Source organism: Lissotriton vulgaris, chromosome 3_1 (genome assembly GCF_964263255.1).
Source record: "Lissotriton vulgaris chromosome 3_1, aLisVul1.2, whole genome shotgun sequence".
In the NCBI taxonomy this organism is placed as follows: Eukaryota; Metazoa; Chordata; class Amphibia; order Caudata; family Salamandridae; genus Lissotriton; species Lissotriton vulgaris.
This window is the reverse complement of record NC_141689.1, coordinates 1,692,408,566-1,692,480,654: the sequence shown is the minus strand read 5'-3', so window position 1 is coordinate 1,692,480,654 and position 72,089 is coordinate 1,692,408,566.

The following is a 72,089-nucleotide window of genomic DNA, read 5'->3' as shown; positions in this document are numbered from 1 at the left end:
TGTTTTTAGGCATGGTTGGTTATTGTCGACAGTGGATAGCAAACTTTTCACTGAAGGCCAAACCTTTATTACAACTGACGCACAAAGGAGTAAGTGATCCGGTACCATGGGACAAAGATTGTTTGATGGCGTTTTTGCAGCTGAGGGAGGACTTATGTCGCGCCCCGGCTCTAGGAATGCCAGATTACACTAAACCTTTTTTGCTTTACTGCTGCGAGAGAGAGGGATGCGCTTTAGCGGTATTAGCACAGGTCCATGGAGATGCGCGCAGGCCAGTGGCGTACTTTTCGGCTACATTAGATCCAGTAGCCGCAGCGTTGCCCGGATGTCTGAAATCCGTAGCTGCAACGGGTGTCAGCATTGAACGATCTGAGAGCGTAGTCATGGGTCATCCGTTAGAAGTGTATGTACCACATTCTGTAGAACTGTTAATGACAAGGACGAAGACTCAGCATCTGACGAATAGCAGGCTCACACGCTACGAGCAGGTCATATTGGCTGCCGAGAATGTGACCCTAAAAAGATGCTCTGTCTTGAATCCTGCAACCTTGATGCCACTTCCGAATGAAGTGGAAGATGAAAACTGTACAGAACATGACTGCCTCGATGTGACTGAACTATGTACCAAACCGAGACCTGATATCGTAGATGAGCCATTGACAGACCCAGACGAAATTTTCTTCGTTGATGGTTCATGCGTAAGAAACGATGTCGGTCAGCTGAGAGCAGCTTATGCAGTATGCACGATTACCAGAGTTATAGAAGCCGCTTGCCTGGAAGGAGTACACTCCGCACAGGTAGCTGAAATTGTGGCTTTGACTCGTGCTTGCCTAGCAGGCGACAGACTTCGAGTCACTATATACACCGATAGTCAGTATGGATTTGGCGTAGTTCATGATTACGGGCAGTTGTGGTCTCAAAGAGGTTACATGACCTCCTCGGGTTCTCCGATTAGGAATGGAGAATTCGTGAAACTTTTGTTAGAGGCTTTGCAAAAACCAATGGCCATAGCTGTGGTCAAATGTGTAGCTCATACGAAGAATACGGATTTTGTATCATTAGGAAATAAATATGCCGATGAGGTAGCGCGTTACTGCGCAGAGCAGGGATATTCTCACACTGATGCAAAAGTGGGGGGAATCCAGGAAATGACTGAATTGACTATGTTATTAGATACCGTAGATACATGGGACGAATTGAGAGCAGTACAGGAAAATGCACCAGATGAGGAGAAAAAGGGCTGGGAAACAGCTGGGTGCGAGAAAAGTGAAATGAATTTTTGGGTGTCTGCCGACGGAAGGGCAGTATTACCAAATGAACTCATTAGTCCAATGGCAAGAAAATTGCATGGATCAGCTCACATAGGAAGAGATGCTATGGTGAGAGTATTCAGGCAAACGTGGTTTAACCCTAAATTTAGAGTAGCGGCAGAAGCAGTGTGTCAGCGATGTACGATCTGTCAGCAACTAAATGTGGGTAAGAGAACACCAGTTACCTTGAGTCACATAGGAAGGTCTGGGGGGCCTTTCAATAGGATGCAGATTGACTTCATAGAAATGCCTCCATGCAACAGACTTAGATACGTGCTAGTGATTGTTTGCATATTTTCTAGATGGGTCGAGGCTTACCCTACACGTAGGTGCGATACACTTACAGTAGCAAAATTGTTACTTAGAGAATTGATACCGAGGTTTGGGGTGCCATCCTCTTTGGAATCGGACAGAGGAACTCATTTCAATAGCGAAGTGGTAAAGATGCTGTGTTCAGCTTTAAACATCGATCAGAAGTTACACTGCAGCTATCGACCGGAAGCTTCAGGGATCGTAGAGCAAATTAACAGCACTATCAAGTCCAGACTGGCTAAAGTTTGTTCATCGACATCCCTGAGTTGGCCAGACGCACTTCCAGTAGTTCTCATGAGCATACGTAGCACACCTGATAGAAGAACAGGCCTCTCTCCACATGAAGTGCTAATGGGGAGAGCTATGAGGTTGCCATCGGTTCCAACTGCAGCGCTAGTGAACATCACAGACGATTTGATTTTGGACTACTGCAAGGGACTATCTGATGCCGTAAATTCTGTGTCCCTCCAGGTCCAGGCTGCAGAGGTTCCGTCAATACAAGATTTGTGCCATGACCTGAGTCCAGGAGACTGGGTCCTGGTGAAGAAACACGTCAGGAAGAACTGCTTAGACGTGCGTTGGCGAGGACCGTTTCAAGTCATACTTGTAACGAATACTGCAGTGAAGTGTGGAGGGCTGCCAAACTGGATACATGCCTCACACACCCGAAGAGTGCAAACACCTCCAGAAGACACAGCTCCTCTCTCGGATGAGAATCCGGCGGGAAGCGGAGAAGCCATAGAGGGGGAAAGCCAAGCTGTGGAGGTGATCGAAGAAGCTGAAACTGTGTTGGAACAGGACGACGAAGGTCAGGACACTAGCGAGACCGAAGCCGTCTCAGGAGGAGACAGTAACTGGGAGACTGAATCGGAAACTGAACAAACTGAGAGTGACCAAGAAACGGGTCCTGGAACAAGGAGCAGAAAGACGGGAAACGACAAAGCCGTTTGGCCGGAAAGAAGAAAAAGGCCGAATTCAGAAGGAAAGCAAGAAAGAACTCTTATCCCGATCGCTGAAGAGTCGGATCAGGAGGAAGAAACGACAGACTCAGGAACTGAGAGTCCACGAAGATCAAGAAGGGTACGTGTGCCCTGCAGAAGGTACGCCACCCCAGAGTGGACTTATCTAGCAGATGTATTGGGGACAAAAATCTGGGAGAGTGAAGAGTGTGAAGGTAACCACTCTCGATCCAGTCGTGACAGTGGAGATATGGATGTTGGCGCCTGGGCTTGAGACTGAGGGGTTACTGACTTTCACACTTCCCCGACCCCCACGTTTGAGTAAAATTCAAGATTTGGTGTTAAAAAGGCTACAATTTCCAACAGCTGGTCAGCAAATGACCGAAGAAGAAGAAAAAGTTATTCGTTTTGAACTGTTAATTATTGTTGTGAAAGCTGCAGGTCCGACAATAATTGTTGATGCATAAAAGACTTTTTGTACGTATGTTGTAAAGAAGAAGATAACCTAGCTCCGAGTGGAAAGAAGAATAAAATTAGGGATTACATTTAGAGGACGGAGAAGGGCTAGGGTTGTCTGCTGCTAAGAAGAGAAAAGACATTGTGGTGAAAAAGATACCTGTTGATAACAAGCACTTTAAAGACTGTGAACGCAAACAAGTAACCAAAGACTGGAAAGAGAACTTTCGCTGGAGAACGAGGGACGCTGTTTTGATAACATGGAGAACGGCAACCTAAACAGGAAAGCTAGATGTATAGTAGGTACACTTATAGCAATAGTGATATTTCTCATAATCATAGTAGTAACGATATCTTACATGACAGGCCATGAAAACGATAAAAGAATAGCGAAGGTAAAAATTGTAACGACTTTGAAACCTGCTCTTGTGGGAAAGAAGGAGGAGAGCACTGTTATACGTGAAAAAGCGTTACTTGCAGATGAAGCTCGTAGATTACACATAGATGAGTCACAGGGAAACTTTAGGTCAAATGCATATGCCAAGTTATTGTATGAATATATCGATGCCATGGAGGCCAAAGATTGCTACGTTTGTATGCAATTGCCGGCTTCTGTAGACGAAGGCATTAGGTATCACCATCTCCCATTGACTTATGGGATCACATGTAGTTTACTGCTTAGTATATTTTATGGTAGAGAAGGATTTGAGTACTACTTTTCAAATTATGATTCGGTACTGCCTGAAGTTCCGAATTATAAGCAAATGAATAAGTGGGACTATTACAAAAAGGAAGATAGACTAGCCAAATTCTTTCTTCCTTGGGACACGTTAGATACATCATATGCACGTAGAAATAATCTGACTTGCAAAGTATCAGAAGTAGAGAAAAGGTTTATAGCACAAGTAGATGATCGATGCAGACGGCAGAAGATTCTAAAAATGTCAGGACAATGGAAAATAGACTGGACGGAAGAAGAGAAGGCACATAAAAAGAAAGGTAGTAATGGTCCAATCGCATTGGATAGGACGCAGAAAGGAAAGTTATGTCTAACTCGAAGCAAAACGTACTATGAGAGTGAATTTGTAGGTGAAGTTAGTTGTGAGCACTCTTTTAGGTTAGAGTACTACACAAAGGATTTTATGAAAGGGATGCAAGCTATTCCGAATGTATATTTTGTATGTGGGAGAAATGCCTACGTAAAACTTCCAGATAATTGGTATGGTTCGTGTTACTTGGCAATTGTCTTCCCCAAAATATATCATGCAAAGGATTTGGCGATAATAGAAGGAAAGGCTTCGAGGAGAACGAAAAGGGAAGTAGGAGATGCAGAAGTAGTAGGAGATGTATTTGGAGCGATGTTTCCATTGTTAGGTTTGATTCTTAACGATGTTAAGATTAGAAGGTTAGCGACAGTCGTGGATAGATTGTCTGCCAGCACTGCGAGATCTTTAATGTTAGTAGAAGGTGAGATGCAGTCGATTAGAGCAATGGTATTACAGAACAGACTTGCTTTAGATGTAATATTAGCAAAGGAAGGCGGAGTTTGTAAGGCTTTGAAAGTTCAGGAATGTTGTACTTATATTCCTGATAATTCAAAACCACTTGAGAGAGTCATACAGAACATTACACAGATTCATCAAGAAATTGAAGATTTATCAAAAATAAATGTTTGGGAAAAAGTAGGAACTGGAGTAGGCAAGGTTGGAAGTTGGTTTGCTAATATAGGCAAAAGTATAGTCTGGTACATTTTAAAGCCTGTATTAATAGTAGTAATTTGTATAATTATATTATTAGGATTAGTAAAACTGTACAAATGGTATAGGTCGAACAAGTTACAAAGATCGATGAGAGACCAAGAAAGGAGACTAGCTGTTTTACAAGATCAACGGTATAAAAGTCTGAGAACACTTGAATCGATAAAAAGAGGAACTGATGTAACTAGTTCAGTATAAACTATGTATTCAAATTGCCTTTAGTGATGACTCCTAAAAGTCATCAAAGGGGGGAACTGAGAGAGCGCAATTTGAACGAAAAATATATAGTAGCCATATTTAGACTTATATGTTATAAACGTAGGAATGAAATGCATATCATAATGAAAAGTTGGCAACCATAGCATAAGGGCCAATGAAGGTGATAACCTGTTATAGGAAATGTAAATGTATTCGCATGATGAAATGCATTAAGTTTAGAAACCCCGTATACATGAAGGGAAATTGTATAGAAATGTGTATAAATGCTTATGAAATGTAGAGCGTGCACAGGAGAATTCGTGTACGTGTGTAACTTTAAATGTGTAACTTTACATTGGGAGAAGCGGCGAGAAAATAATGTGGAAAGACGTAAACGTGGATAAATGTATAAGAGAACTCACATAAAGATGTAACCAAGGAAAATGCATAAGTTATGTTCTATGTAGTCGTATTCAATATATTTCATATATTTGATGTAGAATGTTTAAGTATAACTAGGGCTTTGCTAAAATACGAATAGAAATGTATGCCAAAGGTTATGCTGTGTAAAGGGCTTTTTGAAGGAATACTGGGAGAGTTTAGGTCATTTGTGTTTCTAACCTGACTGACCAAGAGCTCAAAGGAGCATAGTCACATGAAATGAAATTTAGTGGTCTTGTGAAGGTCGTAAATAGCTTGATGTGGACATGAGAGCCGAGAAGTCTAGCACTTGTTAGATTTAAGGTGACAATGCCGGACGGAGCTTATTGCTCGAACGTGAGGAAAGACACTCTGAATGTAGACTATGTTTTGACAAGACCATTCACAGGACCTAGCAGGGTCAAGTTAAGAGATATGGAGTTAAGGCCTTGTCTAAGTTTCTATGTTACATGATCTGAAAGAATCAATAAATGTCGACGATGAAATGATGAAGATGACATCCAAAGGAGAAGGGTCAACTTAACGGACGACGTGAAGAGTGGACCAATGGAAGAAGCAGGAAGTTGACATCATCGGGGAAAGTCCGTGGTGGGCGTCAAGGGGCGTTCCACTCACACGATGATTGTGTATTTTAGGGACAGCACCCCGGGGAGGAGCAGAGTCATCAGCAGAGCAATTGGCAAGCAGGAGAGGGCAATCAGAGAAGGGCGAATTGCTCAGAGCAAGGGCGAGGGTAGATGCCTTGAGCAGATGCGCTGAGACATCATAGCGCAAGGGAGCAGTAGGCCGAGGACCCTTAGAGAGCAGATGGGTAGGCAGATAGGGTACTGCTTCTGAAACTTAAGATTTCCTTTAGAGGCTAAAGAGAGTTTGACTTCTTAGGGAGACAAACTGCTGACACCTTTTTAGGGAAGAACTTGCGAAGTAGGGTTGTCACATAGCATAGAGTAGGGACAGATTAACTTGATGATTGTTTTTGTCTTACTGCAGATGACGCAGAAGAAACCACTTCACACCGAAGCTTAAAGCAACTGAGATTTTAACTGATTTTGTATTTTGTATTCTTTGAGATTTATCCTGAGTGGATTGTATCATATTCAAATTAATCTTTATATAAACTTTTGAAACTTCATCAGTTGTAAGTGGTTCTTCAGAGTGGCGTCAGTTAATGGGGTTTGTCTAACCAAGGTGGGGGTGGTCCTTTCCTCAATGACAGATATTAGCGGTCCAAAACAGACGAATGGGATTCTTTATTAAATTTATCATACTCATAAATTGATATCAAAATCCCGTTCCCCGCACAGTCTATCGCGACAAAATAACACCTTCTTAACGTTCTATTCCCAACTGGGCGGCACCATGCGATAGTAGCAGGATAAGGCGCCAAATGACCGCGTAAAAATCCATGCGACGCACAAAAAATGCGAAACACGAATGCCCAAAAAAGACGAGATGGCCCAAATCCCGATACAAAGATCAGCGACAGGCCTGCAATTTCCATACGGCATGCGAGAAAAAGCACTATAAAAGCATCCAAAAAAAAACTCACCTAAACCAAAGCAAACGGCGTAGCACCCTGGATACACACTGACCGAGTGCAGAGGACAACCCGAAACCCACAAGCCCCACGGAGGACCAGCCAGGAACCCTGTGTTCGGGGAAGGGCAAGGAGAAGAGAAAGACGGGGTACAGTCTGTAGGAAGACCGAGTCATTGTCACGGAGGTGACAGGACACTACCAACAACTGTTCCTCACCTCCACTGCGTTATTGGCAACACAAACGAAAATATGGCAGTCCATTGTCAACAACATTATTGCAGTTGGAGTGTCGAGGAGGTCAATGGAGGAGGTCAAGAGGAGATGGCATGGTGTGCAAAGCCAAACCAAACAGAAACTCGCCGCCAACAGGAAGGCTGCAAAGGCGACTGGAGGTGGGAGTCCTGCGCCACAGGAGGAGCTGGATGACAGGATGAGTTGGATGAGCTGGAGGAAATGGAGGCCACAGTCATCAGTGTGAAGACGGTGCAAGGAGTTGGGGGTCTGGCCACAGCTCGATGTGACGTGACCCAACAACAACAGGGTGAGTTACGACTAGGAACTGGGGGTAAGTGGGAGATGGTCACAATGGCACACATGCACAATCATGTGTAGCACACTGCACACGCACAATGATGGTGAAACATGTCCCTGATACCCTTGGCACACTGCAGCACACATAGAAAAGCCAAGCAGGGCCCCATCCACAATGTGCACAAATGGACCCTCTCCATATAACTAATGCCACAACCTACCCATGCACATGTGCTGAATCCAGAAATGCAGCAGCTCTGTGAGCCACACTGACTATGAAAGTGAAACTGAATGACCGATAGCATGGCTGCAGTAAAAATTATTTACATGGTGCACGATTCAACATTGAGGTGGCCCAGTGTGGATCACATCCGTAAAAGAGCAGGTCACACTCTGACACATCCACATGCACAAACAACCCATGACGTCCATAACACATCAGCAGACAAACAATGCACAAGACCACAAATCTGTCCTGGAGCACAAATGACCCAAGTCGCAAACATCCCAGCCCCCGAAAAGCACTCAATTTAAAGGTCCTGGGGGTGGTGGTGTGGGTGTTGTGGCCCTCTTGGGTGTCCGGCCTGCAAGATCAGTGGCTCCATGGAATCTGTTACCCTTCAGGTGAGGCTCCGGCCTGAGCACCCTTTGCTGTTGTTCAACTTTACACTAGGTCAGAGCAGGTGTTTATTTCCGGCTGCTAACGTGCCTTATCGCATGTTTTGGGATCTTATCGCCGATCTTGATGGTCGTTGAGAATGCTGCAGAGCGGTGTTGTCGCAGCTTTTGGCACGGGAACGTCTACACTGCATCTCATTAGCAACAGTTGCCGGAGTCATCTGTGTCGATGTTTTTTGCTGCTGCTATCGCTGGTAAAGTGGTGATATGAGCTGTTAGCACCACCTCCAGAATGAGGAGTTACATTTATCACGACTTTGGCTGCCATAAAGTGCCGATGACTCAGAAATAGTGTTTTGATAACTCAGCAATAGTTCTTTGAGAATATGTCCTTATGAAAAGCCGGCAAGGCTGATCTCCGCCATTGAAATGGGTGGAATTTACCTATACTAACCCATGATGGCCGTTTTAACATTCTGTGTATCCACCTTCTCCTGATCCAAGAAGGCATCCTATTACAGTTTTGTTTATGCTTCTGGTTTTCTTTAGTTTTTAAGGCACAGTATTCAATGGCTTGGTGTATTGCAACTATTCTGGTTACTTTTTACCTATAGAATCATCACCCACCTCACAATACTTTGTTGCTGTGATTTTTGCCCAATGTTTTTCGCTTACTTAGTGTTTGTTGAGTTCTTCTTTTTGATTGCTCTCTTCTACTTTCCCCCCTCTTTCAAATAGAGCAGTTTTAACTGTTGGTTTGTCTATTTTCTTCTATATTACTTACCATCTATTGTCAGGAGTTCTTTATGTATGTGGCACATTCTTTTGGGGACATTCACCAACTTTGCAGGTTTCATGGCTCGCTGCAAGATGGAAACCGAAGGACCAGGTGGAGAACAAATCATGTGGCGCTCTGCTGTAATCCAAAATTCCCCATCCGGAGCACCTAGCCCCAAGGTCTGCACATCCACAATTAATTTACATTTAATGGAAGCGGGAGTGATAGGGAAAACATCCAGAGATCATTTTTGACCCTGAAGACCCCATACCACAGTGCTCAATTTCTCAGGTGACAGCATCTTCCAAGGACGCAAAATCAGAACATAGGTGGCACTGACCTACATCAAGGGAAAGTTCCCAGAGAGGGACATTCATCACGTGGCCACATTGGGTGGCTGCTACAGCTCTCCATGCTTGTGCATGAGCAGAGCATGAATCACCCAACACATCATACCCCCAATTGCAATGACCACAGGTGAGAGACAGAAATACTGAGTCAGCTTCTGGACACAACATCAGTAATGCAGTATGCATTAGGGGAGCCGTCAGGGGCTGGGGGTATTGAAGCTCCCCAGTGACACCAGTGAAAAACAGGCGTGTGAGTGCCCCAGTGTGACCAGGGCTTTATATATAATAAATAGTATTGAATTTGGTATTACCCGTATTGACTTCAATGGTGAATTATATATAATGCTTTTACTGATGTTTTGACACCCTGAAAAAGTCAGCATGTCTGCCTTACCAATACTGTCTCCCCCTTATATTGTGATATTTTGTCTAGTAGAGGCAGGGGAGATTGTAATTGTGGGTTAAGGGCAAGCTGGGAATGTAACTTGTTCTGAGGGTGTCGACAAAGGCATTTGCCTAATTGTATATGTGTTTTTAAGTAATGTATTGTACTGAATACTTTATGTAATAAAAATGCTTTTATAGGAAAACTCCTTGAGTGAACAATTATTTCAGGTGTTGTTGTTGTGTGCCAGTGGCGTATACAAGCCCACACCACCCTGCCCTAGTAGACCTTGAACTGCTCTGGTTTGCTATCCTTAGAGATTCAAGTACCACAAGGGGGTACTTGGTCTCCATATAGAGAAATGCTAGAAATGGGGGTCTTTAATTGGCAGAAGTATGCACCTGTCTCCAAGTAGAGACCCTTGATTCTAGTCAAGGTAATGGGGATACACACTTTAGATAACCCCTGCTCACCCCCTTCATAGTTTGGCACAAACACACAGGCCTATCTCAAAGGCAATGTGTAAAGTATTTGTGCTCAAAACACACAGTAAAAGGGAAAAGAAAGCGAATGGACATCACACCAGTTTTAAAAAATATAATATCTTTATCTAAACTGTGCTTTCCTGCATCGGCCGCCACTGCTGACAACCTTTTCAAACATTGCATGTGCGGATTCAGAAAATATATTAAAATAAATGTTTCTAAATATTTCAGACACTAACATAAAAAAAATAATTCCCACCTGAAAAACAATATTTTTATCTATCAATGATTAATAAAAATCATATACACGATGAAGTAAAATAAATGCAGATATTTTTAATAAGATATATTGTTACATCATGTTTTAAAGTTAAAAAAGTTATTGAATATTTTAGAATTAAATAATACATATGAACTTTTTTATTTTGGAGCATTCATTTATATATTTTCATATTTGTCACTATTTTAAATAATCTAATTTAACATTATATCCTGTGGGGCTATATTTTAAGTCCCTACCGCTATTGTTGTCTGTGGGAGGGTGTTGCAGTGTCAATTGTTGACTATGTGTGGTGCTGAGCTTACTATAAAAGTGTTAGTTACTACAAAAGTGTATGTTACACATGTAAGTTACTGCAAAAGTGAAAGCCACAAGTGTAGGTTTCTACAAAAGTGTAAGTTACACATGTAAGTTACTACAAAAGTGAAATTTGTGAACAGTACTTTGTATGTAGTACTACTGTAGGACTTCAATACGTACTATAAAGTGCAATTTGTGAATCAGGCCCTATATCTTTTACCTGCAATATTGAATGGACATTGAGATGGGCATTGGGCCACCTTATGTTTCTATCATCTATTGGATCCTGTTGGGGTCGAGGAGCTGAGACCCCTGCCTGGTATCCTGGATCCTCATTAGCATTAGGGGTCCATGGCAATCATGGGGAGAGGTCCTCTAAGATGATGTCAGAATCGCCTAGGCTGAGGACTGTTTGCTTCGAAACAGTTGGGTCATAAGGGGGCCACCTCCTCATCAATGAAAGGGGATTGCTTGTGTAAGCCTGGGCGCCAAGAGGAGGTTTGAGGACCAGGTCAGTTGGCTTTAGGAAAATTAGCTGTGACCAGTGGTTGAAACATCTGCAATAGCATTGTCAGTTTCAGGCTGCCTTGGACCATGAGCACACATGTGCGCTTCAAATATCCTCCTGTGGAATCAATAAAGCCAAAATGATAACAGTCAAAGATAAGTCCACTCAGTTCCCATGTTAATGCACCCTGGACAAATCGGCTGATGCCCATTCGTCACAAGTAGGGCCCAAGTGGGAAGGCTTCCTGAAGAAACTTCAGCCCTGACACATAAGATGCCTGAATATGTACACCCTATTGACCAGATCGTAGGAGTGACACATTCCTCCAAGGAACGGTTAGAGTCAGAGATGTTCAATACAATGTTTCCCTCCTCCGCCAAGATCTGCAGTAGGCTGTGGAAAGGAATACAATTGAACCCAGATTGACAAAAATGGAAGACTCATTAAAAGAAATGAAATAAATGATCATCAAGCTGACTGAAGTGATTAAACTCTTGGAATGAAGAACTGAAGACTCATAGAACAGCAGAGCAACCTTTTTTCCGTAGTTTTCCTGAAAAGATCCATGAGTGCAACCTCACCCCTTTCCTAGAGTGGGGGATCTGAGAGTGGGTCCAGGAAGAGAAGTTATCCCAGTGTTTCATCACTGAGTGGGTCTACCGTCCGAAGGATGCCACCTGTAGCCCAACAGCACCCAATTTATTGCAAGCATCCTCACCTATAAAAATATAGAAAAATACCTTGTTGCTACAAGGATGCCTGGTACAGTGATGTATGAATTCCACCACATCAACATCTATCAGGATTTTACAAACAAATTTCAGAAGATCTGAAAATCTTTTGAAGCTGTAAAGAGGAAGCTAAAGGCTATGGAATTCCACTAAATGTTGATGTACGCCTTCAATATGATGAAAATCTTCTAGAATGATGCCTTCTTCTTCAATTCTTCTGAGGAGTCCTAAGAATGGGTTGAGGTGCAACTAAGCTAAAGGTCATCCAGGCTCCCTCTGGAGGATCAAGACAACTGGAGTGGTGGACAGGCCCTCTGTCAATGGAAGTGACGCCGCACTCTATGGGGCAAGGCCTGCTCACAATTAGCCAGAATGGGAAGAATGAGGATCCCAGACTCAGAGGATGACACAGTTACCGAGGAGGGAGGCTCTCATGGACAGCTTAATTGTCTCCAGGGGCCACACAATGATGTAGTGCCCAGAACAACCTCAACCAATGAGGAGGTGGGCGTCATTACCGAATGACATTTGAAGTCTGCAGTGGTTCATCCTGGTTGGGGGACTGTCTGGGTTGTATTTGGAGACTTCAATATGCCCTGGGAAGAGCAGTGCTCCAGTCACACTATGACTTTACAAGGGGGTAATGTGGTGAAAGGGTATTAGCTCAGTAACATGCCACAAGAAAGAACAACAATGCATACTTCAACATTTATATAGCGCTAGGAATCGACTCCCGGAGGAGTATCTCCACGCTTCGACCGCTGGGGAACCCATCCTGGCTCACCCTGAGAGATGGTCCCTAACGGGTATCTCTAAGGCCCATCCCCGGCGGGGCCGTTGTGAAGATGATTTAGAAAAGGGGGTGGTGATGAACAGAGTGTCTGAGTTAAACAGACCACTCTTACCCAGTCCAAAGATCAGGGCTTGATCCATCACCGTTATTTATCTCACTGCCCCATCCCAGCTCAGAACCTGGCTATATGCAAATCAGTCTGTCCCTGGCCCAGTGCATCATGGGAACAGGGCAGACTAAACTACCAAGCCAATTCTTCACCAGAAAGGAGACAAGCTACCGGGGACTGGTTTCTGGCATTTCAGCCTTCTTCGGCCCGGCTTGCTTGAATCCTGATGGAGCAGTGAGAAAGGGACTCATGTCTGAGTATACCCTGCCACACCTATAGTGGCCAAAAACGATTTAGAAAAGGGGGTGGTGATGAACAGAGTGTCTGAGTTAAACAGACCACTCTTACCCAGTCCAAAGATCAGGGCTTGATCCATCACCGTTATTTATCTCACTGCCCCATCCCAGCTCAGAACCTGGCTATATGCAAATCAGTCTGTCCCTGGCCCAGTGCATCATGGGAACAGGGCAGACTAAACTACCAAGCCAATTCTTCACCAAAAAGGAGACAAGCTACCGGGGACCGGTTTCTGGCATTTCAGCCTTCTTCGGCCCGGCTTGCTTGAATCCTGATGGAGCAGTGAGAAAGGGACTCATGTCTGAGTATACCCTGCCACACCTATAGTGGCCAAAAACGAATTGGCTTTTGTAGTTTGGTTTGCCCTGTTCCCATCATGCACTGGGACAGGAACAGACTAATTTGCATACAGCCAGGTTCTGAAACTGGGATGGTGCAGTGAGCTAAAAAACGGTGTTGGATCTAGCCCTGATCTCTTGACTGGGTGAGAGCTTTCTGCTTAATTCAGAGACTCTGTCCCTCACCACCCCTTGTTGTAAATATTTTTGTCCACCCTAAGCGTGGAAGGGTATTCTCAGATGTGAGACCCTTGCTCATTGCACCATCAGGATTCAAGCAAACCGGGCCGAAGACGGCTGTAATGCCAGAAACCGGTCCCCGGGAGCTTGTTTCCTTCCCAGTGTAAGAATTGGCTTTTGTAGTTTGGTTTGCCCTGTTCCCATCATGCACTGGGACAGGAACAGACTAATTTGCATACAGCCAGGTTCTGAAACTGGGATGGTGCAGTGAGCTAAAAAACGGTGTTGGATCTAGCCCTGATCTCTTGACTGGGTGAGAGCTTTCTGCTTAATTCAGAGACTCTGTCCCTCACCACCCCTTGTTGTAAATAGTTGTGAAGATGAGGCAAGCTAATGCCCAGAATTGCAGAGTGTGGTCCCTGACTGGAGTAGGCACCGAGGCGAGAATTATCGAGCCCGCTGACCAGGGTCCACAACCCTGCCGCGTTGGGAATCGAACCCTGGTCCCGGCCGTCCTCTGCTTACGGGTCTGCCGCCTCTAACCAGTGAGCCACACCACTTCACTTTGGAGGGAGACTATAGATCACACTTCATCAAGGTTACTCTACATGGACTCACCCTAGTGAAAACACGCCATGAAGAGGCTAGAAAGGATATGGCCCAAAAGGTGTGACTTTTTAGCACAAGGTGGGTTATACGATGGAGGAGATAAAACAGGTAAACTGACATACTGGCTGGCATGCAGGGAGGTAGTACCTAGATATATTTACTGACTCCTGGACAGAGATGGATGTCTCCACCCTCAATCCTACAAAATAGCACACACGTTTGCACAACATTACAGTACCCTGAATAAGAGGAGTTATTTGTGCCCATTGGCGGCCCCTCTTCCTACCTGGCTTCTATATGTATGCCAAGATTTTTAGGGACAGAAAATCTCAATTGACAATCCCATTACTACACTTAGGATCTTAAAAGCTGTTAAACAGATATCCTTGAGTAAATCCCTAAATCCAAACTGATTCCAAGTGGAGTTTTAGAAATGTCTCATTACTCCACTGGCACACTTTGAGATGCATGAGAGTGCCAGAGTCCAGAGGAGGTTCCCAACCAGAACTTTATTAGGCACACATAGTAAAGATTCTGAAACTGAATCGCCCTTCAAAACAAAATAATTCATATGAGCTAATATCTCTAAATAGCATAAGTTAAAATCTTTGCAAAATTACTTGCGATATGCCTCTCTATAGTAGGAATCAAGGGTCATGCTATGTCTCATTTGCTAAATTAACATACTTAGCTTAGCAATTATATATTGTATTTTTTACTATAAGGCCACACACTGTTGTGGTGACTGATTGGATTTATTCCTCCCATATTGGAGAAGTTCCAGATTCACCATGTGCATCCAAAATTTGGGATATGGAGGACAGTTCCCCAATTCACTTTCTGTATGGTGGGAAGCTACTGCCTAGAACTCCCCGGCAACAAAGGTGTTATAGAAATGTGAAAGGCCTGCAACAAACAAATTGTTTGAGATGGTAAACTGACAGACAAAGCACCTGGCTGCGTACCTCTTTTCCAGAAGTAACTGCCTGGATTGGCTTCAGAGGGTGAGGCTTTTAAGGCAGCTCCGTCCCAGGGTGTATGGCAACATAGGGTAGTTAAATCGTTTTTAGTAATCAAGAAGGAATTTAGGATATTTCAAACCCTGCTTTAGAGGTAGCTCCAACTACAGCATGCAATCGAGCCTTATCTATATGACCACTAGTATATCCTTGAGTTCAGTCCCCCTCAAGCCTAATTTACCATGTCTCCAACCCTCCCACTTGGAAAAATATCCTGTTAACATAGAAATTGTGAGATACACATCGGCCTCTTCGAGGATGAGGTATTGATATTTGCACTCAGGTCCCACAGGAAGCTGCAAGCATGAACTGACCTCAGATACAGCTCAAATATCTGCTGAGAGTCTATCTTACCCCCAAAAGGTTATGGGAAATACAGAGAGCTCTTGTCCAGACTGCTTCTCAATATGGTGCTGTCTTGCCAAGACCTTAGGCCTTTCTGGTTGAGGATCTGCCACACATTATATGCCATACTAAAAGGGCTAATATAAACTAACCCAAAGATAGCTTTATTAAATTTTTTAGAGAATGAGGGCACCACAAGCACTCCTAATCACAATGAGTAAAACAGACATTATATAGAACTGGGGGAAGTCAACTTCTCCCCCATTTTATGTAATGGATGTATGACATTACAACGCATGTTTTTACCACACATGCTTTTACATTGCAAGTTTTACAACGCATGCCTGTACAATGCATAGTGTTGAGGGGTGCTGGATAGTGAATATTTTAATTTACTATTCCAACTCCAGTCCCCGTAGATAGTAGGGAAGGTGTTGGATAGTAAATTAAATCTATTCCCTATCCTAGAGCGCTCCCCAGCGCAATGCGTTGTAATGGTTTGCGTTGTAAAAGATGCGATATAAAGGCACTGCATGGTAAAAGCTGCGCTGTAAAGGATGTTTCCCTATGTAATGGATGTGTAGTATGGACACATAATGTATCCTTTTATGAGGCTAAGTGTTGCCCTCAAAAGCATCTCAAGGTCTATGGTGGATGGGAATGCTACATTGCAGACATGACAGATGATTGAATGCAAATCATTTCCCACTATCTAAGATGCTATCTATGATGTGGACACTGTGTACATTTGTAACCAAAGGCTCAGTCGACAGACATTCAACTTTCTAAAATATTCCTCTATGTTGCTCAGATTTTTCATATGCTAATGCCCAGCAATGTTTTATGTTTTTGTTGTTTAAGCAAATCTAAATAAATGTATATTTTACTGGATAACAATTACTTAATTTCTGAATAGCTAAATGAATAGAAGATTCTAAACACTTCAACAAAATTAACATTTTTCAAAGTTATTGCAAACATACATGTGATATATGTCTGTTCTGCTTGTTTTTGTTCTCTACTTCTGATGAAGCACTCACCATGGTGAGAAATGCAATAAATACAAAAAGAATGTTCCATAGGCTTGAATTTAAGTTCATTGACATATTAAAGCAAAAATATATTCATCTTGATGAGCAGAAAACTAAGGTTAACATTATTAAGGTCTAGATGAAATGCTAAGATAAACAAAGAGCTATGTTCCTGTTGCTTGGATATAATTTTACCTTAAATAAATCAAAAGACAAGAGGTATTCGGAAAAACCAGAACATGTTGGTTTAAATAAACAGCTGGAAGAGTCTCAACATAGCATGTCTGAGGAAAGTCTCCCTTTGTACAAGTTTCGACTTGTAATTTATACATTTCATGAGGTACAATAAACAAATTGGGTATTCTTGAAAAAGAATCTTAGTCATATGTGAACAGTAATTTACGACTGTTAACCAGTGCTAAAGTGCTTGTGCTCACTCCTTAACACATGGTAGAAATGGGTTATACCCAACTGGCACCGTTAATAAATGTGTAAGTCCCTAGTAAATTGGTGTTCCCTTTGACCAGGGGCTGTAAATTAAATGCTAGTAGTGGGCCTGCAGTGCTGATTGCGCAAACCACATAAGTAGTACTTTAAATATGTCTCAGGACTGACATTGCAACCTGTTTGTGCAGTCGTAAACTGCCATTTCGACCTGGCAAAACAATTAATTACCTTGCTCAAACCCTTCTTTTTTATACATATACGTGACCCTAGGCTAAGCCCTGGACAGCCCAGAGGGTAGGGTGCAGTGTGTTTAAAAAGTTGGCCATGTACTGATAAGTTTTAAATGTCCTGGTGGTGAAAAACTCCTGATTTCGTTTTTCACTACTACAAGGTCCACTTTTCCTATAGGATAACTTTGAGGCTACCTTATTACATTTATTAAGCTGTAACATCTAAATTGGAACAGGTAACCAGTTCATGTTTGGTTTATTTGGAATTGTAATAAACACATTCTCTCTCATGGGAAAGTCAGTTTTTTTATCACAATTCTGAAAATGCTACTTTTGGAAATTTGGCATTTTCTTGTCCTAAACACGTGGCACCTATAGCCTGTTCTTGGGTCACATGCCTAGGTGTAGCTGGTAGTTGGTCTTTGTATATTGCTCACAGACAATGAGACAAAGGGAAGATAGGTGTTGACAGGATTGGCCTCGCTGAGAAAACGAGGTGGAAGAGCTGTCATCTAACACACTTGCACATCACAAAGACCCTGCCTGAGCACTCTCACAGAGGACTTTTCACTAGGGTATTTTGACCGTAGAGAGCTTGGGGAAGAAGGGGATGTCTGACGTCTCATGGGGTGTAAATCTCTAGACTCTTCCCTAAAGTTAAAGTAGGCACTGGGTAAAAATATTGGACTTCAGACAACAACTCTTCAGTATACTTCTGGACCTGTGGATACTCTGCCAGGAAGAAGCTCGCATAGTGCGAGAACGGCTTTGCGTAGCTTCGCGGAGTGCGGCTACGCGAACTACGCCCACCCTTAGTCAAGAGGGCCTAACTTGGTCACTGTAGTTGGCCCACAGTCCATCGCAGTCGGCCAGAACCTGTGACTTTGTCCCTGTTTGGCATGATCAGATCTCCACAGTTGGTGCTTTTTAGCACTATTTACACTAACATCTTTAAACTTGCTTATCTCTGGTTCTACTAATTGAACTTTTGTTGTTTTGGTCTTGTTTTATTTATAAAAAATACTCTCTATTCTATCTGGTGTTGGATTCTTTTTGTGTGATATCTTCACTTTAATACTGGTTGAAGTGTTGAACATATACTTTACACATTGGCTCTAACTTAAGCCTAACTGCTCTGTGCAAAGCTACCTGAGGGTTGAGCACAGGTTCATTTAGAGTTAGCTTGAGCCTCAGTCTGACAAGGATTGTAGTTGCTGTTTGACGAGGTCTCATGCCCCAATCACTCAACAACTCTGTGTCTTACAGCACATAGCTATCAAAGCAAAATGGAGACACTATCTGCCTGGTGCACAACATCCCATCACAATTCTTATGGACCATATTACATACGTATCTTGTAATCGTCAAACCAGCCTAAGCCTACAGGAAGCAAGAAACCTGTTATATACGTGCCTCTTCTTGCTTTTACTTTGCAGTCACTTTCATACTAAGTTCGCAGAACAAGAAGATTAAGTACAAGTTCTTCCATTCTTGCCACCCAATAGGGTCTTAGCTTTTATGCAGAAACCTTTACAGAACTTTGAAAATTTCAGAATATCGATCGATGAACTTTACTGAACATGGATGCTTCTCAGACTTTTCATGATCAGGTCTACTTTCATGAATGCCCATATGGCTCTCTGTGATAGAATGGCAACAACAACTCCTTGAATGTGTCACAAGGGATACAGTGCTGACAATTTTGGTGTAAGGAAAACCTACGAGGTAATCGCTCAATAAGCCTGGTGGAGTAAAACAAATGAGAAATGTAAAAGACTATGTGAGCAGTTGTATGGTTTATGTATGGTCCAGAACTATTACCCAGGACCTCATGGTTTGCTTCATCTGATACCAATTTCACCATATCCATGGCTTACCCTATCATTGAAGGTTATCACAGACCTTCCTTTGCAGACTGGGGAGGTGTGAGAGGCTTCACTAAGGATGATACCCGTAGGTCAGCCATGAACCAGAAAAATGGGGCTATTAATGTGACAAGAGTCCCAAGGAAGCACAAGGAGACAAAGCTTAAAGTCTGGTATGGAAGTGATAAATAATCTCATAATGCTGTCTTGCAGAAGACAAGGTAGTCCTTTACTGTCGCTGTCGCGGATGGTCCCATTGGACTGTCATATCTGACAGCCAAGAAACTAGTGCCAGCAATGACAATCCAAAAGAATCTGCTGATGAAAATAACTGAGAATTTAATGTTTTCAGTCAGCACAAGATTAAATGAAAAATGCAATGGCCAGTGCTGCTTCGCCTGCATCAGGGTAGGTCTGGATTACATTATAGAGCAGACAGTATGTTGGACTGAGATGGAAGATATGTCATGGACTATAGAAAAGACAAACACCCCGGCAAATATTCAATTTTGTGAATCTGAATGTGATTGGTTTGTAAAAATTCATACGCTCATTGATGCATAATGCAATTTATACTGTGAGATTCAGTCAAAACATAGAGATATCCAGCACTCCAGACCAATTTGTCAGAGGCCACCAATCTTTTGAGAGGAACTGCAGGTTATAAAACGGTACTCCTCAATTTACTTTTTCATCAGTGAACTGCAGCATTCTGCCTGATCCACCAGCCATGACATGACCACTGCCCTATTTCAGCATAATGTAATGTATATCCATGATTTATTTAGCTGAGGTTCAGCATTTATAGTCCTAGTGGATGAAGGGAGAGAATGTATGGGGCTTGCTGATGTTTTACAACTTAACATATTCATACGTGTTAAATTATTAGCTTGTGAAACAAGGATTATTGCAGAGAAGACGTGTTTTAGAATATTTTCCCATATGTGTTCAGGATAAGATGATGTCTATTGTCAAGTCTCTGCACCCTCACAAGATAGCGCCACCATTTATGAAGGCATTTATGTTAGAGGTTATTAAGGTCTGGTTAACATGTCTAGGTACTCACATATCTGTTCCTTCTAGACTGAATGTTCCTTGTTAATAAGACAAAAAAATGAATCCTGCTTCTTAGGCTGAGTGCTTCCAAACTTAATCCCTCAAGTTCTTATCCATGCATAGTTTGGTAGGGCAATCTGAAATGTCTGACTGCTGAGCTCTTAATATTTGGGAAGCAAAAAGGCAGGCACTGAGGGGGAAACAAATATCGATCACACGGCACAACTGAGATCAAAATTCAACTATCCATCCTAACTAAGTTCTAACCAAGCCCCATGTGATCAAGAGGATGGTACAAGCTATAAGGTGATGATGAGGGTATCCAACCTATGATGATCTAATTCATAAAATATGGAGACTAACCCATAACAGATGAAGGTACCTGAGTTAAGCTGACTCAAATAGAGAAACAAACATAGTCATCCGTCTGCTTACATAATCAAAGCCTCTGATCTCTGTCACAACATCACATGCCCTAGGCAGCACACTACAAGGCCAAACGGTCAAAATTGAGAAGGACAGGTTGTCATGCCAGTGAACCTTGTGGTTTATTCCTTGCATCCAGATATAACATCTATTCCCCTTCCACCCTGCTCAGCATTCCCAAAAAATCCTATATTAGTCCACTACTACAATTTACACCAAATAATTAGCAGTAACACTGCTTCAATACCCCCAGTTTCCGCTTGTTCCCAGTGATGCTGTGCAACTGAAGGGCAGAATTTACAGTCATGTTTTGCAATGGCATATAAGAGTATGCAACCTTAAAAGTATTTGCTAATCATTACAAAAATATCTACAACGGAATTAAATGGAAATACTCAGGTCATATTCATATACAGTTAGTACAAGTAAAAATGAATGTGCACTTTCGTTAGTAGAGAGTTGGACTTTTTAGGGCCAATTCACAAAGCCATGTAAGAAGGCATACAAGAGTGCTCTTGCTACATTACCTTTTGTGCTCCTAAATGCATTTTTCTATCAGTCCCAAATATTTCACACAGAGTGAATTGGAAATCAAAGGAAAGTACAATGAAGGCTTATACCTGTCTGCCCCTTCATGACAAGATCATGGACATTGTTCAAAGAATTGCATACCAGAGAATGGTGAAGACTCTCTGGAAGGCAGTGTACATCTGAATTGCCTGATCTATACTGAAGTGTTTGGCACAGCAGTATGGAAGAAGGTTACTGTTTCCCCTATTTCCCTGGCAATTAAGCGGGATCTTCTCTGGCTACCTTTGGTAACCTATCTCTCCTCCGTTGCTCCTGTACATACCCCTTTAGTTCTTGTTGCAGCTGATGTACGCAAACCCCCATGAACATCCTTCTGCTCTTTCCCTCAAATGTTTTATTTACAATGTTATCCTACAGTACATTTACCTTTTGCGTATTTTCTTTTTTCATGCTATTCTCATGCTTGTTATATTTGCTTTTTCTGAAATTTTGGAGGATTTGTTTACTTTCTTTATGTATTTTACATTTACTCATGTTCTCTCTTTAAGTTGTATTTTATTGTCTTATACATTTTCCTGTTTCTTCTTTTATAACCCTTGTCCCCCTTGTTCATTTCTTCAATAAAATCCAAAAATAGAAGAAGGTTACACACAGCAGATGGACAAACAGATCGCCCAGTACTCCTGAAGCTCAACCACTTTTGAAATACACTCTGATTTGACCTGTCTTGTGAATAGTTCATAGTAGTGACTGCCACACTGTCATATGCATTCATGCTTTTTGTATGTTTTACAAATGTTAGCATGTGCTGCACCGGTGCATTAAATACAGTGTGGGTCACTTAGCCTAAGTGAGATAGACCTGAATTAGGGCCTCACTGTTAGTTTTCTCTTTATGTCAGTGCAAAGTCGCCATGTCTTCTGTAATTGTTTCTTCGGCAAAGAAAGAGGATTTGATTTTACAGTCAATATTTAATGTTCCTGATTAAGTGTGCATACAGCAGTTTGAACGAGTACTGTCTGGTGCTAGGGAATCTTAAACGTTACAAAGTGCTGTTGCCTCCTTGATACCCAATACTTCTTCTGAAAGCCATATTTCTAGCTTGGATTTGCAAACTGATTGAGTTCAGAATGAGCATGTCCCCATCTGTTCCATAGAAATACTAAGAAACGAAACATACGAAAACTGACCAAATGTGTGAGGTGTTGTGAGACAGACTGGTTGGCAGAAGAGATGCTGTCATATGGGACACCCATGTGCAGGCCCTCGGGCTTATAGGCACAAGGAGTGGGGTATATCTCAGCAACTAGATTAACATTAATACAATATTATTGTAAGGCACCTATAGAGTTGTAGAGTAATTGGTTAGAGATGTGTGATGAACAATGTTTGTAACTTGAACTATTTGTACATGTTGCCGTCCTGATTTTTCAGATGATAACACAAATGATTTGCACAAAACTAGAACACAATAAATGCAAATCATAACAAAATATCAGCTTAGTGTGTGCATGTATTTGTGTTATCAGGGTATGACCCACTTGTGTTTCACCTACAAGAGCAAGATATTCTCCGACAGGTTTGTCACATTGCAAGTGCCCATTCCTTTCGGTAAGCATAACTCCAAGTACGCAAAGTGAAAAGCCTATTTATGGTACTTTTTATGGAAAGATCACAATTTTTACCTTTGGAGCTATTGCAAGCTATCCAGGTGTGACCTCTAAATTATGGTAGGCAGGTTACAAAGGAGGGGATTGTCCAAAATGAGGAGCTCAAGAGGAGCATGTCAAGGGCTGTGCTACAAATACTCCCTACGCTCTAACTTCATGATTTAGGGGAGAATGTAGAGATGATGGAAATCCTTTCTTATGGGGCTGTTTCTTCGCACCGTATTGTTTAAAACACATAGGGCATAGCTGCCTGCTGCCAACGCAAGCACACTTGTGCCTTGCTGCAAAGGTGCATGTGTTACAGGCAGGATTCTTTTGTGCCGGAAGGAATACTTAAATTACATTAATTAAATTAAATAGACTACAATTCTTAAAGGCATTTTCCTCTTTCTGTGTGTGCTGCACAATGCAGCATGCATAGAAAGTGGAAGCGTTAGACTTGGCATCTTTTGGCCTATATCCCCTGTCTTTTTGCTTTCTAATCTCCTAGCTTTGACTTTCTCACTGCTGTTCAGTGGCATAACACAGGTCCCGGCAGCCCCTGCGGTGCGGGAGGGGGGCCCAAGCTCAAAGGGGCCCCTCAACACAATACTCGGTCAGCAGAGCTCCTGATTTAGTCCAGAGGGGGCCCCTCCGTGTACGTTGCAGGGGGGCCTCTCAAGTTTCTTTATGCTAGTGCTGCTGCTCAGTGTTATAGTGCAAGTGCTCCTGTTGTAAATTGTTATTATGGATTGGTGTTTAAATGATTGGCATATTTGATTTACTAGTCAGTCCCTGGTAAAGTGCACTTAGTGTGCCAGGGCCTATAAATCAAATGCTACTAGTGGGCCTGCAGCACTGATTGTGCCACCCACATGAGTAGCCCTGAAAAGTTAACTCAGATCTGCCACTGCAGTATCTGTTTGCAGTTTAGTACTGCCATGTTGACTTGGCAAGTGCATCCACTTACCAGGCCCTACCCTTCCCTTTTCTTACATGTTAGTCACCCCAAGTTAGGCTCAAGGTACCCCTGTGGGCAGTGCACAGTGTATGTGAAAGGTAGGACATGCCCTGGTGTGTGTGGCATGTCCTGATAGTGAAATATTGCCAATTATGTTTATCCTATTGCAGGGCTACCTGTTCCCCTTAGGATGGAATGGGGAGTTTGCTTATAACATCTTCTAAACATAGCTACCCCTGGGAACAAGGTAGGGAAATAAAGTTTAGGATGGCTGAACTCAGAAGGTTAAAATGAATCTTTTAGTGAGGGTGAATTTTACATTCTGTGTTTGAAAATACCACTTTTACTAAGTAGGTGTTTTCTTGCTTAGTTATCCAGTGTTCCTCTGCTGCGATGTGTATTGGCTGTCTGGCTTTGGGGTGGCAGGGGCTGGGGAGGAGCAGAGGCTTCAAAGAGTCTGAGTGGGTCAGGGCTGAGTTGAATAAGCCTGACCTTCATTTAGAGTAAGGTAAGGAGATTTCCTTTCACCTGAATGGGCCTTGTCTGTCTCTGACAATGCTCTTTCCACATCCTGCCAGAAAGCTGCTCCAGAGAGGACAGAACTGGTTCTGGCTGGGCAAAGACACTCTCTGCCTCCAGAGAACAAAGGATTTGGTAGTATAAATATTGGGACCCAGACCTCAGAATTTTAGAACTCTTTTGGACCAAGAAGCCTGCCAAGAAGAAGAGCTAGAGAAGCTGTGAGTAGGAATTCCCACTTGACGGAGTGCTTTGCTGTGTTGGCCTGCAGTGGCTGCTTCTGTCTTGGGCAGTGAAAGGACTGGACTGACCTTTCTGCAACTTCTTTATTGAGTATCTCCAAGGGCCCAAAATAGAGATTGCCTCCGGTTCTGAAGCCCCAGGGACTGCAAAGACTTCACCAACCTCTGGATACTGCTTCTGGAACTGCTGTTTCAGCTGCCACAGAGAAGGGAAACGCAACCAACTCCATTACCGACTCTGTTGCTGGCTCTGTGTCCTAACAGCACAGCATATCATACCGTCCACATCTGGCAGTGCAACCCTGGTCTCACAGACCACGACGACTGCCACCGCTGCAACCGAGCCGCTGCTTGCACTGTGACCTCTGGGCACCGCACTCTGCACTGCCTCACTGCACTTCGCCATCCTTTTCTCACAGACGTGTCGCTACTACTGCCTTTAACAACTGTGACTGCATCAGGGCTGGGGGCACTGCTTGTAAGTTTCATGACAGACCGCCTCATCCCACACAGCTGTCCGGGCCACCCGATGCTAGCTCTCGCTCACCAGCTCTGTCGCCTGCACCGCAACCTGGCAGCACCGTATCGAGCACCATCTCACCCTGCACCGTAAGCCTTGGTCCCACCTACACTCTCTGGACGATCGTCACCAAGCCACTGCCTGCACTGCATTGAGAGGACACCACACCCTGCACCTCTTCCATTTTGCAACTCAACCGCGATGGTTGCCACGACCATCTCACATCACTGTGTCAGCAGCAACAAGAAAGGTACTGTTACCGAGTCTGTCCACGCTTTTGCTGGCCCGTACCGATCAATCGGCTGGAACTGTTAGGCTCTGTTTTTTTCAGCATTGCGGTAGCCCCGGAGGGAGCCATTGACTCATAGGAACTGTGTATTTCAAGTATTCTTGCAAAATATTCCATTTTAAGTACTGTATTGTGGATTTGTATTGTTTTGGTCTTGTTTTAAGTATATCAAATATTTGATATTTTTCTGAAACTGGTGTGGTGGCCTTTTGTAGTTTTTTCACTGTATTACTGTTGGTTATGTGGAAATGCTTTACACACTACCTCTAAGATAAGCCTGGCTGCTCGTGCCAAGCTACCATGGGGGTGAGCAGGGGTTATTTTAGGAGTGTAACTCCCTTACCCTGACTAAGAAGAAGGGCCCGTACTTGGACAGAGGTGCAAGCCCCTGCCAACTAGAGACCCCCTTTTCTAACAGGAAGTAACAAGGAGAAATAATTATATTTCTCCTTGTTATGCCTGGGTCAGGGAAACACAGTATTTTTGTGCAATCTAAGGTGTCCTTCCCTTAGTTAATCAGGGGTTGCATTGGAACCCATGGGTGGCTGCATGAGAATGCCAATGCCAATGCTCCACCCATCGAACACACACTGTGTATTACCTTTCATTACAAAGGCATGCATGGCCATACAATTCGGCCTTTCCGGGCTTTGGGAATCCCAGTTAAGGACTTGGTTGGCCTTTCGATTACTGTATCACGCAAGGACAACACACGCTATTGGTAGAGCTGGATCATATTCTGCATTTCAAAATGCACGAATGAGCAGCACTGCGTTCATAGTGTTTTTTTAACAGATGTGAATGAAAATTCATATTAGAGATAGCATGCTTAGACTCTATTTTAAAAGTATCCATTAAAAATACTGTTCAACTGCAGACTCCAAGGGCCATATTTGTGACCAAGTTTGTTTTGCTCATGCACCATGTACGGTGGTGCAAGAGTAACACAAACCTAAAGTCATATTTTTAAGCCATTGGGCGTGGCTTTGAATGGCTTCAAAAATATGAAGTGATGCAATGCAGAACAAATCGCTGCGTTGTATTACTCTGCTCAAAGGAGGTGTTCCATGGGCATTGTTTGGGTGTTCCCACATAACTGCCATGGTTTTTGAAGCATTCCCAGACATACAGAACCTGGTAAATCTAGGATTGGGCCAAAAAGATATGCCTCCTCAGGTGAGGGGTAACGAGGAGAAATATCTTTGTTTTGGCTCATATTTTAATCTTTCTATGTGTACTGCATTCGGCAGCACACACTGAAGGAGGAAAGGCATCTCAGGATTGTTTTTGTGCATGAAGGTATCTCTTCCTACATAAAATTGATCCTGCCTACAGCACATGAACCCTTGAACGATGGTGCAAGGTTGTCTGTGTCGGCGCTACGCTGCCAGAAAGGAGCCAGCACAAGTTAGAAAGTCCTGGAATGTGCCTTATTTCATAAATATAACACATTCCTGCCCATTACATGTGACAAAGGACATCTTAGCAAGGTACATTCGCCACAAAAGGTCATACATGTGGCACCAAGTAGGCCAGGGTACATTGGTTTATGCAAGCCTAATATTCCTTTAAGATTAATACTCAAAACCCAGTAATTAGGTTTTGAGTATTAGGCATAACTTTTCTTTTGCTTCCACCTGCTTTCCTTATTTTTTGCACATGGGAGATTGTTTCAAACAGAGAATTTCTCAGGGGGACTGTGAAACTGCATGTGTGCCAATACTTCATGTTCAGTACAAGCAACGATTACCGGCCGCACTACTATAGAAAGTGTTTGGAAGAGTGTGTGCTTCTTTAAATCTTTGAAATGTTGGGTTTTCCACTAGCATTATCTGAAGCATGTGAAAATGTAAATTCTGGAAAACGTGGCATGGATATGTTGGACATTTTTAGATTATTTGTGGTGAATTACTATTCGTGAGTTTTTCCACTAACAAGAACACTATCCTTTGCTTACTGTAACACACCTTGGTAAATGATATGGTAAATGTAATTACAAAAACAATTCTCTATGTACTGTAATATGGCTCGTATTCCATTAATGGTGCTTTGTCTGCTTGCTCTTCAAAGCTTCTAAACAAACTCTGATTCAACATTCACTTTAATCAGCAAAGTAATTTCACTGAACGTTCTTTTGAATAGAAAACCCACACAATAACACAAACATCATTGTTTTATAAGCTCCCTAAAATATGGGATTTGCATTGGCTAATGATCTTTTAAACATATTTCCACCTCTTCTTAAGTCACAGTGGTGTGCTTCAACAGACTGCACTTTCACCTGTCAAAACTTTTCCAGAACTCTCTGCTTAATTATTCAACATGTCACTTTCTTCATTTTATGAATGACAATGAAATTGGTATACTGTCACAGTCCCATTTGATATTATGCTTTGATTAGAAAACACGCTCATTAGTGTGTTTTTCTCCCATCCAGCATGTGCTCATCAAACTGATGCCTGCACTTGGATTCGAACAATAAAATCTGCTCCTAATTTAATTGCTTTTTACTGAAACGAGCTTGTGGGTGAGCTGGTGTGCAGGGACACGTTTCCTACAGCCAGTGGATCACTAATTTACTTTTAATTTGATTTGTTTTTCCATGTGATGTGTGCATATCAACCGCTTACAAAGGTGAAGTGGGCAGACTCTTCACTGATTATATACAGACAAAATTAAACAATACTTAAAACATTACAGCAACTTTTCGTAAATGTAATAAGTCTAGGCAATGGCTCCAAACCAAAGGAAAATGTGGTAAAAGATAATCAAAAGCTCACTTGTTAATACATTACAAAGTGTTTTATTAGCAGAATTATATCTCAGGATTTAAAAAAAAATATTCCTGCACAGTTGTTTTAATAAACTTTCCTGTCCAAAGTCTGTTCAAACGCAAGCAACTATGGGCATATTATCAAGAACGGCCTTACAATCATCGCCCCTTTAGCTGCAGGAAACTGTAGCTAAATCGACGATAATGGGCTTGATAATATGCCCTTGTGAATTCCCATAGAAGCCGATGTTCTGGTGTGAACCTGGGCTTCTATGGGAATTCACAAGGTCATATTTATTATCAAGCCCATTATCGCCGCTTTAACTGCAGTTTCCTGCCGCTAAAGCAGCGATAATTTTAATGCCGTTCACGATAATATGCCCCTATGTTTACTAAACGAAAACAATGCTATTCTGGATCCCATGAAAAAAGGCAACTCGCATATGTTTGTACCACCTAAAGTGTCTCTTGCACTTCTTAGGGTAAATATTTGTGATGTTGCCAGACTCCACTGACTAAACTTTGGCAATGGGGTTGGCTCCTAGACTTAATCAAGTAATATTTGAATCCCATGCCAGCTTCACCGTACATTGCTGTCTGACCCTCCCCAATGCTACTTAATGGTACTGTGGGTTTGGTGAAGAAGAAGAGGATGCTACATATTGGTGGCAGCACCACTGGCGTGCCATAGGTGTGCCAAAGGCAAGCCTGCCTGCGCCCGTCCACGCCTGGACCACACCTAGCGCCAATGAACCTGGTACTCGGATCATCCACTGCTACGACTCCAGCCCCCTCCACTCCCTCAACACCGGACGTTCCACCACCTGCCACCTCACATCGCAGAAGACCCAAGGTCTGTTCACCAACTACAACTGCAACTTCACTTTCGCCTGCCTCCTTAAGCCAGTCCCACAAACAGCATCACACTCAAGAAACTGACCCCACCACCTCAGATGCATCCTACTCAACACCCGCCCCCTCAAAAGACACTGAGATCTGGGACCTGCTTTGCTCCCTCTTTCCAAAGTGGCCATTTTCAAGAAAACTTCGACGAACCCCACCTCAGACCCGGACATCGCCACCGCCATCCCTGACGACTACAAAATCATCCACAATGACCGTGCCAACTGACTGGGAGGAGGCATCACAATCGTACACAAAAACCCCCTCTGCCTCACAACCAGTTCAGATAACTACTCTCCTGATGCGGAGCACCTCCACTTTCAGATCCAGACCATCGAGAACGCCACACTCCATGGCACCCTTGTCTACGGACCTCCCAGATCCTGCCCCCCTGTCTTGCTGCACCGTCTGAATCCTCGTGATTAGTTCATGGCTCAAGTGGGTTCACCCCTTGATAATCTCAGTTTGGTAAAGCTATAATAGCACAGAAGCTTGAGATGATCAAGTGAATGAAGGAAAGGATGGGGACAGCAGGGAAGGAGACCTGAAAGCCAAAACAACCACCATAAGAGGATGCAATAGTAAAGTCTGTTCCGTATCTATAGTTTTGTTTTACTCTCATATTACCTGTAAAGAAAATAAGAATGATCTGTACCAACATGGGACACAAGGAATGGATTGTCCCTTCCTTAATACCGTTTTTCTATTATGGAAGAACTGTATAACCACAGAAAAGAATAGTTTTTTACCAGAGTATGCTGTTTACATCATATGCATACTAAACACATCTTATCATGTACTATGGTACGCACCAGAATCAAAGAGCTTCCAAATTTCACAGGGGGAGAATCCACAAGAAAGACCTCTGAACAACCCTGTTAGAAATAGCAAGATAATAAAGAATGATTGTGAGGTATGAACAACATAAATGAAGATTTTTTGCTCACATAAGCAACAACCTCATGTACAGACCTAAATTCAGCCTAAATTCAGCCTTTGTAGGACATGCATGAACCGATGTCTTAACCTGGCCCACCTTTTCAACAGCTGTGTTTAAAACTCGGTAGGGCCAGACTGGCCATTCGGGGCAATCATTCAGTGGGCCAGTGGAATGAAGGCCCTTTTTGAAGGCCCTCCAGTTCACCAACCATCAGCGTCGAGGTTTGAAGGGCTGTATATGCAGAATTGTAGAAGGCTATCCATGGATGTACTTTGCAGTAAATATGTTGCGTTCTATAGCGTTACATAGAGCTTATAAAAAGAAAACCCACACATCAACACAAGCTATCTGATGTGTCCAGTCCCAATTTCATCCTGCTCTACGTTATTTCATATTTATTTTTTACAAAGGGCTTGACTGATGCAATGTACTGCTGGACTGCTAGTTAGTGACCGCCTTGCTCCCTTGTCCACTGCTCATCTCATGTTAAATTAGATGCTTGTTTTTATATATTTTTGCACAGATCCAGTACCTCTAAATTGCTGGCAGGAAACGCGCTCCTGTTTCCAAGCTTTACGCGACATCTTAAACCCTTTTTTATGTCTCAATTTACTGATCTAACATACCTGTTCGCGATGTTAGATTGTTAAATTAACAATGGCCTCATCTGTCACCATGCATGTCCATGCACGTCACAACGCACGCACTCATATACATCACAAGGCATGCATGTACATCATTGGCAATCTTTAAATGGGTTTTCTTTAGAAGACAACCTATTTTAACATTGCCAGTGATGCATGCACTTCTGTGTTGAGGTATGCAGATGTATACAATTTAAAAAAATCATTGGCAAATACAATTGTTTGGTGTTTTACAGCCGAACTCTGCCTGGCCGGCAGTCGCTTCCTATCATATCTATGTTTGCCCATTCCTTAACATTTTCATTTACCATTATAAAATGGTGTGCATGCTTCAAAAGACATGCACACGCCTCACGATACACACATGTGGAGGTGTCATGATATATGTGTGTGCATCGGCGATCATCTTGGAATGTATTACCTTTGATAGAAAACCCATACTAAGCTCGATGGTTATGCATTTGTATGTATTGATGCGTTCTTTTGCATGTTAACTCCAATACGCATTGGCAAAGCAAATAGAGCAACCTTTTAAAGCAGAGACGCAGTAACTTTGGCAATGTATTTTGAAGGCGAAACTAGAAAAGTGAATTGTAAAAAAGTGGGGTATTAGTTGAGCTGGGTGAGTACCCACCTCATGGAATAACCAAAAGCATTGTCAGCTGAGCCATTAAAGATTCTAAATAAAACTAAGTTCAACCTCTTGATTGCTATTCCACTCAGCAGGCAGGCTTAATTTACAGGCAATGTGTTAAGTATGTATGCAGTACAAAAATGGTAATAAAGTCAAAGGAAAACACATAGTCAATTAAAGAAAATAGAGCAAAATTTGATTGAATAAAATGACGACAAAGAAAGAAAAATCCAATAAGGAAAAGCAGAATTCTTAATTTTTAAAGTTTAAATATAAAAATATTGGAAATCATTTTTAACACAGGGGGTATGTCCAAGAAGGCCGGGGTGTAAGATGTACACTTCGAAGCTCCGCTGGCCTACTTGACCTAATCGACCCTTGCCGGGTGTTGGCACCTGGTCACGGCTCAGGAGACTTGCCAAAGGAGGCTGGTGACCGGGAGGGTGCCAGGGGGCGGTGACATCGACAGATCCGAAGAGTAAGCAGCCTGCAGCCTACAGAGTGTGCTGGGCCCTGTCCTGAGGCCGCTCTTGTGAGGCGTGTGGTGGCCTGAACTGTGTAGCTGCAGGCCAGAGCTGGGTGGCTTAGTGATATGGAGCCGGCCCTTCCACTGAGGTTTTCAAGGGCCGTGGGTGCGACACTGGGGTGCAGGAGTGGGGTCTGCCTGCTGAGCAGAGAGACGTGCGGGAGGCCGGAACCCTTGCCCTCCATTTGCTTGACAATGTTTGCAGGCTCACCCCCAGGGGTGTGAGGAGATCCTGGGGTGAGCCGGTACTGAAGGACTTGGTTATCCCCTGCCCCACAAAAGCTTTGCCTGGGGCTGCTGGGTCCGCAGGTGCTACGCGGCTTAGAGGCGAGGGCAGATATATTGGGCCTACTGCGGCTCGCAATTGTAGACCGACTCGCCTCAATTTACTGCACGACCGCGCGGCGCTTGGCCTCCCTTCTCTCTACTTGGCTTGCTGTGACACCCGGTGCAGCACACATGACTGAACCTCTCTTGTTCAAGCAGGAACAGGAGAGGTCTACACGGGCTGAGTGGTGGCACCACACTGCAATGCACGGAAGAGTACACTTTTGTGAGACACCGGTCTTTACCCTTCAGATGATTATCAGTATCCTTGGGACATGAACTGATTCCCTGTCTCTCCGAGGGCCACTGTACTGGAGCTGTAGGTGAGAGCTTTGAGTTACAGTCTTCTGCGGTGCACGTGTGATGGGCCTGCATGACCCCTCCTGCTGGCCCCCTAAAGCTGGTAGCAGTAACTGTGGGGATGAACAGCCTTGAGGCCTCGGGAGCTGCTCTGTCTCACAATAGCTTGTCTCTAGGAGCCTGTATGAAATAACGACATACCACCACACCAAAAACACTCACTTTTCATTGATGTTTCACTCGGGTGCAATTTGAATTTTAGGCTCACACTCTGTCCACCCCCCTCCACCCTTTCTTGTTTCCACGTTTCCATAATTGGCCCTTGAGCCAATTATTCCATCACACCCTTCCACACTGGCCCTCTTACACGTTCCCCATAACATATTTACCCTTACTCACCACCACCCCCCTAAAAGTATTGTTTTATACTCTACCTTGTTTCCCCAGCCCTGAAGAGTCACGGGTCTAACCCCGATATTGACGAAACACGTGTCGGCTGGTTTCTTGTGAAACAAATACTCTCACCGGATAAATAAAAAACAAACAAGACAACAACATTGGAGTTTGATCTTATCCTTTCATTGAATGATACAAGACCTAACTTATGAACTAACTCAGGTTGTGTGCGCTTGACTTTGGTTACATGTATACAGAAGGTAGAGCTCTTCTCCCCCTTCTTTTCTCAGAGAACAGGGTTATCTCTGACCAAGAAGCACCAACCACCCAAACCCCACAATTACCCTCTAACCACTACCTGTAGAGCGCCATCTTATTTCTGAACACTCCCAAAACCCTTCGCTGAACTTCATAATCATAGAATTCAGAAAGGCAGACACAGTGGTTTACACAACACTTAGGCCCCGATTAGGATGGAGGATTCTCCGCATCCTCCGGGCCGGCGGAAGCCACCGCCGGCCCGGAGGATGCGGAGAATCCTCTGCGGAGCCTCACAAGACCCACCGCCAAATTAGGATGGCTGGTGGGTCTTGGATTCCGTCCGCAGCTTTTCTGCCGTGGTCGGCTTCCGACCGCGGCGGAAAAGCACTAACATGGCTGGTGGTGTCTATCAGACACCGCCAGCCATATTAGGATGGTGTAAGAGTAATTCTTTTCCGCGGCGGCTTTTCCGCCGTGGAAAAGCATACGGACAATCACTTCGGGGGCCCGTTGCGGGCCCCCTGGGTGAAGGGGGGGTGGGGGGTGCACATGGGGGGTACCTATGGTACCCCCCTTCATTTGCGTGCACAAAGCAGCAGGCACCGCGCGGTGCCTGCTGCTTTGTGCACGCAAATGCGATGCATGCATTTTTAACATTGCGGCGGGTGCAGCTTGAAGTTGTTGAATATAGGGGATGTGACCGCCACCCTGGCGGTCACATCCTAATTGCAATGGAGGGAACTCCGCAGCCTCTGCGGGAGTTCCCTCCTCCTCGGGGATCGCGGACGGACTCAAGTCCGTCCGCGATCCCAATCGACCCCATAATACCAAGAATCCAATATGGATAGAGAAAAGATCGCCTCTGATTTATTTGACAATCTGGCCAGTGGTGCTACACGTAGCACACCGAGCACTAGTGGAAACACCCCACCAACACAAGGATTAAATGAGAAATTTATCAGACTTGAGAAACTTAATAAAACTGAGAACTCCCGATGGTGGGAAAGTGCAACACTAAAGCAATATCTGAGACTCAACAGAGTGCCAAGAGGATTACGCTCCCAAACCTTCCCCACCTTCGAGGACCTCAATGATGACCTCCTTAACAAATGGGAGGAAACGCTCACATCAGGCTCAAAAACACTAATACTGATTCTAATTCAAAGTGCAGAACGCAAGGTTGACAAACTACAAGCTGAAATCGCCATACTAGAAAAAGAAATCTTGGACATGAACCAAAAAGATGCAACGGAGAAAAATTACAAAATACTTGAAGATGTCCTGTTGAGACACCAAAATGAGATCAAAGACCGCAAATCGAGACAACTGAGACGAGATGAAGCTGACTATCGAGAGGGTGGTGTCTTCACATTTGCCAGGAAGTATGACCAGCTGGTGAACAAGACTACACACAACAGCCAAACCTCTAGAATTAATACCTCTTCCATTTCCACGAGTTCAACCTCACTAAATAGTATTCCACCCAGTGACAGTGAACTAGAAGAACAAGCTTCAGTGACAAACATACCAGAAACCAGAACAACAACAACCAATTCCTCTTCTAACAATTTTTTACGGGAAATACAAACCATCAGGCGAGAGAATCGTTCCCGACTAAATACAACAGAAAGAAAACAAGGGGAGGGAACAGAGCCGGCCAGAGACGGCTACAAAGAGATATTACTATCAGGGAACAAGAAGTAGAAGGACCCGACAACAAGGAGGTACAAGTCATAAATCTCTCCAACAAACAACTGGACACCAACACCATTTAACTTTTGAGCAAAGGCCTCAGTTTCAATCCTCATGAAAGAGGTGATCCCTGCAGAGCCAGAATTGATCTTTTCAAATTTGTCCGCAATCTGAAACTGAAATGATACTTTGCAAGCAGAGATGACCCTCATGATATTCACCCAAGTGGTCAAGGAGAGTTACTTCCCAACAGCCTGACCATCAAAGATGTGCAAGCAACGCACCTTCTCCCGTCCCTCACTGACTTTGACGACCCTCCAAACTCTTTCGAGAACCTTCTAAATGACTTAGAATTGGACACCAATCAAAGTTCAGACAGTGGTCTAAAGAACAAGTCCAAATGGACCCCAACCCTCCCGGGTGGCAATCCAGTGGACACTTATTACAATTTGGTACTGGTGGATATCGAAAAAGAGGAGAAAAAACTTCTCAACAATAGAAGAAGACTTAATGACAATCTCACCAGAAATGAGAGACTAGCCTTGAAAGTACTTAGTGAAGATCAAGAACTAATAATTAAAGAAGCAGATAAGGGCGGTAATGTGGTTATCATGAACAAAACAGACTACCACCATGAAATTACCACACAACTTTCAGACACCTCTTGCTATGTTCCACTGGAATACAATCCTACAGGACCACTTACTATACTAATTAACAGACATCTGAATGACTGGAGGGAAAAGGGCCTGATCAGTGAAGAAGAGTCACTGTATATGAGAGTAACCAGACCAACATACCCTTACCTCTATACATTACCTAAAATCCACAAAACAGGGGCCTTTCCCACAGGCAGACCCATTGTTTCCAGGATAGGTGGACCAACGGAAAAACTAACCCAGTATGTCGACTTCTTCCTAATCCAATGGTAAGAAACCTCCCTTCATTCATTCAAAACACTAAGGGGCAGATTTATGAGGCCGTTGCGCCTCTTTGCGCCGCAATTGCGTCACTTTTTTTTACGCAACTGCGGCGCAAACAATGCGCCCTATTTACAATGTGACGCATCTAGGAGATGCATCACGTTGTAAAGCACTGCGCCATAAGGAGGCGTTCCTGTGCAGGGGGGGGGCGTTCCTGCGCAGGAACGCCTCCTGAAAGTGGCTGAGTGAAATCTATGAGATTTCACTCAGTCACTTTCAGGGCAATGCTGAGTCAAAACCCTGCGCCTGCTTGAAGCAGGCGTAAGTCTTGACGCAGCATTGTGCAGATGGTGTACCCCCGAGCCTTGCTGGAGCTGTGTCGCGCTTGCGACGCAACTCCAGCAATGCGCCACATTTCCGGCACAGATGCGTGACGCATCTGTGCCGTTTTTGCACCATGGTGCGCCGCATTATAAATGCTTACAACAAGGGGTGGTGAGGGACAGAGTCTCTGAATTAAACAGAATACTCTCACCCAGTCAAGAGATCAGGGCTAGATCCAACACCGTTTTTTAGCTCACTGCACCATCCCAGTTTCAGAACCTGGCTGTATGCAAATTAGTCTGTTCCTGTCCCAGTGCATGATGGGAACAGGGCAAACCAAACTACATAAGCCAATTCTTACACTGGGAAGGAAACAAGCTACCGGGGACCGGTTTCTGGCATTTCAGCCTCTTCGGCCCGGCTTGCTTGAATCCTGATGGTGCAATGAGCAAGGGACTCACATCTGAGTATACCCTTCCACGCTTAGGGTGGACAAAAATATTTACAACAAGGGGTGGTGAGGGACGGAGTCTCTGAATTAAACAGAATACTCTCACCCAGTCAAGAGATCAGGGCTAGATCCAACACCGTTTTTTAGCTCACTGCACCATCCCAGTTTCAGAACCTGGCTGTATGCAAATTAGTCTGTTCCTGTCCCAGTGCATGATGGGAACAGGGCAAACCAAACTACATAAGCCAATTCTTACACTGGGAAGGAAACAAGCTACCGGGGACCGGTTTCTGGCATTTCAGCCTCTTCGGCCCGGCTTGCTTGAATCCTGATGGTGCAATGAGCAAGGGACTCACATCTGAGTATACCCTTCCACGCTTAGGGTGGACAAAAATATTTACAACAAGGGGTGGTGAGGGACAGAGTCTCTGAATTAAACAGAATACTCTCACCCAGTCAAGAGATCAGGGCTAGATCCAACACCGTTTTTTAGCTCACTGCACCATCCCAGTTTCAGAACCTGGCTGTATGCAAATTAGTCTGTTCCTGTCCCAGTGCATGATGGGAACAGGGCAAACCAAACTACATAAGCCAATTCTTACACTGGGAAGGAAACAAGCTACCGGGGACCGGTTTCTGGCATTTCAGCCTCTTCGGCCCGGCTTGCTTGAATCCTGATGGTGCAATGAGCAAGGGACTCACATCTGAGTATACCCTTCCACGCTTAGGGTGGACAAAAATATTTACAACAAGGGGTGGTGAGGGACAGAGTCTCTGAATTAAACAGAATACTCTCACCCAGTCAAGAGATCAGGGCTAGATCCAACACCGTTTTTTAGCTCACTGCACCATCCCAGTTTCAGAACCTGGCTGTATGCAAATTAGTCTGTTCCTGTCCCAGTGCATGATGGGAACAGGGCAAACCAAACTACATAAGCCAATTCTTACACTGGGAAGGAAACAAGCTACCGGGGACCGGTTTCTGGCATTTCAGCCTCTTCGGCCCGGCTTGCTTGAATCCTGATGGTGCAATGAGCAAGGGACTCACATCTGAGTATACCCTTCCACGCTTAGGGTGGACAAAAATATTTACAACAAGGGGTGGTGAGGGACAGAGTCTCTGAATTAAACAGAATACTCTCACCCAGTCAAGAGATCAGGGCTAGATCCAACACCGTTTTTTAGCTCACTGCACCATCCCAGTTTCAGAACCTGGCTGTATGCAAATTAGTCTGTTCCTGTCCCAGTGCATGATGGGAACAGGGCAAACCAAACTACATAAGCCAATTCTTACACTGGGAAGGAAACAAGCTACCGGGGACCGGTTTCTGGCATTTCAGCCTCTTCGGCCCGGCTTGCTTGAATCCTGATGGTGCAATGAGCAAGGGACTCACATCTGAGTATACCCTTCCACGCTTAGGGTGGACAAAAATATTTACAACAAGGGGTGGTGAGGGACAGAGTCTCTGAATTAAACAGAATACTCTCACCCAGTCAAGAGATCAGGGCTAGATCCAACACCGTTTTTTAGCTCACTGCACCATCCCAGTTTCAGAACCTGGCTGTATGCAAATTAGTCTGTTCCTGTCCCAGTGCATGATGGGAACAGGGCAAACCAAACTACATAAGCCAATTCTTACACTGGGAAGGAAACAAGCTACCGGGGACCGGTTTCTGGCATTTCAGCCTCTTCGGCCCGGCTTGCTTGAATCCTGATGGTGCAATGAGCAAGGGACTCACATCTGAGTATACCCTTCCACGCTTAGGGTGGACAAAAATATTTACAACAAGGGGTGGTGAGGGACAGAGTCTCTGAATTAAACAGAATACTCTCACCCAGTCAAGAGATCAGGGCTAGATCCAACACCGTTTTTTAGCTCACTGCACCATCCCAGTTTCAGAACCTGGCTGTATGCAAATTAGTCTGTTCCTGTCCCAGTGCATGATGGGAACAGGGCAAACCAAACTACATAAGCCAATTCTTACACTGGGAAGGAAACAAGCTACCGGGGACCGGTTTCTGGCATTTCAGCCTCTTCGGCCCGGCTTGCTTGAATCCTGATGGTGCAATGAGCAAGGGACTCACATCTGAGTATACCCTTCCACGCTTAGGGTGGACAAAAATATTTACAACAAGGGGTGGTGAGGGACAGAGTCTCTGAATTAAACAGAATACTCTCACCCAGTCAAGAGATCAGGGCTAGATCCAACACCGTTTTTTAGCTCACTGCACCATCCCAGTTTCAGAACCTGGCTGTATGCAAATTAGTCTGTTCCTGTCCCAGTGCATGATGGGAACAGGGCAAACCAAACTACATAAGCCAATTCTTACACTGGGAAGGAAACAAGCTACCGGGGACCGGTTTCTGGCATTTCAGCCTCTTCGGCCCGGCTTGCTTGAATCCTGATGGTGCAATGAGCAAGGGACTCACATCTGAGTATACCCTTCCACGCTTAGGGTGGACAAAAATATTTACAACAAGGGGTGGTGAGGGACAGAGTCTCTGAATTAAACAGAATACTCTCACCCAGTCAAGAGATCAGGGCTAGATCCAACACCGTTTTTTAGCTCACTGCACCATCCCAGTTTCAGAACCTGGCTGTATGCAAATTAGTCTGTTCCTGTCCCAGTGCATGATGGGAACAGGGCAAACCAAACTACATAAGCCAATTCTTACACTGGGAAGGAAACAAGCTACCGGGGACCGGTTTCTGGCATTTCAGCCTCTTCGGCCCGGCTTGCTTGAATCCTGATGGTGCAATGAGCAAGGGACTCACATCTGAGTATACCCTTCCACGCTTAGGGTGGACAAAAATATTTACAACAAGGGGTGGTGAGGGACAGAGTCTCTGAATTAAACAGAATACTCTCACCCAGTCAAGAGATCAGGGCTAGATCCAACACCGTTTTTTAGCTCACTGCACCATCCCAGTTTCAGAACCTGGCTGTATGCAAATTAGTCTGTTCCTGTCCCAGTGCATGATGGGAACAGGGCAAACCAAACTACATAAGCCAATTCTTACACTGGGAAGGAAACAAGCTACCGGGGACCGGTTTCTGGCATTTCAGCCTCTTCGGCCCGGCTTGCTTGAATCCTGATGGTGCAATGAGCAAGGGACTCACATCTGAGTATACCCTTCCACGCTTAGGGTGGACAAAAATATTTACAACAAGGGGTGGTGAGGGACAGAGTCTCTGAATTAAACAGAATACTCTCACCCAGTCAAGAGATCAGGGCTAGATCCAACACCGTTTTTTAGCTCACTGCACCATCCCAGTTTCAGAACCTGGCTGTATGCAAATTAGTCTGTTCCTGTCCCAGTGCATGATGGGAACAGGGCTCCATCAGGATTCAAGCAAGCCGGGCCGAAGAGGCTGAAATGCCAGAAACCGGTCCCCGGTAGCTTGTCTCCTTTCTGGTAAAGAATTGGCTTGGTAGTTTAGTCTGCCCTGTTCCCATGATGCACTGGGCCAGGGACAGACTGATTTGCATATAGCCAGGTTCTGAGCTGGGATGGGGCAGTGAGATAAATAACGGTGATGGATCAAGCCCTGATCTTTGGACTGGGTAAGAGTGGTCTGCTCAATTCAGACACTCTGTTCATCACCACCCCCTTTTGTAAATCGATTTTGGCCACTATAGGTGTGGCAGGGTATACTCAGACATGAGTCCCTTTCTCACTGCTCCATCAGGATTCAAGCAAGCCGGGCCAAAGAGGCTGAAATGCCAGAAACCGGTCCCCGGTAGCTTGTCTCCTTTCTGGTAAAGAATTGGCTTGGTAGTTTAGTCTGCCCTGTTCCCATGATGCACTGGGCCAGGGACAGACTGATTTGCATATAGCCAGGTTCTGAGCTGGGATGGGGCAGTGAGATAAATAACGGTGATGGATCAAGCCCTGATCTTTGGACTGGGTAAGAGTGGTCTGCTCAATTCAGACACTCTGTTCATCACCACCCCCTTTTGTAAATCGATTTTGGCCACTATAGGTGTGGCAGGGTATACTCAGACATGAGTCCCTTTCTCACTGCTCCATCAGGATTCAAGCAAGCCGGGCCGAAGAGGCTGAAATGCCAGAAACCGGTCCCCGGTAGCTTGTCTCCTTTCTGGTAAAGAATTGGCTTGGTAGTTTAGTCTGCCCTGTTCCCATGATGCACTGGGCCAGGGACAGACTGATTTGCATATAGCCAGGTTCTGAGCTGGGATGGGGCAGTGAGATAAATAACGGTGATGGATCAAGCCCTGATCTTTGGACTGGGTAAGAGTGGTCTGCTCAATTCAGACACTCTGTTCATCACCACCCCCTTTTGTAAATCGATTTTGGCCACTATAGGTGTGGCAGGGTATACTCAGACATGAGTCCCTTTCTCACTGCTCCATCAGGATTCAAGCAAGCCGGGCCGAAGAGGCTGAAATGCCAGAAACCGGTCCCCGGTAGCTTGTCTCCTTTCTGGTAAAGAATTGGCTTGGTAGTTTAGTCTGCCCTGTTCCCATGATGCACTGGGCCAGGGACAGACTGATTTGCATATAGCCAGGTTCTGAGCTGGGATGGGGCAGTGAGATAAATAACGGTGATGGATCAAGCCCTGATCTTTGGACTGGGTAAGAGTGGTCTGCTCAATTCAGACACTCTGTTCATCACCACCCCCTTTTGTAAATCGATTTTGGCCACTATAGGTGTGGCAGGGTATACTCAGACATGAGTCCCTTTCTCACTGCTCCATCAGGATTCAAGCAAGCCGGGCCGAAGAGGCTGAAATGCCAGAAACCGGTCCCCGGTAGCTTGTCTCCTTTCTGGTAAAGAATTGGCTTGGTAGTTTAGTCTGCCCTGTTCCCATGATGCACTGGGCCAGGGACAGACTGATTTGCATATAGCCAGGTTCTGAGCTGGGATGGGGCAGTGAGATAAATAACGGTGATGGATCAAGCCCTGATCTTTGGACTGGGTAAGAGTGGTCTGCTCAATTCAGACACTCTGTTCATCACCACCCCCTTTTGTAAATCGATTTTGGCCACTATAGGTGTGGCAGGGTATACTCACACATGAGTCCCTTTCTCACTGCTCCATCAGGATTCAAGCAAGCCGGGCCGAAGAGGCTGAAATGCCAGAAACCGGTCCCCGGTAGCTTGTCTCCTTTCTGGTAAAGAATTGGCTTGGTAGTTTAGTCTGCCCTGTTCCCATGATGCACTGGGCCAGGGACAGACTGATTTGCATATAGCCAGGTTCTGAGCTGGGATGGGGCAGTGAGATAAATAACGGTGATGGATCAAGCCCTGATCTTTGGACTGGGTAAGAGTGGTCTGCTCAATTCAGACACTCTGTTCATCACCACCCCCTTTTGTAAATCGATTTTGGCCACTATAGGTGTGGCAGGGTATACTCAGACATGAGTCCCTTTCTCACTGCTCCATCAGGATTCAAGCAAGCCGGGCCGAAGAGGCTGAAATGCCAGAAACCGGTCCCCGGTAGCTTGTCTCCTTTCTGGTAAAGAATTGGCTTGGTAGTTTAGTCTGCCCTGTTCCCATGATGCACTGGGCCAGGGACAGACTGATTTGCATATAGCCAGGTTCTGAGCTGGGATGGGGCAGTGAGATAAATAACGGTGATGGATCAAGCCCTGATCTTTGGACTGGGTAAGAGTGGTCTGCTCAATTCAGACACTCTGTTCATCACCACCCCCTTTTGTAAATCGATTTTGGCCACTATAGGTGTGGCAGGGTATACTCAGACATGAGTCCCTTTCTCACTGCTCCATCAGGATTCAAGCAAGCCGGGCCGAAGAGGCTGAAATGCCAGAAACCGGTCCCCGGTAGCTTGTCTCCTTTCTGGTAAAGAATTGGCTTGGTAGTTTAGTCTGCCCTGTTCCCATGATGCACTGGGCCAGGGACAGACTGATTTGCATATAGCCAGGTTCTGAGCTGGGATGGGGCAGTGAGATAAATAACGGTGATGGATCAAGCCCTGATCTTTGGACTGGGTAAGAGTGGTCTGCTCAATTCAGACACTCTGTTCATCACCACCCCCTTTTGTAAATCGATTTTGGCCACTATAGGTGTGGCAGGGTATACTCAGACATGAGTCCCTTTCTCACTGCTCCATCAGGATTCAAGCAAGCCGGGCCGAAGAGGCTGAAATGCCAGAAACCGGTCCCCGGTAGCTTGTCTCCTTTCTGGTAAAGAATTGGCTTGGTAGTTTAGTCTGCCCTGTTCCCATGATGCACTGGGCCAGGGACAGACTGATTTGCATATAGCCAGGTTCTGAGCTGGGATGGGGCAGTGAGATAAATAACGGTGATGGATCAAGCCCTGATCTTTGGACTGGGTAAGAGTGGTCTGCTCAATTCAGACACTCTGTTCATCACCACCCCCTTTTGTAAATCGATTTTGGCCACTATAGGTGTGGCAGGGTATACTCAGACATGAGTCCCTTTCTCACTGCTCCATCAGGATTCAAGCAAGCCGGGCCGAAGAGGCTGAAATGCCAGAAACCGGTCCCCGGTAGCTTGTCTCCTTTCTGGTAAAGAATTGGCTTGGTAGTTTAGTCTGCCCTGTTCCCATGATGCACTGGGCCAGGGACAGACTGATTTGCATATAGCCAGGTTCTGAGCTGGGATGGGGCAGTGAGATAAATAACGGTGATGGATCAAGCCCTGATCTTTGGACTGGGTAAGAGTGGTCTGCTCAATTCAGACACTCTGTTCATCACCACCCCCTTTTGTAAATCGATTTTGGCCACTATAGGTGTGGCAGGGTATACTCAGACATGAGTCCCTTTCTCACTGCTCCATCAGGATTCAAGCAAGCCGGGCCGAAGAGGCTGAAATGCCAGAAACCGGTCCCCGGTAGCTTGTCTCCTTTCTGGTAAAGAATTGGCTTGGTAGTTTAGTCTGCCCTGTTCCCATGATGCACTGGGCCAGGGACAGACTGATTTGCATATAGCCAGGTTCTGAGCTGGGATGGGGCAGTGAGATAAATAACGGTGATGGATCAAGCCCTGATCTTTGGACTGGGTAAGAGTGGTCTGCTCAATTCAGACACTCTGTTCATCACCACCCCCTTTTGTAAATCGATTTTGGCCACTATAGGTGTGGCAGGGTATACTCAGACATGAGTCCCTTTCTCACTGCTCCATCAGGATTCAAGCAAGCCGGGCCGAAGAGGCTGAAATGCCAGAAACCGGTCCCCGGTAGCTTGTCTCCTTTCTGGTAAAGAATTGGCTTGGTAGTTTAGTCTGCCCTGTTCCCATGATGCACTGGGCCAGGGACAGACTGATTTGCATATAGCCAGGTTCTGAGCTGGGATGGGGCAGTGAGATAAATAACGGTGATGGATCAAGCCCTGATCTTTGGACTGGGTAAGAGTGGTCTGCTCAATTCAGACACTCTGTTCATCACCACCCCCTTTTGTAAATCGCATTATAAATGCGGCGCACCATGGGTGGCGTAGCTGTGGCGCACTGTGGCGCACGTTAACTGGCACATCCCTGGGGATGCGCCAGTTAACATAAATCTGCACCTAAGCACATACTGAGCATCTTGACGGGCATTGAATGGCAACCAGATCTAATCATGGCCACATTAGACGTTGTCTCACTTTACACGTCCATCAATCCAGAAATGGGTCTATCAGCAGTCAACAACTGCCTAAGCAATAGATCCATCACTTTTTTTGAACATACCAAAATGCTATCCACAATGATGCACATTATTCTGATGAATAATTTCTTTCTTTATGACCAAACTTGGTACAGACAAACAAGAGGCGTGGCCATGGGGTCTAGACTCTCCCCTTCTTTTGCAGACTTGTACATGGGCGCATTTGAAGCCGAATACATCTGGGGCAACAAGGGTAAACCATGGATTAATAACATAATGTATTGGGGAAGATACATAGATGATTGCCTACTAATCTGGTCAGGATCTCATGTCTCTCTGCTGGAATTTTGTGAGTACCTCAACAACAACCAAATGGATATGAAGTTCACCAGCAACATCAGCACGACAAATGTAACCTTTCTAGATGTAGAGCTATACATCAAAGACAATGCACTGCATAGTCGCTTGTTCCGGAAGGAGACAGCCTGCAATGCGACACTTCATGCAGATAGCTCACATCCTGCTCACCAAATTAACACCATCCCATATGGAGAATTTATATGCGCAAGAAGAAACTGTAGTGAGAACTCTGAATTTGAACGATGCATTGAAGAACGACCCAACGCTTCTCAAAAAGAGGTTACAAACAAAATACCTTGGAAGGAGCAAAGAGAAAAATACAACATATTGAAAGATCAACGACACTGCTAAACAAGACCAAGCCTAAGGAGATTAAACATCCAGTGAGACTGATCATGGACTACAATGAGATCAGCCTGACAATACGGAAAAGCCTCAACAAGCATTGGGGGATTCTTTTGGCTGACAGAGCCTTGAAAGATACGATCGCTAACAGACCTCAAACTACCTATCGAAAAGGGAAAAACGTCAGAACTAGGCTATGTCCTACTATGCCACGAACAGCTAAACCTACTTCATGGCTAACAAAGATATCAAAAGGATTCTACAAATGTGGTTGTTGCAGTAAGTGCCGTTGGGCAAAACATGGCACCAAGTCCTTCAAAGGATACCACAAATAGGAGTTCAAAATTGACGCAAACATAACCTGTGACACCAGATACACAGTGTACATTATTGAATGCCTCTGCCAAAGTCAATATATAGGCAGCTCCATCTGACCTCTGAGGGAGCGAATCAGAGAACATGCACGTGCTATTCTTACACAAGATGCACGCTACCCTATGGCCATCCATATGGCCACATGAAATGAAATGAAATTTGATTTGTAAAGCGCATGGCTGCCCAAGAGCGTCCCAGCGCTGCCTAACAAATAACAGAAAACTCAAAAGGAACCAAAATGTAAGGGGTTTTAGGGAAAAGAAAAGTTTAAAGCAACTTTTGGAATTTCAGATAGCAAGGTTCAGTCCGAATATGCCTAGGGAGAGCGTTCCAATTTTTTGCCGCATTTACAGAGAAACGGCGGCCTCCTGTGCGGACCTTCCTCACTCTAGGAACTATGGCAAGATTGTCCAGGTCCGATCGAAGGGCCCGAGGAGGTCTGTAGGAACGAATCAGGCTCCTCAGGGCCGGAGGACCTTTGCCTTGAAGTGTCTTGTGGACAATGCAAGATGATTTGAAGGCGATTCGCTCACAAACTGGAAGCCAGTGGAGTGCTCCCAGCAACGGTTTGGCAGACGCTCTTCTTGGGGCCCCCAAAAGCATCCTGGCAGCAGCGTTCTGCACCCGCTGCAAGATCTTAATGGTGGCTTCTGGCGCTGCCAGGAGTAGGGCGTTGCTATAGTCCAGTCTGGATAAAATTAATCCCTGGATCAATAGTTTCCTGGACTGAAAGGGCAAGAGAGGGAGAACTTTCTGCACTGCCCGAAGCAGGCCGAAGCACACGCCCGCAACTTTCTGGGCATGTGTCCTGAAGGTTAGCTCGGGCTCAAACCAGACCCCAAGGCTTTTGATTTCCTCTTTTGGCTGAGGCAGCTCGCCCATACAGGGCGGCCAAAAGGCTTTGGGCAGAGATGTAAATTGGTGTCCCAGAATCAAGATCTCAGTTTTTGCTCCGTTCAGTTTGAGCTTTGAGCTGGTCATCCAGGAGAAGATTCCGGTGAGGCAGGCCGAAAGGTTATCTGAACATCCCACTTGTTGCGTCAGCAAGACAACTAATTGGGTGTCGTCTGCGTAGGTGACGGATTTAATCCCGAAAGGGGCTACCACCTCCTCCAGTGGGGCCATATAAACATTAAACAAGGTAGGGCACAGAGACGAGCCCTGAGGAACTCCACACTGGAGGGGAGTAGATTTAGACATGACACCATTTTCCCAAATCCTGAATGCTCGTTTGTTCAGAAAGGATTCCAGCCATCTCAGGGCTGATCCTGCAATGCCTAGTCTAGCAAGACGGTGGACCAGTATTTTGTGGTCCACCGTATCAAATGCAGCGCTTAGATCCAGGAGGATCAGAACTGCCGATCCTCCTGAATCTAAGATGCACATGCCCTTCACAAGGCCTGAACAAAAAGTTCATCTTCTATGGCATAGATGTGATTGAATCTCATGCAAGAGGCGGTAATCGTGAATTAAGACTGAGACGTCAGGAAGCAATCTGGATCATGCGAGTACAAAGTCTCAAGCATGGCCAGAACACGGATGATAAACTGCATTTTTTCTTGTAAATTTGAACTACCTGTAACTAAGAATTGTCTGCAAACTTGTGAAACCAATCAGTACTGTATATATGCCGATAATGTTAAATTATGCCCAACGATATGACCGCTCTCCATTCAATACCCACCCTCACATTCATTGCACAATTTTAAGTTCTCTACTAATTAGTCTGCAGACTTCGCCCATTACAAGTAAATGCTCATCGTACTGGGCTCCCTGCATATTCTACCTAGCCCAATTCTATGTGCTGTCAGCTCCAGAGCCGGCTTTTTACTTTCGCTCACACAAGTCCCTTCATTCTGGACTGCAAGTGCCACGTATGGCCCTACCTTATTCTGAATTTCCCTTGAATCATTCAACATTCATCTTACTTGCTAATATTACTCTTGTTCTAACACTTCCTACAAACCGCTGTTTGTAAGAGCTTCTTAACATTTTTTTATTGGCAACATATGCTTTGAACCTCATTCTAATCTTCCCTCTATTTCCTACGAGTGTGTATGTAAACGCTAAGAATACTCTCGATCTAATGTTCTTTCACTAGCTTACATTCCAGGTAACAAATTCTCTCAACCTCTTTCCAAACCTCCTCTTATGCATCTCAACAGTTTCCCATTACTTTTTTCATTCCCTCGACAGGTCGATCTTCACTGCCTCACAGACCTTAGTGCTCAATAATTTCATGTCCCGCACAAGCAATTATGCATCAGCATCCTTAGATAACTCTTCACCCCTATATTAATGCCAATTGATTATTTCATACTGGTCATGAAACTCACACATTTCCAGTTTTTCTTTCAATTTTGCCACCCCACTGCGAGCATCAGAGGGACGTCATCGAATAATCGCCTCTTTAGGCGCGTTTGCGCCGCATTCGGTTCTCACAAACCCGGAGAACCCACGGACTTCATCCCAACCCTTTCGGAACGGCAACAAGGTATGATAGACTGCCACAGTGTCCTGGGGACATACAATGTATAACTCTTCGTTCGGACCCTTTCCCCGGTCGGACGCCTTTGCATTGCCAAATTGTGTTTATTTCTGTTTTTTTACCACAGCCCACGAACAAGGGCAAGCGGATTGGCTTGCCTGTGTCTAACCGACCGCATACCCGGCGGCGGACCTTTTCTACCCCTAACACATTTCCTTGACGCTTTGAAAGCACATCCTTCCGGCGTCTGTTATTACTCACACCCGGTTAGGACCGGGTTGGAATTATCACCGGTCCCACGGTGTGTCTAGCCTTCTACAATGAGTACCTCTCCATTGGCTCATAGTTACCTTTCTTCTTTTGGCTAGTACGCTGTGTACATATTATCATTTATCCCCTCACTCTTTTTCCGTCCTCTTAGATACTGCTTCAGCCTAACTTCGACAGGTATGCCTGCACTTCATAGCTTTTCTTATTATTGCGTTATCACAGAATTCAATACTGTTATCCACATAAGCTCGTGCGATAATACTCACCCCCATTTTGGATAAACACAACAGTATTTCAGTACCTGGCGTCCTCCCCCTTTTTGAACACCTACTACATGGGGCATTTCATTTATATTTATTGTTATTTTTAATTGTGCTGCCATATCGTACATGATTTATAAGCCGACCGCTTTCACTTTGCAATGTTAACTTCAGCCTCCAATTAATAATTTGCCTCTCTACATATATGTATTCGGCCCAGTTTTGACACATACCTCTTCCACAATATTTGAGTTGTGTATTGTATCTAATTAGGCAATGTCCACCTGAAAAAACTGACGGAGAATGTAACTACCAGAAACTATTTCATCCATTTTTATGACAAGCCGGTCCTTTATAAATGAAAGTACATTGTTTTTCAATCGCTAAATATTCTCCCTCTTTGCGGGCTCTAGGATATCACGATGTATGTAGTAACAGTGACACATACACGTGGGCTATGAATTTCATTGGTTCACACCACACGAACATGAACTCAGAAAAAAATTAAGCAACAATTGAAATGCTGGTTTTTGTAAGTGCACATAGGGTCGGCATGGGCGAATTTTGCGAATCTGGCGTTCGCGAATTTTGCGAATTTGCGAACTCGCAATCCGCAAAATCCGCGAATTCTCGCGAATTTGCGGATTTTTTTGTGTTCGCAAGGATTTTTGCCAGTTCGCAAGGATTTCTGACAGTTCGCGAGGGTTTTGTAACAGTTCGCAATTGCGAACTTACATGTCAGCTCGCAACGGTCACGAATATGTTGTTTCTACGTCTGGTTCATCATCACAGGTTCCCAGCACCCTCTGTTTCACCCCTGCCACCCTCTGTTTCACCCATGCCACCCTCTGGTACATCAATGCCACCCTATGGTTCATCATCACTGTAGATTATGGGGGGAAAAAGCAAGCACACCTGCCTGCTTCAACTGACATGAATTAATTTGGGGTTGATTTATTAATGTGTCACTGTTTTAAAATTCCAGTCTGGCACCTGCTTCCTTATCTGTAATTTGCTTTCTGTTGCAGTGCAATTTTTTTTTCCAGGACCTTTGTGGCCTACTTGTAGCTATTCTATGAGCCTGCTGTGAGGGTCAGAGCAGGGTCATACAATTGTTGCAACTAGCAACTGAACTCTGGAGGGGCCCTTGTCAGGAAGCACTACAGGGAACGGTTACTAATGATGAGTTTGAACTTTTGAACCTGCTTTCACTTTTGCAAAACTCGTTTTTCTGCAGAACAGCATTACAGCAACTGTAATGCCCCACCAAGCTTATATGAGAAAGTTGATTTCTAATCCAAAAGTTATCCAAAGAAAATCAAAAGGCCTCAAATCCATAAAAGTGCAGGCAAATGTCAACCTGAGGAGTTATTCTGATAAAAATCATCATTTTCAGAAGGTCTATGCTGCTTGCTAGTAGATTTCTTGTGCAGAATTCCAATTTTTGTAATTTCGCGAGTGCGAGATTGTTGCTGCCCTCCGCACCTACATGTTCGCAATTGCGAACTTACACCGCAAAGAAAAAAAAATCCGCTGCGTGCGAATTTGCGGATTTTCGGTAAATTCGCGAGCGTTCACGGATTGCGAATTTACCGAAAATCCGCAAAATCCGCGAGCGTAACGGATTTTCCGCCCATGCTTAACATAGGGACACATTTCAATGTGTTTTTTGTCTCCTAAGGTACATCTCCTATCGCCGTTTCTCTAGAAGCAACAGTGCTTGTTCTTTATTTACCGACTCATCATTTCAAATGAACATATTAATGATACTTAAGAAAGTTGTATGTCGATACATGTAAGGGCACTCCACACCACGCACCACCACATTACAGTTGAGTAACTAATTGATGATTTGTTTGCCTTTCTCCTTCCTTCCCCTTTTTTCCACAGGACAATGTCTAGCCTTTTTTGCATATTGTATTGTTTGTGGTTATCAGTTTGTCACTTTCTCCCCACATGACACACACCATGTGGTTTCTCCTGCGTCGCTGCATTTTTTGAATTGGTAATAGTGTGAACAGCAGCTCACCACCACACTGAAAACACTCACTTTTCATTGATGTTTCACTCGGGTGCACTTTGAATTTTAGGCTCACACTCTGTCCACCCCCCTCCACCCTTTCTGGTTTCCACGTTTCCATAATTGGCTTTTGAGCCAATTATTCCATCACACCCTTCCACACTGGCCCTCTCACACGTTCCCCATAACATATTTACCCTTACTCACCACCACCCCCCTAAAAGTATTGTTTCATACTCTACCTTGTTTCCCCAGCCCTGAAGTGTCACGGGTCTAACCCCGATATTGACCAAACACGTGTCGGCTGGTTTCTTGTGAAACAAATACTCTCACAGAATATATAAAAAACAAACAAGACAACAACATTGGAGTTTGATCTTATCCTTTCATTGAATGATACAAGACCTAACTTATGAACTAACTCAGGTTGTGTGCGCTTGACTTTGGTTACAGACATACCAGAGTGGGCAGGCCGATTCGTAGAAGGGGCACCGCATTAGTGTAAAGATGTCCACACGCATCAACAGAAAAAAGACCCCTCAGTGAAGAACATGTTCACCCGTTCGAACTTGAAAAAGGCAGATGCCTTGTGGGATTCGGACGATCAAGGAACCCGTTCAGAAGGGCCCGGAGGCAGCGACGGGGGGAGGAGACACCACTAACAGACAGGCCTTCATTGAGCGCTTGTTCAGCACCCTCCGCAAGGACTTTGCGGAACTTAAGGGCAACATCACCATGGATATCAAGGGTCTTCGACAAGATGTTGCTGCCCTCGACTAAAGGCTGGACTCGGTGGAACACAATCACGATGCCCGTGAGGAGGATTTGGAGGGTCATCGCCGGGAACTCCTGGAGCTACACGATCAGAACGCAGAGCTGTGGTACCAGGTCGGAGACTTGAAGAACCGTTCTAAACGCTCCAATATATGAATTAAGGGTGCGTCAGCCTGGGCCACCTTGGGAGATCTGGAGGCCTTTGTTATCCAGCTGCTTAAGCACATGGCACCCGCATTATAGGATCAAGTAATATTGCTGGACCAGACCCACCAAGCCAGGAGACCGCCGACCACCCCGAGCAAACCCAAGAACATCCTCACATGTCTACATTACTACATACAAGATTGAAATAATAATGTCCAATACCAGAGACCTGAGAATCATCGACTTTGAAGGATATAAGATCGGACTCTATTAGAACCTATCCCAAATAATGCTGCAACGCGGCAGGGCCCTGAAACCGTTGATCGACATCCTTTGAGCCCAGGAAGGCCCACCTTTTCCGCTTGCAGTTTGCATGGAAGGATGGAGGTCAGCCCAGTCCGTACCCTAACAGATGCACATGCAATTCCGGAGATGCCGGACCTGAGGCAGACCTCCCCACCTGCTAGTTTTGAAATTGGTCCCCTTTTGGTGACTTTGCTCCTTTTTTGACTTTGGCTTTAATTTCTTGATATAGATTCACTCATTAGAATGCAAATGTATAAATATACTTTGTTTGTTTGTATAAAGTATTGTATTTAGGATGTATGATGTCTATTTTTCTTTAGTAATTATGTGGAATGTAAATAAGTGTTTGTAAATTTTGTTGTATATTAGTGTAAATGTATAGTATGTATAGTTCTTCCGTTTCATACACAAATGTGAAAATGTGAAAAAGTGAGGATAAAAAAGAATTGAAAATTCGAAGGGTACAAATAAAAGTACCTGGTCAAACTAAAAGGAATGTGTGTTTGATCTATAAGTTGATATTTTGAAATCGAGAATGGTTTAGGCACTTTATTTGTATTTTCTGACATTTCTGAAGAAGGGCACCTGCTCCAAGAGCTGATTACTTTAGCAAAGTGGTCATGATGCTGAGCATACAGGATGCTGAGGATGCTGACAGATGCTCTGGATGCTGTGAGGTCAACAGGGGTCTCCTTGCTATTACTCCTCGGTCCAAAAGTAAGGTAAGGCAGCTTTGGCCACATGGGTTAGTCTCCCTCGAAGTCTTCTTTGTGACAGTAGAAGTCCAGTGACAGCTGGGCTACTAATCTGCAGACACAGTGAGTCCATTGGTTTCCTTCGGTGAGGGCTAGTGTCTGTGGAGATCTCACTTGGCTGCAAGTCGTGGTCAGTGGCGATTTCTTGAAGATGGGGACTGACTAGCCAGAACAGGCTGTTTAAGATTTTATGGTACTAGTAATTGAATAGGGGGTTAGCAAACTGACTCTTGAGTCTGTAAACCTGTAAGGCCTGTCAATCAATCAATCAAAACAAAATGTATTTAATTGTAAACGTTAAAATCAGAAAAGTAGACATATTAAAAGAATTCATCATCATAATTTACATATAAAATTTATCAAAACACCAAAAATTCATAATGTACATGCAAACAGTCTGTAGTTCCCAAGACAATCCATCTCAGGGTAAATGGTTCCAACCCGTTGCATTTCTTAAGGTTCAGTTATTTGGGCATTTCCTAGTCCTCAACACACTCTTTAAAAAACCCACCATAGAGCTGATGCAATAATAATTTCCCAACATCTTAAGTACCCAAAGGCAGGGTGACATTGCCTCCATCCTCTCTGTTTTAATAGGGGTATTATCCATCTGGGCATTTCACTACTGTGGAACTTACAGAATAGGGTTACATGTATTGTACTTTGTAATGAGATATTGTCACAGGGGCATCAACAGAGTTCTCTAGACCAATCATTAATGACTCGGTGGGTAATCAAATGACGGAAAGTCCCAAATCTAAATCTTGTCAATAGATATCTATAGTATCTACCCGTGACATGTGACAGATATGGTTGGATATCACACGTAATGTTAATTATTGTATGTTTAACCACCATAGGCTTATTCATCTCAAGGGTTAACCTGTTTTCTTCTAGGTGGGTCATACAAACTTTGTTAAACTCCTTCCGATTAATAGATTTCATGTAATCAGGCAAGGTAAAATATTACGGGTGTCCAATATCCTGCATAACATTTTTAACATATTTAAGCCATCAAATTTTGCAGGCATTATCCAATCTCGTTGCATTCCTTATTATTTCCCTCTTGAGGCCCATACTAGCCGAGGTCCAAATTCTATGCCACAGCAATACTGGTTGGGCCTTCATTAAATCGGAAATATGTGCAACTCCTATCTCAGAATGACAATTAAAAACAGGTGCACTAGTTGGGATGGCTAAAATGAACCTTAAGAAGGCGTTGTCAATAAGTTGAATTGATGTACAGTCTTGGAAACCCCAGATGCCTGCCCCATAAACTGCTATGCTCACGCATTTTGCTTGATAAATGTTTAATAAAATTACGGGCAGCCTTTTCCCCAGTTTTTTTGTGATATTTATTAGGTCCGCGATGGACTTCATAAAAAGTAAGCTCCTAGCCTTATGTGCTGGAGCCCAAGAACCAGTTCTGTCAAAATGAACACCCAGATAGCTAAATGAGTTAAACAGGCTGTTTCAGATTTTATGGTACTAATAATTGAACAGGGGGTTAGCAAACTAACTCTTGAGTCACTTCTTCAGTCTTGGGCTCTGGAGTGACTTTCCACAAGCCAGGCACCACAGACACAGTCCTCTCTTCACTAGCCCAAGGAGCAGCAGTTGCAGTCCAACAGTTGATGCATCCTCTCTTGCTAGGTAAGCGATGTTCCGGCTGCGCACAAGGCTTGTAGATAAGCCCCCGTATATAGAATTCATCACAAGTTATTTACTTTACTTATATTAAATAAACTTTCTCATTATATTCATTTATAAATGCAAAAAATGTGTTAAAATACTTTATAATTAAATTAAAACTATGCACTATTTTATACATTTTTTCACTTAAAATTATATTTTTATTTATATATTTAACTCTTTGAAATAACAGGCTTATTTACTTTTTATGACGTTCCGGCAGTGCACTGGGCTTACCCATACCTACGAGGCCACGAATAGCCACCCTGCTTGGAATTTCATGGTCTTGTAGATATGATGTGAGGCAACATAGGACAAGTTGCTGCATTGCCTCAAACTGCGATTGCAGCTATTGGTACAGGGGGGCCTGCTTTTGCACATGGCAGCCATTTGTGCGCCAGTGCTGGAAAAAAGGAGAGGAATGTGCTGTACTTCAAAGAACGGGGCACTTCTGCCCTTTTCTTTTGAAGTAGGGGAGTGCAGAAGGAAGGGTGACGGCGCTGCCCTATGCCAAAATATTGTAAATGGGGCCAATGAATTTTAAATTAACATTATTTTCTATGGGGTTTACATTTAAGTCTCAATGGGCCACGTAGGTTTCATTTTATGATTTCCTAATAGCGATTGTTTGCGTTTCGCTATTGAGAAATAGCAAACACCTAAGTACTAATGTGTCCATGACACATTTAGCAATTCCTAACGGGGTCGCAATTGACCTACCTTATTAATATTCATGAGGTAGGTTGCAATCTGTCACTCATTGGGAATCGCTAAAAACATAGGGCTGGCAGCCTGTATGGGACAGCAGACCACCATGTCTGTGTTTGCTTTTAAATAACATTTTTTTAAATATAGTATGTTTTCCTTAAAGGAAAATGGGAATCCCTTTAAAAGAAAAATTAAACATTTCAGTTTCATTTTTTGAGTAGGCAGTTGTCCGTAGGGCCACTGCCTGCTGATAAATCTGTGGATGGCACAATAGTCAACGAGTGCCATTTACCTATCATTGCATGGGTATACATCTTTACAGTGGAGGCCGCTATGTCTTAAAAGAGTGGGGCACTTCGAAAATTACATGAAAACCTTTTAAAATATACTTACCTTTTATGATCTTCTGCAGCACAGCACATGTTAGGCTCATCTTCAAATACACCTGAAGTTCCTCCTGCCTCGTGCTTCTGGCTGAATAATGGCTTCAGCCGCGGTCCGTGGAGGGTGTTTCAGTGGGGCAGAGAGGTGGGGTGGGGAGGGCAGGGTGGGGCGTGATAAAAACCGGATTATGGATAATTGAAGGTAAGTAAACAATTTAATTAATAAAACGAATTTCGTAGCGCACCCTGCATCACATTTTGCGATGCAGGGCGCGCTGCGAAATTCATTTTATTAATTAAATTGTTTACTTACCTTCAATTATCCATACTCCGGTTAGTAGCACCCACCACCCTGCCCCTCCCCCACCCCACCTCTCCGCCCCACCGAAACTCCCTCCACGGGCCGTGGCTGAATGGCTTCCAAGCACTGCTATCTTGCTGCTTACAGTGCTAAACAGCATAAGAGCAGTGCTAGGATTGGCTGGAGCGGCCAACGCAGCTCTCCATCGGAGCCCTAGGGGTTGTGACTCTGCTTCTCAGCTGCCTTTCAGCTTTTGATTGCAGAAGCCGGGCCACAGTGAAAAAAACGGTCAATCTGACATGTGCAGTTGAGATGACACAGCCTCAGGTCTTTCTAATGAACTGCTATGATGCAGTGGGGAGGCAAAGGACTTTAGCCCCCCCCCCCCCCCCACGCCCCAATGGACAAACCACCCCTGTATCTGCACTACATACTATGGCCTTCTAGGAAAGTATGTTCAATGACGCAATTTTAGAAAGTAACCTAAGATGCTTCTCAATCAACCCAGGCCCTGTTAAGTCTTCAAAGGGAAAGCTAAAGGAAAAAAACAGACAATATTCGTGGGTACCACATCATAAGAATGTTTTCGTAAATGGCATGCTTCTTTATAGAACTTAGGGGCATATTATCAAGGGGGTTTATCTCTGCTTTTTTGGCTTTAAAAGCCAAGAAAGCGGAGATAAAATTATCTCCCTATTACCTAGCTGTCGCTAACACCAGTTAGCGACAGCTAGTAGGAGATAGCGACCATCTTGGGCCCCGCTTTGCATGTCAGTGATATTTATCACTAATGACATGCAAAGTGGGCGTGCCCAGATGTTAGCGACTGGAAACAGTCACTAACATCGCTATCTCCTATTACCTACTTTTGGAGATATTCGCGCTAAGCGCGAATATCTCCAAAAGCTAACACCTGCCTCTGAGCAGTTCTTAGCAATGTTATCCAATGGTAGGTGGATAACATGGCTAAGAGCATTAGCTCGGTAATGCATGAATATCGCTGACTTTTCAGCGATATTCTTGCATTTCGGCCGATTTTTATCGCTTAGGAGATAAACCTTCATAATAGCAAGGTTCCTAAGCGATAAAAATCGCCGCAGCTCGGTGACAAAAATATCCCCGCTAAACCAACAGAGCGATAATTATCGCTAGTTATTGGTAATATGCCCCTTATTTCTTTTAGGGAATGGCACACAGTACTGTTATGTTATGTTATACTGGAATTTGTTGCGCACACAACTACTCTTGAGTATCCTGGCGCGATGCAGTATTAAACCAATGGCGAGAGAAAACGAATTAGTAGGCCTGTTTAAAAAGGTGTGTTTTGAGAAGTTTTTAAAAACATCTTAGGTCCTGAGTGTGACGCAGCGCCATGGGGAGGGCATTCCAAAGAATGGCTGCTTTGAGTGACTGTGATTACCCAAAGGATGTTCTTGTTGCCTTTTCCTATCCTTTCTGACAGCCGCATAGTATATTGTTGACTTCTGGGTCAAAATTGGAATTTGCTACGTTTTGCAGCACGTGATCAAGCAAAGCGCAAGCCCCATCTCACTGAGGAATGCCCCAATAAGTGGCGAATTCCTTGAACCATTCACCAAATAGAAACAGAGGATATGCCCGGATGCGGGAAAGGTTACCCGTTACTTTTAATACATTTGTCAATTTATGTGTGATCAGAGAACAACCATTAGGGTTAATGATGGGGTTTTAATGTGTCGGTGTATTGAAAATTCCAATTGCAATAAGGGTAGCACGACCAGACAAAATGCCCTCCTTTCAATTTATCCGAAATGAGAGTTCGAAGTGGTTTTCAGAGGCCAGAACTGAAGCGAGAAAGCTGACCAGTCTAATCAAGACTGGAGAATTCACTACTAGATTTTATATGCCAGGGCACAGACAATATTCATGAAGTTGCTGTTTATAAGGATGTGTCGCTTTCCCATCAGACTGACTGTGTTAGCTGTTAAGTGTATGCAAGGGCACATTTGGCAAAGACATTACCTTTTCACAAAGACGCCAGTCTGTAAAAAAAAAAAGACACTCGAGAGCCACTTGAAGGAAAATTACAATTTTATTGCTTTCCTACATTTTATGGATTTTCATGGAAGTCATCTCAAAATTCAGCTCTTCATTGTACGGCACTTAATTAACAATCACAAGAGTCAATGAAAACAGATTTCCAGCCTGATTGTAATGAAGGCTAGGGACTGTTCTCATATTCTGACTTTCTATGTCTGCAGGCTATTATTATAGGTATCCATCTGATTATAAAAACACATGACACATTTTTGATTTTTCTGGTAATTAAAGGTTATTGAAATTGTGCTTGTAATGTGATCATACCTAGAGAAACTCTGCATAGTATTTCAAATTATCACCGGTTTCATACACTGTCACTATGGCAGTCAGCTTGAAGGTCGAGGAATAGATGCTTGCTATAAGAATGCATTCAAACCAGAGACGCCGTTTTCGTTTTCCTGTTTTGTGTACTTCCACGTCTTCCCCAGGAATAAAATAATAATACCCATTTCTGAAGTGTTGAATACGCCATATCGCAACAGGGTAAAAAACAAAGTGGCATTGATAAGGTAAAGCATCCTTCTTAAGCATCCTCAGTCCTTCCAGTCCTAGAACAAGCATTTGCAATGCAATCGGTCTCGCTTTATATGTATTTAGCGATGCAGCACATTAGCCTGGGTGCTGAAACATCTGCTGTTCTTTGACATGGACGGAAAGTAAGCACCAAACAGTGCGTGACACGCCAGGTATGGGAACACATGGAGAGAGATATTTCCTTACCGCGGAAAATGGTATAGACCAAAGCTCTGTTTTTAATATAAAAGTAGGGCCTTCGGTGGGCATATCACTGAAAGTACAAGATTTGAAAAAAAAATTATTATCTACGGGTGCTCGTGGAAGACAATTTCTATGGTCTGGAATCTAGAGCAAGCTAAAGTGATTCTGTAAAGAAAGTCGCTCAGCAGTAAGAAATTCTGGTATTATACTGACCTCTGCTGGTCGTTTTCTATCAAGACAGTTAAATAGAGGCAGTTGAACAGAAAAAAAGTCCCTAAGCGGAAGCCGACAAGTCCTAGGGCTGAAAGATCCTGGCATTCCAACCCTTCCTCGGAGCAACTAAAACTTCTGAGAGATGTCAGAGGCCTCTCCAACAAACCGGTCAAGAAAGCTAAGGTTGACTACTACCAATTACAGCTAGATCAAGTGGCAAATCGCCCCAAGAAACTCTTCGAACTAGTCAAACAGTAATCTGTTACTGCTCCATGCCTCTCTGATTCGAATGGCAACACACCCTCTTGTGAGAAAATTGACGCTTTCTTCACAGAGAAATGAAGACTCATCTCCATTGCGGTACAAAAGGGGGTGGTGATGGACAGAGCATCTGAATCAATCAAAAACTCACACCCAGTCAAAACATCTGGGTTTAATCCATCACCTTTCTTTAGCCCACTCTGCCACCCCAGTTCAGACATGGCTATATGCAAATCAGTCTGACCCTGTGCCTCATGGGAACAGTTCAGCCGGAACTGCCAAGCCATGTCTTCCCTGGACCGGAAACAAGCTTCCGAGGACCGGTTTCTGGCATTCCAGCCGTCTTCAGCCCGGCTTGCTTGAATCCAGTGGCAAAGTGAGCAAGGGACTCACGTCTGAGCATACCCTGCCACCCTTATGGTGGCCAAAAGCGGTACAAAAGGGGGTGGTGATGGACAGAGCATCTGAATCAATCAAACACTCACACCCAGTCAAAAGATCTGGGTTTAATCCATCTCCTTTCTTTAGCCCACTCTGCCACCCCAGTTCAGACATGGCTATAAGCAAATCAGTCTGACCCTGTGCCTCATGGGAACAGTCCAACCCGAACTGCCAAGTCATGTCTTCCCTGGACCGGAAACATCTCCATTGACCTTGCCTCTAAGAAGGCCCTATTGCTCCCTTCTTTAGCTGCCTTGCCTTCCAGCTTCCTTGAAAAGTGTATCCCGACCATCATTGATGCTAAGAATAATGCTTCATGGGGCTCCTTTACCCCTTTTAGTGAAAAAGAGATTGAAAAAAATTCTCCAGACTATCGACCCGTCTAACCACTACCCGCTACCTCAGGCCATCTTCATGAGATCAAGAGCGCTCTCATCCCCACCTGTAAAGGATTGTAAACACCTCCTTATCCCATGGCTTGATCCCCGACTGCATAAAAGCAGCCCAGGTCTCACCTATTCTTAAAAAAAAAAAAAACAACGCTGAAAAATCGGATCTCAATAACTTCCGTCCTATCTCCAACATCTCCACCCTAGCGAAACTTCTTGAAAAATGTGTCCAATCTCAGTGTCAAAAGCCAAAACTACGTCGTTCCTTACCTTGAGCTGAGACTGAAGATCTTGAACGACGTAGAAGTTTTCGCAGAGACGTAAGGGACCAACTTCCCAGAAATCTAACTATAAACTTGCTGTTCTCAAATTACACAGCTAAGAATAAACCTAGACTTAAGAGAGGAGGGGCGGTACTGGACGTGATGAGATGAAGGAGGGGTTTTGCTGTCGACCTGTAGAACAATGAGTAAGCGATATTTTACTATGGGTCTTTGATGAGGTATCTTGGCCCCTAGTTCCCACCCCTTGCTCTAAAGCGCTAGTCCCCTTAAACCCTAACGTTCTAGTATCCTACCTGCGAACAGTGCAAACAGTCCTTCGTCCAGTATTTCTTGTTGTAGATTGAGTGGAAGTCGTGGAGTTGTGAAGTGAAGTAGAAGAAGTCCCTTGAAGATGCGTTGACGTCACGCTCCCAGGAACTAAAGAGAACAAGAGGGGATATTACTAGTGATCTATAACTTGTTTTATCTAAATTCCCCTTCTTGACTCGAACTTACTTGACTTTCTGAAAGATGGTTGTAGAAGATGCGAATCTTTAATCTCTTGTGTTCAAACCTGTTGCAACACATAAAAGATGCACCTACACTCTTCCAATAAACTCCCCAAAATCTAGAGCATATAAATATACATTGATTTTTCAATACCAAATTAGGGCATCACATCACATTACAATATTCACTTCTTGTAATGTTTACAAACTAGAACCACAATCAGAATAATATAGCAGGTTAATTCACAAAGGGAAACATAGAATGAAAGTTGTCTTGCTTCCTGAAATGTCTGCATTAAAATTGAAGTAGACTCTGAGAACAAGTTCCTAAAATCGAGTTCGCTAGTCCTTGCTCGGTCTTTCTTGCGTTGGGCGCCAAAAAATAGGAGAATCAGAAAGCACTTATCTCGTGTCTGTTTCCTCTTTCAGGCGTTGCTCCTCGGATTGTCTACAGATGTCCAATAACACAGGGAGTGGCTGGCGTCGAAATCCCTGAAGACGCGATGAGACAGGAAGCGCGATCCTTCAGGTATGCGAGCAGGAGGCAAAGCGCTTCGAGAAACTTGGGTGCGGTTTAAATAGGAAACCGCACCCAAAATTACGTGCGCACGCACGCGTCTGCAACTCTGAAAGCCGAACGCGGCTTTCAGAAATCGAGCGTCTTTCCCTTGTGCGCACACAAGCTGCAGCGGCTGCAATTCCGAGAGCTGAACGCGGCTCTCGGAAATCAAAGCTCCCCTTTTGTGAGCCTAACGCGACTCTGGGTCTCAGGAAGGAAAGTTTAAATAAGCATTCACAATAAGCAAATCTCTCATATAACATACAGAATGTTCAATGTTATAACAAGCAAATCTCTCATGTAACATACAGAATGTTCAATGTTAAAACGTCACCTTAAGGAAACTGACATCACACAATCATTACCATTGAGGTGCTGGTGCACGGGACAGGGGTGGGTTTTATGAAAACAATTAACCCCTGACATCCCTAATCCGGGGGTCGAGGTGAACCATGACACTCAGCTCTGTGCTCACATTGAGAATTACCGACTCTTAGATCATCATCAATCCAGTTTCCGGAGGGGTAACAGCACTGAATCGGCCATTATACACATTTTTGGTGACATCCTGAAAATGAGTGACAAAAACAAATCCTGCTTCCTGATCCTCCTTTAGCTTTCCCCTGCATTTGATACGGTCAATCATGACATCCTCCTATCCATCCTACAAAAAAAATGGGTTTCTTGGATTAGGTGCTCCACTGGTTCTCATCCTTCCTTCTCCAAAGATCTCAAAGATTCAAGATAAACCACTCCCTCTCTGAGCCCTCCCCAGTACTTATGGGGTCCCCCAAGGTTACGCCCTTTCGCCTATCCTCTTCAACCTTTTCTTGGAGCCTCTTTCTAACTTACTTAACTCTATGAACATTCTCTTCCACATGTATACCGATGACACACAACTCTACTTGAAAATCTCATTCCCGGATAACATCATCTCACTAAATTCTATCCTCATGTCGACTCAAAATTGGTTAACAGAGAATGATCTCCTGCTCAACGCTTCTAAAACGGAATTCTTGCTCATCTCCCCGTCGAATCACACCCCCAAGATCGATCTCTGGAGGCCTCACCTCACGGCTCTCAACTGCTCTCCGATCATCAAAGAAACTCTCAGAGTCACAGTGGACAAACACCTGAGTATGAAGATTCATATCAGCAATGTCTGTAACGGAGCGAACCACTTGATGAGGACACTCAGAATGATTAAACCCTTCCTGCCACAAAAGGATTTCAAACAGTGCAACTCTATGTGGCCTTCCCTAGCTCCATTTAGGGCCTTGCTGAACTCTGCAGCAAGACTGATTACAGGCTCCAAACGTAATGAGCACATATCCCCAGTTCTTAAATCTCTCAACTGGCTACCCTTTGAAGCACAAATCCAGCTGAAGATTGCAATCCTAATGCACAAAGCCCTTCACTACAATACTCCCACGTATCTGGCGCAAAAACTTGAATTATCCTGTGGGGTGAGGGAATCTAGAAGCGCCTCTACTCTCCTCCTGAAACTTATCATCCTTAGCAAAAAGAGAACTTATTACCATGCCTTCTCTGGTGCTGCCCCTAAAATATGGAACTCTCTCCCTCCGAATGCAAATTTGCCTCGACGACGGCTTTCAAACAGGAAGCCAAAAAAATCTTAATGAGCACATTTTTGTCATAAGGGGGTGAGGCACTCATAAGGTGGCTCCATTGCACAACTAACAGTCACGGATCAGATCGTCTGCATAATATTATACCTATATGTGAACCATTGTTACTGTTTAGCTTTTTTTTTCTTTCCTCAATTGCTGTGTATATTTCACTTTGTCCTCTCTACCAACTTATTGTAAAGCACTCTGATAGCCTTTGGGATCTTGTTTGCGCTATATAAATCTTTATAAATAAAATAAAAATAAATAAAACTGGTTGCAGGAGCCCCTGCTCTGGCGCGAAACTGGACAATTGAAAAGGGTGTAGCCACCCCTCTTTCATAACCCTCCCATAGGTGGCTCCCCAGAGTTTGTCCTACCCCTTCCTTGGGTATAAGATAGGAACGCCTGAACAAAACTCTGGTACTGAATCGTGGAACTTCAACGATCTGCACGACACTGGATGACGGAAGATTCTCCCTTGGAGTAAAGGATTTACTCCCGTGCGTGGCAGGCACCTAAGACGCATCCAACCGGTTTGCATCTCTGAAGCTCCCGCCAGACTCCGAAGTATTTGCAACACAGGAGGTAGATTCCCAGACTTCCCTGAGGCTGACCCAAGTGCCCAGCAAAGCTGCGACCTGACGCTCGTTTTGGTACAGTGGAACCGGAACCCCTGGACACAGTGCACAATTGCAAGTGCATTAGCTTCTCAACGTTCCTTGAGGCTTTGAATTGGGTTACTTGTAGCCCAGACCCAAGTACCTTTTTCACTGAAGATTGCTGGCCTAAACTCCACAAGTGTTCTGTGAGCCGCCCCTTTGTGTTTTCGCTCGAGGTACCTTCGCGATCCCTGGTCCATCAACTGGTGGGTCTCTGAGAAGGCAACTTTGACTTCCCTTGGGCTTCCCTGGTTGCTCCAGACGTGCTCTGACTCTCCACCACTTGGTGAGCCCCCCGGATCTTGTTGGTCTGCACCAAAGCATATTTTTCTCTTCCTGCTTGAGTTGCTGTTGCCAAGACATGTTAAGCCCAATCCGGGCACCCATACCGCAGCACTCAAGATCCTTCATGGGACGGCTCAAATCCAGCTCCTGGTTGTCATTGACGCCTCCTGGTCCTCGTGGCTGCAGAGTCAAGATTAACCTCTTCACACCTTAATCACCCGACATCAGTGACCATTCGTCTATCGTGCCCCTGGTCACTGGCAAGTGACCCGGACTTTCTCCCCTCAGCTTTCAGGTTCCTAACATCTTTGATCCAGGCTTGGATCACACCGAACACTTTTTTTCTCCATGGCAGCAGCACTTTGCAGCATATCGCCATTGAAATCAACGAAGCTTCCCAACACCAAAAGACACCTATGCACCCAACTTCCCTGGGTGAGGTAACTCGAGTACTACAGTACTCCCGTGGGTGTTGGCCCTAGAACCCCTTAAGTCTAAAGGTGTTGGCTGAAAGTCCTCTCTGAAGTGTCCTTAATCTTTCAATTTCCAACTGTGACTTTCCTCATAGAAGTTAACGGTGATTCGTGGCTGAGTTCTCACATTGCACACGTCCCCCATGGGTCCCCGTTGTCACTACCTCGGGTGGTTCCTTGTGGTTCCAGCGATTCTACAGGCTCAAGGCTACAGGCTCTAGTCGTGGTTCTCATACCACTTTCCAAATATATCATTTGGTCCCACCCTGGGGCCCAGTGTATATTGTGCTATTTACTGAAGTTCTATTGCATTTAAAGTGTGCACTTTGCTCTGAAATTTCATAAAGAAATCACTAAAGAGTATTTAGAAATAAATACATATATTTTATATATATACCTTGTGTGGATCTCTTTTCATTTAGACATTCAAGAGGTTATAATTTGGTAAACCAAGCTGCTTTACACTCCTTCAAGACTTAGCCTGAAGGCTGCTCTCCATAGCTACCAGTAGGATAGCTTTCAATAAAGGTTGTCTTAAACCTATCATTAATAAGGATTGTTTGGACTGGTACAAGGTGCCCACTAGACTAGTGCATATTTCTCACATAGAATTGTGCAACCTTCTCACATAAAGGCACATTAGTATGCGCAATAATCTATCCGCATTCTGAGTATAAGCTATTCCGGAGCACAATGTGTTCATTTATGCACAATGGTAGCGGTAGGTAGTGGACTCAATTGAGGACCGAAATGTTACTTGAAGTAACATGTTTATAAATGGTGCATATCACTGCCTACTGGGCATAGGCTCTCCTCTATGCCTATGCAGGGCAAAACGCTGAATAGAAGGAAACAGAAAAGTCAAACCTTACCGCTATCGCTCACATTACGTGCTACCCCCAAGTAGCATTCCACAAATACACCCTCTTGCAATATTCTGACCTCTTTTTTTGTGTTGTGTGATGTATTGGACTCAGACATGCAGAACATCTTTGTCAAGGGGAAGAGGAAATTCACAGAGGAGATAGAACTTTTGTTCAACATTGCCAATTCACACTTTTAGAAGAGTGGAGAAGAGTCACGTTACAAGATGTTAACAACAGAGAGGTGGATGTATGCACATCGGGAACTTCAAAAATATGGGGCTGTATGCACAGAGGCTGATGAAGAATCAATCAATCAATCAATCACGGCATTTGTAAAGCTGGGAAAAGGTCTTAATCTCACCTCTCGACAACATATCACCCACCCTGGAGATACCTATAAGGTCCCACTTATCGAAACCTTTGGTGTGCCACAACTTGCCCAGGATGTCTGAATCGTATAGTGGGGTAAATCTAGTCAGCCTGCCTTGCCAGCCCTGCGCCTTGGTGATAGCCCTCCAAATATGGACCGCAGTTTTCGTTGGGCCTGACATCCGCCTGTCTAGAGACCTCGAGTAAAGCGCCCTATAGTAATTACCGCCACTCAAGAGCCACTTATCCATTGCGTATCCAGGGTTATTTTCCGGACCATAGAAACCGTGATTGATGGCCGCTAACTGGGAGGCCCAGTAGTATCTACGCACGTCCGGTAGCGCAATTCCCCCATCGTACCACGGAAGCGTAAGCTTCGTGATAGCGATGCGGGGCCGGCCATTCCAAAGCAGGGCACGTTGAAGGCCTTCAAGCTCCCGGAAGTATCGGGCGGGAACCGGATCTTGAGTATTCTGCAGGGCGTACAATAACCTGGGCAAGGACATCATTTTAAATAATGCCACGCGCCCAAGTAAGGAAAGCGGAAGTTTGCCCCAACCCTCCACATCTCGCCGGAGGCGGAGAAGAGGGGGAAGCAGATTGTGTTCATAGCGCGCCTTCGCATTGCAAGAGATATAGATCCCCAAGTACTTAAAGCCCTGGCTGGCTACCTGGATGCCACAGCCTCTGGGGAGGCGCGGTGTATCCCCTTTCAGTACATACAGGGAAGACTTGGCCCAGTTAATAACAAGGTCAGAGTATCGGCCAAAAAGCCTCAGTACATCACATGCCACAAAAAGTGACGTGCAGGGAGAAGTGAGGTAGAGCAGAATATCATCCGCGTAGAGAGAGACTCTGTCCTCGAAGCCAGGGGCCCAGCTGATACCATGTAGATCCGGGTGAGTCCGCAACAAGGCAGCGAGTGGCTCGAGTGCGAGCGCAAACAAAAGAGGCGACAAGGGGCAACCCTGCCTGGTGCCCCTGTGAAGGGCAAAAGTCGCGGAAACACGGCCATTAACAGCAACGTTAGCCAGCGCATCAGCGTACAAGAGCTTAACCCATCCCACAAACACCGGGCCAAAACCGAGCTTCGCCAACACTGCCCACAGGTAACTCCACTCGAGAGAGTCAAAAGCCATTGTGGCGTCTAGGGACGCGAGGACAGCCGGCTCCTCAAGGGTATGGGCCCTGGCCAGGGCGCCGTGAAGTCTACGCAAGTTAAGGGCAGTGTTGCGGTGTGGAATAAAGCCCGACTGGTCTGGATGCACTAAGTCGCCGATAACACCAACCAGACGATTGGCAAGTATCTTGGCGAGAATCTTAGGCTCAGCATTCAGGAGGGAGATGGGACGGTATGACCGGCACAAATCCCTCGGCTTCCCTTCCTTATGGATGACCACGACAGTGGCCAACCTCTGGTCAAGGGGAAGTAGGCCATTCTCCCGTGCCTCCAGGAACATGTTACGCAGGTGTGGGGATACCACACCCGGCCTGATCTTATACAACTCAACTGGGATACCATTGGGACCAGGTGCTTTGCCCGACCGCAGTGAGCGGATCGCAAGTGCGACTTCATCTACAGAGATGTCCCTGTCCAGGTCATTACGTTCTTCGTCCGACAGGCACGGGAGATCGACAGCTGAAAGAAATACTGCCAATTCGGTCTCAGACCGGTCCGAGACAGAGGTGTAGATGCCTCGAAAGTAATCAGCGAAGGACTCAGCAATGGCACTTGGATCAGTGACAACAACTCCGTCCTCCCCCAATATCTCGGGTACAACACGGCTAGCCATCTCTCTCCTATCAAGCCAGGCCAGCAACTTCCCGGCCTTGTCGCCGTCGTAAATCCGACCCTGCTGTTCTTTAGCTAGGACGAGGGCAGCGTTAGTAGCAAGATCACGGTACTCCGACTGTTTGAGTGAGAGATCATGTAGGAGAGCGGGATCGGGCTCAGCCTCCAACTGGGAGTCCATCTCCATGATCTCCTCCTCAATGCGTACCAAATCAGCATCTCTAACTCTACGGGCTTCCGCTATAAGAGCAAGCCTCGCCCCTCAAAACTGTCTTAAATGCCTCCCATAAAGTTGCGGCCGACGTAACCGACCCCTCATTTTCAGTGAAATAGAGATCGATGGCCTTGGCTAGGAGATTACGAGTTTTGGGATTGCGGAAGTACCACGGGTTAACAACCACCGGCCGTTCCGACATGATAATATCGAAGTCAAAGGAGACCCACAGCGGGGAATGATCAGAAATACCCCGTGCCAGAAAACGAGCCTCAGAAACAGCAGGCGTGTGAGCCGCCAATGTAAGGACGTAGTCGGTTCTAGAAAGACTACCGTGGGCACCAGAGTGGAAGGAATAGTGACATTGTGTGGGATGCAAAAGCCGCCAACTATCCACCAGCCCCAGCGTCTCAAGGAAAGTTGGCAGCCACAATTGGGAGCTACGGAGGTCTCTAGGCGGATAGCGGTCCAAGGAGCCGGAGCAAACCGAGTTGAAATCACCCCCCACAATCAACAACCCAGCGGGCAAATTCAAAATGGCGCCACCAAGGTCCTGGAAAGTGCTAGACTGTAGGCCCGGGGGGAACGTAAACTGAAGGTAATGTCAGGGCTCGCCCTCCCATCGTCCCGCCACGGCAGCGTACCGCCCCCCTCTCATCGATCACAGTAGTGTCAATCTCAAGCGGAAGGGACATACGAACAAGGACACCCGCCCCCGAGATCCCGAAGAGAACCCTGAATGAGCCACCATTTTGTACCCTTTACGATTCAGCGATTTACATGTATTTCCGACCAGGTGGGTCTCCTGCAAGAGAACAACATCCGGCATATGTCGTTTAATCAATTGAAGCACAACCCCTCTCCTAATACGGTCACCCAACCCGTTAACATTCCAACTGAGAGCTTGCAGTTTCCTACCCCTCATCGTCGTGACCAGGGCCCCGCCCCAACCCCAGAAAGCCTCAACAACAAGTGAAACAGATCAGTACACACAACCCATTGCCTAAGAGATAGAAAGAGAGAATAAAGAAAGAACAAACAAACTTCCCCACCACCACCCCCCACCCTGCACCCCTGCAGCAGACTAAAAAGCCCCCCCAACCAGCAGTGTGCCTGTCGCCCCATAAACTAATCTACAAAAAGACCCTAGAGGAGTGAGGAATCTCCGCAACCCCCTCCCGCCACCCTCCATGTAAAAACAGAAGAAATAACAAGAACAGGAAAGCTTTGGTATTAGCAGTCACAGACATCAGGAACACCAACCGCCATAATAGGCACAGCAGAACCTAGTCCTGGAGATCAAGGCCACCAGTTGCGCCTCCGGAGCGCTCGTCGTGCTCTTCTCGACGTTGCGGCAAAGTGTCCAGCCAGTGGCTCGCATTCTCTGGCACATCGAAGAACAGGGCTCGGCCCTCATACTCAATCCGTAATTTAGCAGGGAATAGCATAAAGTACTTAAAACCCATGTCTCTAAGGCGCCGTTTCACCCCCGCAAAGCTCTGACGTTGTCTCTGAACGGCCCTAGTGAAGTCCGGGTAGAAGTGCACCTCAGAGTTCTGAAATTTAAGTGGCCCATGTCTCCTGGAGGCTTGAAGGATCACATCCCGGTCTCTAAAGTTGAAGAGCCGGGCGATGATGGGTCTAGGTGCAACATCCGACTTCGGAGGGCCGCCAGGTATCCTATGAGCCCGTTCCACAGAAAAGAAGTCACTTAGTCCAGATCGTGCGAGATGTGTCTGTATCAAGTCCTCCACAAAAAGGTCCACAGCCGCCTCTTCCGCTCCCTCCGTTATACCAATGATGCAAACGTTCTGTCGCGTTGCACGCCCTTCGAAATCCTCCAGCCGTTTGGAGAATTGGTCGTTAACCGATCGTAGGGTCCGGACCTCTGCTTGCAGGTCCGAGACATCGGTAGTCAAGCTGGAGGTCTTAATATCAAGGGATTTCACCCGATCATTGGTCTTTCCCAGGTCGGCCCTGATCAAGTTAAGATCAACGGCCAGGGTGTCCACCTTATGAGTCAGGACCTCATGTTGCTTTTGCATTTCAGTCCTAATGCCCGCGATGGCCCCCATGATATCACTCAAAGTGGGATCAGAGCCATCAGGCGAGCCCGCGCGTTCCGAGTCTTTAGAAGGGGCCACCACAGAGGGCGAGGTCCGTTGCTGGGCATAACGGCCGATCTTGTTCAACTGTGTCTGAGTTGTCCTCCGAACGCCTCTGTTCGTCGTCTTGTCGGGGTCTCCTCTGCTGGCCATGATGGACCCAAGGAGAACAAAGGGCTACACCGTCCGGACAAGGGAAGCAGATGTGCAGAACGGAGGCGAAGCCAGCAAATAAGCCAGTCCGACAGCAGGCGACTTCGCAGCTACATGCACTCCGCCAGCAGGGATCGGAGATCTCCACTTCGCATTCCAATCATGCGGAGCGTCGGCAAGATCATCGGCCACCCATGAGACAATGGCGCATCCCTGGCACAAAGTTCAGCTCGATGTAACTTCGTCTAGGAACAACGGATTTGAAAGCGGAAAGCAGTTCCTGCGTCCGCGACCTCTCACCAATCGAAATCCACTAACGTGGAACAGGATAGCCGGCAGGATATTTGCGGAGGGTCGGAGGGTTCGCGGAGCTCCGAGCTTACGCGGTCATCTTGCTCGCCCGCGAAGCTCCTCCCCCCAATTGAGTAATCTTTAATAAATAAAACAAGACCAAAATGAGAATCATCGAATCAGTAAAACTGAAGATATGCAATTTTGATGCTAAGTGAAATTAGCTCTAAAAAGCATAAAAAGCAACAACTGTGGATTTCTGGTCTCACTGGACCAGGACAAAATCACAAGTTCAGGTTGACCGCGATGGAGTTTGGGCTGGCAACAGGGATCCATTTAGGCCCACTGAACAAGACTGATTTAAATCCTAGTTGCTTAGCATTAGGATGTCCTGCGCCAAGGATGAGTCGCACAACTGAGGCAAAGCACTGGTTCGAGGAGTTGTGGGGCTGTGATGCAAGCTTCTCTGACATCATTGAGGAACTCTTTAATGACTGCTTGCAATGCGAACTCCAGTGTCAAGGATGTGTCACGCAGTTGAGGCGATACGTCGATTCTGAAGAGCTGCAAGTCTGTGATGCCAGAATCTGCATCTTCATTGAGACTGCCGTTGAAAAGAGATTGGTGAAGCTTCACACAATGGTGAATGTTATGCGAGCTGCGATGTTAATGTGAAGCCCTTGTACTTGGAGAACTTTCACAGCAGAGGCGATGCATAGGTTCTGAAGAGCTGCGAGGCTGTGGTTCCAGAACCCGCATCCTCATTGAGGCTGCCATCAACGAGACATTTGTGATGCAAAGGCATCAGTAAAACTTTGCACAGAGGCGGTTGGGATGTGGGCCGCAAAGGTCAATGTGAAGCTCTTGCACGTGAAGAACCCTTGCAGCAGAGGGGATGCATTGGTTCCGCTTAGGAATGTGCCACATAACAGAGGTGATGCATCAGTTCTCCTATTCCAAAAATGGGCTGGCAGAGCACCTTGAGGACCACTTCCAAGGGTCCAGGACTTGGATGACACAACTTGGCAGGGTAGGAATCACAAATAGCAGAGTCCAGTCGATTTGTTCAAGGTTATTGGAGCCTTCTGTTCCTTAGGCTTTAGTCAGGAGCCCAGCCAATTATCCCTCAGATTCACTTTTGCTTCCTGGGTTCAACAGATGCAGGTCCAGTCCTCACCCAGGCAAGAAGGCAGCAGGCATCAGGTAAGCACAGCACATATGTAGTCTTTCAAAACAGAAGTCCAGCAGAGTGGCAGTCCTTTCAGCAGCACAGCAGTCATTCTTCCTGACAGAGTATCCACAGGTCAAGATGTGTACAAAAGAATTGTCTGAGATCCATTTGTTATACCCAGTTTTGCCTTAAAGTGGGCGAAGCTTCTGGAGGTTTCCTATTGAAGTCCCAAGGCAGCCTGCCTTCCCTTTCCTGCGTCCAAACTAACTAAAGGGGCTATGCAGCCCTTTGTGTGGAGGCAAGACACAACCTATTTAAGTGAAAGTAGGACTGTGCCCAGCTGTGCACCCCATTCTGCTAGTGATGGCACATCCAGTTACACTTAAGCTCTCTATTGTGTATGCCTGACTAGGGGGAATAAAAAAAGCCCATCTGTCAGCTACACCCAGTCATGTGACCCAGAGAAAGAGTAAAGGCACTAAATGGCTAAGGAAGAAAGAAGTCAACTTTCTAAAAGTAAAATTTTCAAAATTATATGTTAAAACCCAAATTTACCATAAGACAGGATTTTTCATTACAATTCCAAAGATCTCAAGCATGAACTGGTTACCTGTTCCCATTAGGAACTTACAGCTTATTGAATGTAGTAAGGGAACTGCAATGTTATCCTGAGGAACAGGTAGAACTTATATTAGTAAAAATGATTTAGGAGTCTTTCACTACCAAGACTTGTAAAACATAAAGGTCCATCTTTTTTAAACACATTGCACCCTGCCCTCCGGGCTGTGCAAGGTCTACCCTAGAAGTGACATATGTATTGAGAAGGTCGTTTGGGCATGGCAAAAGATTTCTTTTACCCGATGTGCATGGCAGTTTAAAACTGCACAAACAGGCTGCAATGGCAGGCCTGAACCATGTTTAAAGTTCTACTTAAGCGGGTCTCACAAGAGGTGCTGCAGGCCCTCTACTAACATTTAATTTACAGGCTCTGGTTAAATGTTGTAGCATTTTGCTATGGACTTATAAGTAAATTTACCATAAGACAGGATTTTTCATTACAATTCCAAAGATCTCAAGCATGAACTGGTTACCTGTTCCCATTAGGAACTTACAGCTTATTGAATGTAGTAAGGGAACTGCAATGTTATCCTGAGGAACAGGTAGAACTTATATTAGTAAAAATGATTTAGGAGTCTTTCACTACCAAGACTTGTAAAACATAAAGGTCCATCTTTTTTAAACACATTGCACCCTGACCTCTGGGCTGTGCAAGGTCTACCCTAGAAGTGACATATGTATTGAAAAGGTTGTTTGGGCATGGCAAAAGATTTATTTTACCCGATGTGCATGGCAGTTTAAAACTGCACAAACAGGCTGCAATGG